This window comes from Corylus avellana, chromosome 2, assembly GCF_965113065.1.
Source record: "Corylus avellana chromosome 2, dhCorAvel1.hap1.2, whole genome shotgun sequence".
Taxonomy (NCBI): domain Eukaryota; kingdom Viridiplantae; phylum Streptophyta; class Magnoliopsida; order Fagales; family Betulaceae; genus Corylus; species Corylus avellana.
In genome coordinates, this window is record NC_142491.1 from 16733464 (window position 1) to 16788337 (window position 54874).

The 54874-nt window shown below is 36.8% G+C and overlaps 3 protein-coding genes and 1 pseudogene across 6 annotated transcripts; 2 read left to right on the top strand and 2 right to left on the bottom strand.

The window, feature by feature from the left end:
* The first annotated feature begins 3959 nt into the window (after positions 1 to 3959).
* Positions 3960 to 22098, top strand: LOC132168097 (Phosphatidylinositol 3- and 4-kinase family protein). The gene is made up of 26 exons (XM_059579174.2): positions 3960 to 5177; positions 5350 to 5691; positions 5793 to 5954; positions 6357 to 6527; positions 6689 to 6847; positions 6946 to 7073; positions 7263 to 7569; positions 9943 to 10111; positions 10294 to 10511; positions 10855 to 11013; positions 12524 to 12706; positions 12845 to 13375; positions 13473 to 13832; positions 13956 to 14170; positions 14871 to 15054; positions 15241 to 15377; positions 15537 to 15690; positions 15805 to 16071; positions 16625 to 16702; positions 17326 to 17376; positions 18379 to 18551; positions 18633 to 18828; positions 19259 to 19399; positions 20852 to 21060; positions 21298 to 21459; positions 21563 to 22098. The coding sequence occupies exons 1-26, from the start codon at positions 4176 to 4178 to the stop codon at positions 21819 to 21821; spliced, it is 6117 nt and encodes a 2038-aa protein (XP_059435157.2). The 5' UTR covers positions 3960 to 4175; the 3' UTR covers positions 21822 to 22098.
* A 1273-nt stretch (positions 22099 to 23371) lies between these two features.
* On the top strand, positions 23372 to 33067 carry LOC132164642 (RNA polymerase Rpb7 N-terminal domain-containing protein). Of its 4 annotated transcripts, none has more exons than XM_059575208.2 (8): positions 23372 to 24125; positions 24241 to 24389; positions 24488 to 24583; positions 25855 to 25942; positions 30796 to 30880; positions 31037 to 31100; positions 31197 to 31286; positions 31365 to 32205. In XM_059575208.2, the coding sequence occupies exons 2-8, from the start codon at positions 24279 to 24281 to the stop codon at positions 31425 to 31427; spliced, it is 597 nt and encodes a 198-aa protein (XP_059431191.1). In that variant the 5' UTR covers positions 23372 to 24125; positions 24241 to 24278; the 3' UTR covers positions 31428 to 32205. The 4 variants fall into 4 exon arrangements, with proteins under 4 accessions (XP_059431191.1, XP_059431171.1, XP_059431183.1 ...); XM_059575188.2 differs by lacking the exon at positions 31365 to 32205 and adding an exon at positions 32812 to 33067 and having other exon boundaries at positions 23376 to 24125; XM_059575200.2 differs by lacking the exon at positions 31365 to 32205 and adding an exon at positions 32812 to 33067 and having other exon boundaries at positions 23376 to 24125; positions 24260 to 24389.
* A 635-nt stretch (positions 33068 to 33702) lies between these two features.
* LOC132170726 (polyol transporter 5 pseudogene) lies at positions 33703 to 36255 on the bottom strand (annotated as a pseudogene).
* A 3944-nt stretch (positions 36256 to 40199) lies between these two features.
* Positions 40200 to 43316, bottom strand: PMT5 (polyol/monosaccharide transporter 5). The gene is made up of 3 exons (XM_059599475.2): positions 43060 to 43316; positions 42592 to 42938; positions 40200 to 41570 (listed from the first exon to the last, which is right to left on the bottom strand). Exons 1-3 carry the CDS (start codon positions 43208 to 43210, stop codon positions 40482 to 40484), a joined length of 1587 nt encoding a protein of 528 aa, XP_059455458.1. The 5' UTR covers positions 43211 to 43316; the 3' UTR covers positions 40200 to 40481.
* Positions 43317 to 54874: the final 11558 nt, after the last annotated feature.

Genomic DNA, 54874 nt, shown 5'->3' on the forward strand with positions numbered 1-54874 from the left:
CCTCCACGCCAACCCCGCAACCGGAGCCCCTTCCACTCACGCCCTCGCACACTCTCTACGCGCCGCCTTCGGTGCCGGAGTCCTCCACGCCAACCCCGCAACCGGAGCCCCTTCCACTCATGCCCTCGCACCCTCTCTACGCCCCGCCTTCGGTGCCGGAGTCCTCCACGCCAACCCCGCAACCGGAGCCTCTTCCACTCACGCCCGCGCACCCTCTCTACGTGCCGCCTTTGGTGCCGGAGTCCTCCACGCCAACCCCGCCAGTGCACCAGAGTGAGGCCGGCACGTCTCGACGCGTTCAGTGTCGCCCGGCACTGCAGGACGGAAAGAGCGAGACGGTGCCTGCTCCTTTCCCGTGGGCCACAACTCGTCGAGCCACCGTCCACAGCTTGAATTACTTGCTGTCTAATGAAATCGTCACCGTTGCCGGCGAAGTCCAATGCAAGAAATGCGAGCGCCAGTATGAGATGGAGTATCCGTTGAAAGAGAAGTTCGCTGAAGTGGGTTGTTTAATCGCGAACAAGAGGGGCTCCATGCGTGACAGGGCTCCGAAAGTATTGTCGAATCCTGCTTTTCCGAGGTGCAATTTTTGTGGAGAAGAGAATAGCGCGAAGCCGATTATTTCAGAGAAGAAGAAGACGATCAACTGGCTGTTTTTGCTTCTGGGGCAGTTGATTGGTTGCTGCACGCTTGAGCAGTTAAAGTATTTCTGCAAGCACGCCAAGAACCATCGGACGGGTGCCAAGGATAGACTTCTCTATCGCACATATCTTGCACTCTGTAAACAACTTGATCCCGACGGCCCTTATGATTGATGAGATTTTAGCATGCATGTTGGCTGCAATTTTTTTTTTTTTTTTGGGTTTTATTGAAATAGGTTAATTTCTTTTCTTTTTTCTTTTTTTTTTTTTAATCTCCATTAGGGTTATCTTACCAGTTTGGCTTGTAATCTTCTCCATATGAATGAAACATTCAAATTTAATTTTATTGTCAGGTCACCAGTTCTTACTCCCACTTAGATTTTGCAATTTGGAATTCTCAAACCAAGTATTTAGGAGCACAAGCAATGTCCTATAAATGCCATTTCATTCTTTATGTTTAGGAAAAATTAAAAAAAAATTACAAAAATATTAGATTCCCGGGAACCAATATACATTATTTTAATATAAACATTTATTCCTTCTTTTTTTTTTCTTTATTTTATCTTTAATTGAGAATTTTGTGAAAAAAATGAGAGTAGATAGAGAACTTATATTTTGTAAATAAATAATATTTTAATGGTATAGGAAAAAGGTAAGAGAATGTATTGTGAAATATATTTTTATAGGGAAGGAAAAAGTAGTTTTGTGCCCTAAATTTATGAAAAATCAAAGGGAAGATACAGATTTTTTAAAATCAATATAACTTAATTAATTTTAAAGTTTAAATTTATCTACAAAGATATGAACGTACATTTAGTAAAAACAAGATCAAAACATTGAAATTTCAGTTGTCAGTTGTAATCTTTTTGTTTAGAATTTGAAAGTTCAAATTTATTCGAACTCCAACTTTTTATTTGGATTTTGCGATTTGGAAATCCCAACTGTTTAGTAAAAACAGTTCAAATTTATCTACAAAGATATGGACTCCAACTTTGTCTATATTTTGTGATTTTCAGTTGTCTAATCTTTTTGTTTACAATTTGAAAGTTTAAATTTATCTGATATGGAATCCAACTTTCTGGATTTTGCGATTTGGAAATCTCAACCAAGTATCCGAATATGCTAAGTGTTTTCTTGGTGTACTCCCAACTGTGATAGATTATTATTATTATTGACTTTTAATTTAAAGTTCAAATTTATTATGGACTCCAACTTTCTCTAGATTTTGTGATTTGAAAATCTCAACCAAGTGTTTACTAAAGATCTTTAGTAAAAACAAGATCTTTAATAAAAACTTAATTACTAAACACGATTTTTAGTAAAAACAAGATCTTCTAAAATCAACATAACTTTTAAAGTAATGTTACAAGTCCCTCAAGAATGATGTGGGCCAATGGTGATTTTAATAGCCATATCATTCTTAGAGGGACTTAAGAGGGACACAATAGGAACTTCTAGAATTACTCTAACTTTTAAACTTATTCTAGGTGCAATTAAAAATGCAAATTATTCTAGGTGTAAATTTTTAAGATTTTGTGCATAATAAGATAAAGTATGAGATAATATTAATTTTGAACTCTATGCTAATAATAATACCTAATTTCCCTTTCTTTTCTTTTTTTTTTTATAAAAAATACCTAATAATAATACCAAATCCTAGGATAATACCAAGTAGCATCACCTATGGGGTATTCTTGGAGCTTCTCGTTACTTTTATTGGAGCTTCCCGTCTCTCATACATGAGGCCCAATATGGTTACTTTGCGCTGCATGCTTGCTGCAATGCATTGGGCCCTTTGCACGTGCTCCCATAAAGTAAAGCCCATGATAAATTGGTCTGAACTGTGGGGTATTCTTGCAACTAACATGGCAATCAATCATATGATTTAGGTGCTTTTTAAATGGCATTATGGCAGATGTGCGGTCCAGTCCACTTTTAGGAGGATACTGATTGAAAGTGTTAAATCATCCAGTCTGGCTCGTGCTAAGTTGCACGAGCTTTTATTTATTTATTTTTAATATGGGAAAAGGAAAAAGAGAACTTATCAATTATTATTCCAACTACTATAATGTAGAAGTGGAATTATGATTATAATAACATTCAGTGCCTTCTCTTTAGAGGCAACCACACTATCAAAATTTATGATTCTGCCCATACTATATGACAATGTATACATAAATTTCATTTTACTATAATGTAACATCACCTATATTATTAGACGTATAAGAAATCCTATTAACCAATTAAGGTGGAGCTAATGCCGTCCTTCTTGCGGTGCGCTTTGCATTTTATTTTGGAAGCATCTCCATCATTCTTGTCATCTATTATTTTTATGTAGCTTTTGATGGGTCGCAGTCCCCATCCTAGCGGACATAAACTAACAATTTTTCTAATTTCAAAATTTGATTGTATTAAAGACATTAATACGTGCAAACCATATTGCCAAAGAAACCACTTTGAATCGTATATTTTCACTTACTCTCCCATTCTTCCCATTCTTTTGTATTTAAGAATTTGTAGAAAAAAAAAAAAAAAAAAAAACCGGGTTCGGATAAATGGACTCAGATAAGAATCTTCTCACAACAATTCGGTTCGGACAGTTGGGATGGGAATCTCCGCCCAAGGGCTGAGCCAACTGGCGGAGTCCCCGAGTCACATCAGCTATGTTTGGGAAGAGCCAGGCCCGGCACTGTAGCTGGAACGGCACTGTTCCAGCTACAGTGCCAATTGATACGTGGCAGCAGAAATTGGTTTTTTTATCTTAATTTTTTATTTTTAAATCAAAATATAAAAAAAAAGGGGGGGGGGGGGAACGCTGGGGTGGTTCCAGCCACCCTTTGGCCAAAATGGGGTGGCCGAACCACCCCATTTTTGGCCAAGGGGGTGGCTGGCCGATCTGGGGGTGGTCGAACCACCCCCGTGGCCAAGGTGGTGGTCCGGCCACCCCCTTGGCCAAAAAAAAAAAAAAAGGGAATCGGTGCATTTGGGGGTGGCTCTTGGCCAAAAATGGGGTGGTCCGGCCACCCAATTTTGGCCAAGGGGTGGCTGGAACCACCCCAGCATTCCCCCCCTCCCCCATTTTTTTTTGTTTTTTTTTAATATTTTGATTTTTTTTTAAAAAAAAAAGATAAAAAATTAATTTCTGCTGCTACGTGTCAATTTACAGTGTCGCTTGGCCTGGCTCATCCCAAAGATAGCTATCACTCGTAGAGTAGAGTTGGTCTCACAAGACATCCCGTACGACGACGTATAAATAGAAGGACAAGACAGAGACAGATAGAAACAGTAAAAAGAGAAACGGATCCAAGAGGCGCGAGAGAGACAGAAGGTTCCCCCCTCATAAAAACCAAAAAGAGAATCTCTAACATCCAAATTTACAGGAAAGAAAAAAAAAAAAAAAAAAAGAGAAGAGAATGCAAATGCCGATGACTGGAACCCCAACAGCGACGTTAGCAAAATGAAGAAAGCCAATGTGTGAAAAACCCTAAGATCTACTCCTCTTGGTTTTAGAGTCTCGGGGTTCGAATCGCCGAAATGGAGGCTCTGACGGAGCTCTGCGACCTGGTGGCTCGGAACCCGACCCAATTCTCTGAGAAGCTCGCGTGGATGTGCAACCGCTGCCCCCAACCCGACTCGCTTTCGTCCGGATCGCTTCGGGTTTCGCGTTCTCAGCTCAATGCCGTTCTCGCCGTGGCTAGATTCCTCTCCAAATGCTCCGATTCCTCGGATACGCGACCCAAATCCGTCGTTCTCGAGTTCCTCCACTCCGTTCCCTCCTCGTTCACCGAGTCTTTCTGGCCGCAATCCTACAGCACAGAGTCGATCGCCTCGTTCTTCGCTGATTTCCTGAGCTACGTCGCTAAGGCCGCCGAATTGTCCTCCGATTTCGCCGCCGAAATAGCGGGGTTCTCCGGCGACGTCGTTTTATCGGCGATTGGTGCGAATTCGGCGATTTCTAGGGTTTTCTTGACGGCCTTGTCGCAGAATTTCTTGCCGATTATGCCCTCTGACGCCGACAGATTCGTCACGTGCCTCCTCGATCAGCTCTCGATCCCGGTCCTTGCCCCCGGCACGCCGAGAGAGCAAGTTCCGGCCGCGAATTCCGAGACCTCGTCGGCGCAGAGCTCGCCATTGAGCGTGAACCATTACCAGCCGAACGAGAGCGAGGCGAGTCCGGGAAATGAGGTGAGCCACGTGTCCGGTTCGACCTCGAGTTCGAGGGTTGGGGACGAGGTGACCAGTGCGACGTCGTCGAGGGGGTCGATGGTGATGAATGGGGGCAGCATTTTGTGGAAGAGTGGGAGTGGGGTTGATCAGTTGGGTGCGAATTTGGGGCTCAACGATGTTGGTGGAGCTATGTTTAGGCAACAGGTCACTTCGTTCGAGGAAGAGTCCGTGGAGAGCTTGGAGAAGCAAGAAATAGCGTTCAAATTGATTGCCCACATTTTGGACAAGGTTCAAATTGATTCCAGGCTTTTGGAGCAGGTGAGGTTGATCGCCAAGAAGCAGCTCCAATCTTTGTCCGTTTTTCTAAAGGTAAGGAGGTTTTAGATGTTACCATTTTTGCAAAATTTGAAATTTGCTATGTTTCTTATATGTAGGTCTGTAGGTAGCTAGTATGTAGTTCATGGGATATTTGGGGATTCAACTTGTTAAAGAGGAAGGGAGAATAAGATAGAGATGGTTGAATTGTTGGTTGTATGGGCAGATTAGGAAGCGGGACTGGAACGAACAAGGGGCGCTTTTGAAGGCCAGAATCAATATGAAATTGTTGGTTTATCTGGCTGCTGCCAAGTTGAATGTTAAGAGCATTGGGGCCCTTGACTCTGAGGGAAAATCCACCAAGAGGTTGGTGCACGAGGCAGTTGCATTGTTGATTGATGCTGCTGAAGCCTGTTTGCTCTCGGTTTGGCGCAAGCTGAGAGCTTGTGAAGAACTCTTTGGTTCCTTGCTTGCTGGGGTTGCACAAGTTGCTGTGGCTCGAGGAGGTCAGCTGCTGCGTGTATTGCTCATCCGCCTTAAACCCATTGCGCTGGCTGTTTGTGCACAGGTACATAGTTTGGATGTGTTTTGATTTTACATCAAAATTCACATGCAATGTGGTAATCTGTTTTTTGGGTATTGTATTTTTGTACAATGCAATTGTAACAGGCTGATACTTGGGGCAGTAGCCAGGGAGCTATGTTTGAGAGTGTCATGAAGACTAGTTGTCAAATTATTGAATCTTGCTGGACCAAGGAGCGGGCTCCCGTGGATACTTATATCATGGGATTGGCTACAAGTATACGTGAACGAAATGATTATGAGGAACAGGTTGGTCTTATCTCGAATGACAGTGGCATGCCAATCATATGCGTAGAAATATACATCTCTAATTATGCTTGTATTCATATTTTCGAATGCATATTAAATTTGTGGGAAATTAAGTTATCGCCTTTTGGGCTCCTTTTGACTTTTCCCCATGATTGTTTGGACCTTTACCTCTCATGTAATTACTGTTTGCGAAGCACAGATATCCCTATTATATTGGTTTGAGACTGTAATTATATTAGCGGTATCTATACCTTTGTATTTTCCAATTGGGGGAAAACCTATTTGAACAACAAGATTTATTGTGTCCTAACTAATCAATATCTTTGAGATCTTTGTGCTTATTTAATTTTTTTTATTAATACTTAATTTCATTGTATGCATTTTAATTTTTACCAATTACAGGCTGATAAAGAGAAACAGGCAGTTCCTGTTGTGCAACTTAATGTTATACGCTTGCTAGCTGATGTGAATGTGGCTGTCAAAAAAGTGGAAGTAGTGGACATGATATTACCTCTTTTCATTGAAAGCTTAGAAGAGGGTGATGCTTCAACTCCTAGTTTATTGCGACTCCGAGTATGGAATCTTTGTCTTAAGAGCATGCATCTGCTGATGTGCATTTTACATCTTTTTATCTATTTGTTTCGTTTAATATTGGTCAATATAACAGAATCAAATAGCTGTTGCTCCTTTAGTTGCATGGTTTCTCAACTTTTCTCGCACTAAATTTACTGCAGCTTCTTGATGCTGTATCTCGCATTGCAAGTCTAGGGTTTGAGAAGTCTTATCGTGAGACGGTAGTTCTGATGACAAGAAGTTACTTGCGTAAACTTTCAAGTATAGGATCTGCTGAAAGCAAAACAATAGCACCTGAAGCCACTACAGAACGTGTTGAGGTACTCATTGTCTAATAAAGTGCTCTGTGCTTGATAATGTTAGGTTGCTTGACTGTATATTTTCTCAAATGGACACTCACTGGTTCAATCACATTCAGACACTTCCTGCAGGATTTCTTCTGATTGCTAGTGGTCTTACAAGTGCAAAGTTGCGTTCAGACTATCGTCACCGATTGCTATCTTTGTGCTCAGATGTAGGCCTGGCTGCTGAGTCCAAAAGTGGAAGGTATAACTCTATAGTTACATTCATGCTGATTGCATGTTATGATGGCGTGTTACGTGATTTCTCTTTTTGATTTATGACATCTTGAGCAAGTCTTCTGGAGGCTTTTGTTTTATATTACTGATTTCAACTACCCGATTTTTGTTATTGCATTGCACATTAGAGACTTCATAGCTGATACTACTGTTTCAGGAGTGGAGCAGATTTTCTGGGGCCTCTGCTTCCTGCTATCGCTGAAATATGTTCTGATTTTGATCCTACTGTAGATGTGGAACCTTCAGTTTTGAAGTTATTTCGCAACCTATGGTTCTATGTTGCTCTTTTTGGCTTAGCACCTCCCATACAGAAGATTCAACTACCAACAAAGTCAGTATCCAGTACACTGAACAGCGTGGGAAGCATTGGTGCCATTGCTCTTCAAGCTGTGGGTGGACCATACATGTGGAATACACTGTGGTCTTCTGCTGTTCTGCGTATTGCTCAAGGGACTCCTCCACTAGTAAGTTGATTGTGAAGAGTTTTCTGTTTGAGGCTAGTTTGTTCTCCATGCTAGTAATTAGTATCTATCGCTTGCTTGCTTTTATATTGTGGGAGTTGTTTTTTTCTCACTGAATGTTTTGTTACATACACAAATTGCTTTGTTAGGTTGCTGTTTTGGTGTATCATGTGAAATTGTTTTGGATACTCAATCTTATTAGATTATCCTTCTTCATGTCTTCATGTCTCACTGATTGTTTTGTTGCTTATTGGAATCACCTTGTTAGGTTTCTGTCCTGGAGTAATTATGTCTTGTCTTGGATACTCAGTTTCATTTACTTGTACATATGAAAACTTGAAATTTTCTATGAGTGCATGTGAAGCTCTGCATTAATGTTGCCTTACATTGGTAGGCTGACTCTTGCTTGCATAAGGGGTGGGCATCAATGCTCCAGTAATGAGGTGATGCTCCCCCGATCACCTTCATGTTTTGCTTGCCTGTTGAGTGTAGCCGCTTCATTTAATGATTATCAAAGGTTAGGATTGAATAGTGCATGCCGATTCCTGCCTGTTAGGGCCAGCATTTAGTAATGGGCTTTTAAACCTTTATTGTTGATTCAATGTTAAGAGACAATTATATAAACTGATGGCTACGTTCTGACTCTAGTTTGTTTTAATTGTAATATTATTTGTGTATTGGTGTGGTGATTTATATAATTGTTGGTGGTGATTTTTAATTGAAATCACCACCAATGCACCAAGGCAAATCCATCAGAATTATGAGGAGCTTTATCTTGGTGGAGACTTCCTACCCTGCTAGTTATAAGAGGATGAATGTGATCTCAAGATAAGCTCCCACTTGCCCCATGCCAAGTTGGCTTAGATTCTAAAAGATGTTTCTATTAACAACCGGCTTAAGTTTTGTTTAGAGGGCTATCTAGATAGGCCTGCAATTGCCTACATGGATTGGATTTAGGCCATTGGTCTCTCCGATTTTAGGATGTTACTCCTCTTTAGTTATATGCCTCTTGCAAGTTTTGCCGCCACCGAAATCCAGCAGAAAAGGAAAAAGAATTAGGATACACGCTTTCATGGATCTTCTTAGAACATTGACTGCACGAAATGATTTGCCTGATTAGATGAGATCCAGGCATTCAGCCATTAAATACAACTACCATTTTGTCAAATTTGTCTTGATAATACACAAATCAAAGGCTAAACTCATTTAGATAGTATAATTATTTGTTTTTCTTGGTCAGCGCCCCCCAAGGAAAGATCATACAAAGGGATTTAACAGATTTCCCTGTAATAAAACAAAAATTTATAGCAAAGATAGAAATAATATTATACCAAATAATTTTTCTCTCTTTCTTGGGGCTTCACCTTTGTGCTTTTTAATGAAATTGTGATTACTTATAAAAAAATTCAAAGAAACAGGATACTAAAACATAACAATAAGCATGACATAAAATAAAAGACTAGGCTTATGCTATCTAGTGGGCTGGATGAAGTGGACTAATCAGCCCGTGTTGCTTTGGGCCTAGATACTCTGTGTTAGTTTCCCTGAGTAGATACTTTAGTAAAGTACTAAAGGCCTTGGTCTTGAGGTTTGCTCCCTTTAAGGTCTAAGGTTCAACACCTCATGGGTGCAAACAATTCCTTGGGGCTACGCCCCCTAGTGAAAAGCTAGCGACTTAACCAGTTCCGTGTAGGGAAACTTCCAAGGGTGCGGTGCACGGGACCGGGGTTTACTCCGCAGGGATGGATCCGAAGGGCCCTGCCTTGGAGAGGTTCTCCGACATAAAAAAAGCAAAAAAAATGTCCTTATTGTTTTGTTGTCTTGCTCGTGAACTAAAAGCAAGATGGATGAGGGTAGAATCACGTACCCGAGTAGATATATGAGTATGAGCCTTTGGTCGTGTAAGCAAACATATTGAAATGTGATTTTTTTCCCTTTTGTAATTAGTTATGCATGTTGTGAGTGTGCACTTAATCTTTTAATGATTTACCTTGGTTTGATTTTTTTTTCTTCTAGTATTTGGAAGCGCATGAGGCAATTCTATTCAGATACCCGAATCTCGCCTCATTGTTTATCACATGAATTGGTATTAGTAATTTCAGTGAATATTTGAGAGTTTTCTGAAGTTGAAAAATGAAACTATAATTTCTTTTGCATAGGGTATGCATATTGTCACTAGGTGATGCTTTGTGAAGGAAGGGCCAATTGTCTGTGTTGGCTGCTTTACTCGGCTTCAGTGTTTTAAAGATTCTGCTTACCTTGAATATACTAATTTCTTTTTGGACTGGTCATTTAAAGTTCGGGTGTATATGTATTATCTATTTTAAAAAATGCTTATATTTGTCATTTTATGTGAGGATTTTTGTTTCTTTCTAGGTTGTTAGCTCTGTGAAATGGCTCGAAGATGAGTTAGAACTCAATGCTCTTCACAACCCGGACAGTCGTCGAGGGAGTGGCAATGAGAAAGCTGCTGTAACCCAGAGAGCTGCTCTTTCTGCTGCTCTAGGAGGGCGAGTTGATGTTGCAGCAATGAGCACGATTTCAGGTTAGATAAATTACTTACTATTTTATTTTGAATGAAGTGAGATTCTCTCTTTCATCTACTGTTCGCAAATTGACACTTCAATGGTATTGATATTGAGGAAATAGACTTTTTTGGATTTCGTTTGGTGAATTCACTATATACCATTTGATGTCTGAAACATTGATTTTCTATTCATTTTACAGGTGTAAAAGCTACCTATCTTCTTGCAGTAGCTTTTCTGGAAATTATACGCTTCGGCAGCAATGGTGGCATCCTTAATGGTGGCACTGTTGTGACTACTTCTAGAAGTGCCTTCAGTTGTGTCTTTGAATACCTAAAAACTCCAAATCTCATGCCAGCTGTCTTCCAGTGTTTAACAGCAATTGTCCACAGGGCATTTGAAACGGCAGTATCGTGGCTGGTATGCCTGTGTTTTCTATAAAGCTTTTAAGCAAATTCCTTTACATCCAGAGCACAAAATGCATTTAGCAATGCGCCTTGAGCTTGCACTTCTTTTGCAGTGTATTATATTGCTGGGGACATTCTTTTACTGTTCTTCAACTTTACTTCTCAAGTAAAAATGGTCCAAATGCCTCTAACAATCGATGGTTTTTAGGACTAAAGTATTTGTTTTTTCCTGTTTTAGCAAACTAGTCCTGTCTTAGATGATGGTATAAATTTGTTGAAATGAAATGTGTTTTTTTTTTACTATTTTCTGCTGTGCGTGCTATGTGAACATCACTTGTCCTTTGATCTTGGTTCAGGTGGATCGAATATCTGATACAGGTGATGCAGCTGATGTCCGAGACTCAACTCTTTACGCCCATACCTGTTTTCTCATCAAAAGTATGTGCCGGAGGGAGGAACACATACGGGACATTGCTGTGAACCTGCTGACTCAGTTGAGAGATAGGTTTCCACAGGTAATGTCTTATTAGTAATGCTATTCTCACTTATACCTATGCTTTGTTTTTATTTTTAATTTTGAGTAGTACATTTGAAACTAATGGAACCACTGGGGCTTGATACAAGGCCAAGTCTATTTGGGATGGTGTTCAAAAGATTGAACGTTGGTTGGCTAGTTAGAATATGATGCATCTGTCTAAGGGTGGTAGGGTTACCCTTATAAAGAGCACTATTTCCAACTTACACACTTCTTGTCTCTTTCCCCCCTTCCTGCTGGTGTTGTAAATTGAATAGAGAAGCTCCATTGAGATTTCTTATGGGGTGAGATGGGTGAAGAATTCAAATTTCACTTGGTTAGTTGGTACAAGGTTTGCTCTTCTATTTTCAAGGGAGGTTTGGGGATTCGAAACTTGAAGATGTTCAGTTGTGCTCTTTTAAGGAAATGGTTGCGATGCTATGTGCGAAAGAGAGAGGCATGGTGGAGAGTTTTGGATTCTAAATTTGGTAGTGCTTGGGCAAGCGGTGTTCTATTGATCCCATTGGGCTGTATAGTGTGGGGCTCTAGAAGAATATTAAGAGGGGGTGGAGGTTGTTTTATAGTATACTAGATTTGAGCTAGGAGACGGTTCCAAGATCAGATTCTTGGATGATGTGTGGTGCGGAGAGTTGACTCTTGAGGAAGCATTCCCGGATTTATATAGCATTGCTTGTATGAAGGAAGCTTCTGTTGCAGTTCATTTGGATTTTTCTATTGGTTCCCCTTAGTGGAATGTAAGCTTTATTAGAGCGACTCACGATTGGGTTGTGGATTTCTTGGCTTCCTTCTTCACTTTGTTGTTGTATTCTTGTAGAGTGAGACAGGAAGAGGAATACAAACTTTGGTGGGCCCCTTTGCACAAAAGGATGTTTGATGTTAGCTCCTTTTACAGGGTTCTTGCATGTAAAGATGGCTTCCCTTTCCCTTGGATGAGTATTTGGCTAATCTAAGGTTCCTTTGAGAGGTTTTCTTTTTCTCTTGGTCGGCAACCCTAGGAAAGATTCTTACCATGGATAATCTTAGGAAGTGGCATGTGCAAGAGGAATGGGGAGCCCGTTGACCATCTTCTTTTCCATTGTGAGGTTGCCTACGCCTTATGGAATGATTTCTTTAGTCGCTTTGGGTTGTTCTGTGTTATGCCTAGTCCGGTTGATTTGTTTGCTTGTTGGTGGACGGGTGGGTGCTCTCAAAGTGTTGTTGTGTGGAAGATAGGGCCCTCTTGGCTTTTGTGGTGCCTTTGGAGGGAAAGAAATGATTGAAATTTCGAGGACTGTGAGAGGACGTTTGATGAGATCAAGTCCTTTTATTTTCTTTATACTTGGACAACTGCATTTTTAGCTCCCTTGGTGATCATTTTAATGATTTGCTTGTACGTTTTTCTCCTTCTATTTAGGCATTCTCCTGTATACTTTCTGTGTACTTGGGTTGCACTTTGCACCTTTAATGATATTTATATATATAAAAAAACTAATGGAACCACATGAATACAGGTTTTGTGGAATTCATCTTGTCTAGATTCACTGCTGTTCTCAATTCATAATGAGTCACCTTCGGCTGTTGTCAATGATCCTGCTTGGATGGTGGCAGTTCGTTCTTTGTACCAAAAGATTGTTCGAGAATGGATCGTCAAATCACTTTCATATGCTCCCTGCACTAGCCAGGGTCTTCTACAGGTTCGCAAATATACTAACATCCTTTTATCATTACTGTTATTACCACTACTTTTAGTTTCATTAATGTTATAATAGGCATCTTTGTCTGAATTTTTAGTTTTGTTACGTTTGTTCATGTATTTTGTTTTTACAATTCAGGAAAAGCTTTGCAAAGCAAACACATGGCAAAGAGCACAGCATACAACTGATGTGGTTTCTCTTTTATCTGAGACAAGAATTGGAACTGGTAAAAATGATATCTGGACAGGCATACAAACGGCAAATATTCCGGCAGTCATGGCTGCTGCAGCTGCAGCATCTGGAGCAAACTTAAAATTAACAGAAGCCTTTAACTTGGAGGTACTCAGTACTGGTATAGTCAGTGCAACAGTGAAATGCAACCATGCTGGAGAGATTGCTGGCATGAGAAGGTTGTACAATAGCATTGGTGGATTTCAATCAGGTGCTTCAACCGGCTTTGGGCTTGGGGCTGGCCTTCAAAGGTTGATATCTGGAGCATTTCCTCAACAGCCACAGGCCGAAGATGATGTTTTCAATGCGATGCTGCTAACTAAGTTTGTGCGTTTACTTCAACAATTTGTTAACATTGCAGAAAAAGGTGGGGAATTGGACAAGTCACAATTTCACGAAACTTGTTCTCAGGCCACTGCATTACTCCTGTCAAATCTGGTAAAATATATTTCCAATTTTCATGTGTATTCTTTACAGAATGGAAGAATCTTCTATGAGACCATGTTCTCTTTATCTCAATTCTTTTATTTGGCAGGGTTCTGAATCAAAATCAAATTTAGAGGGCTTCTCACAACTTCTACGTCTTCTTTGTTGGTGTCCGGCTTACATTTCTACACCTGATGCAATGGAAACTGGTGTTTTCATTTGGACGTGGTTGGTTTCTGCTGCACCTCAATTGGGATCTCTTATACTTGCTGAGCTTGTTGATGCATGGTTATGGACAATTGATACGAAGCGAGGCCTTTTTGCCTCTGAAGCAAGGTGTTCAGGGCCTTCTGCAAAATTAAGGCCTCACCTTGTTTCTGGGGAGCCAGAAATGCAGCCTGAAACTGATCCTGTTGAGCAGATAATTGCTCATAGGCTATGGCTTGGATTTTTTATTGATCGCTTTGAGGTCAGGAATAAAAGTTTATTCATCTTCTATTTGGGGATGTTGCTTCATTTAATAAAAGTTTATATTATTTTCCCTGTTTTTATTATATTTCTATGGTCCTTTATCTTTTTATTTTTTTTATAGGTAGTTCGACACAATAGCGTTGAGCAACTCTTGCTTCTTGGTCGGTTGTTACAAGGGACCACAAAACTCCCTTGGAACTTTTCACGCCATCCTGCAGCCACTGGTACTTTTTTCACTGTCATGCTTCTTGGGCTAAAGTTCTGCTCATGCCAGTCCCAGGGCAATCTGCAGAATTTTAAAACAGGGCTTCAGCTGCTGGAGGACCGGATTTATAGGTGATAGCAATTGACTCTTTACTTTTGTTTGGATTCTGCATTCTTAGTACTTCATTGACTTTTAACTACTAGCATCTCTGCTAGCATTTTCTCCACATATGCATAACAATTGCTCGTCTTTGTGCTGAGAAACTTTGAATTCATTGTTTTTATTGATTTTAACCTTCTCTTCTTCTGGATTTGTGCATAGCCTGAATTGCAAACTAAGAAACTTGGCATGGTCTTCATTTTTTATGCTTGTATAGGTGACTATAATAATTGCATTTTTTCCCAATTATTAATAAGATGATAAAGATAGCTAGCATCATCTTTTTTCTTTTTTCTTGCAAGAGTCAATGTAGGTTCTGGTTAACATAATATTGTATTTAGTCACTATTTTTAAAAGTACTCAGTTTGTAAGCTTTGTACTGCTGATGGTCTGTAGTTAGAGAATTGGCTACACGCACGAAAATGAAATTTCCTGTAATATTAATTTTGCAACTTAAATACCTTTCGTTTTTTTCCTTTTTGTCTTCCCATAGATGATATTGAACTTCTGATAGTGAGGCTTACAGCTGTTTATTGGTTAAGGATAGTTGAATTTAACATTCTGATTTGGCGTTCGGACACTTGTCTAAGTGTTGCACTACAGCACAGTTTCCTGTTAAGTGAACTTGCGTATGTTTTTGAAATTGAATGTTTTCTTTGGTGCATGTTACAGGGCCTCTTTGGGCTGGTTTGCTTATGAGCCTGAATGGTATGACATGAACAATATGAATTTCACCCAGAGTGAGGCTCAATCTGTCTCTTTATTTGTTCACTACCTTTCAAATGAGCGAGTAGATGCTCTTCAATCCGATTCAAAAGCACGGACACGTGAAAATGGAAGTTCATTAATTGATGTGGTAAGGTGATTATATTTGCAGCACATGGAATTTACAGACACAGATTGTTTTGAGACATTTCTCTTCATCCTTAAAAAGACACATCCGTCTTTTAGTTTTTAAGCAGTGTTCTTAATTTTTTTCCCTCCTGTCAATTGTGCAAGCTCTATGTGCAATGTATCCTTATAATTACTTCAATATCTGCAGAACAATCAGTATCACCCTGTCTGGGGCCAGATGGAGAACTATGCAGTGGGAAGAGAAAAGCGAAAGCAGCTACTCTTAATGCTATGCCAGCATGAGGCCGATAGGCTAGAAGTTTGGGCTCAACCCCTTAACTCAAAGTAGTGTTTTATCCTATTGGAGAATGTTCTCATCGTGTTCTGTTTTTTTTTTTTTTTTTTTCTTCTCATTTTTAGGTGTCTTTTTGAGCCATTATGTTACAGAGGCAATTCAATCTAGGGATCAAATATTTTAATTTTGTATTTCCATTCATTTTCCAGGGAAAGTACATCTTCCCGGCCTAAAATTAGCTCGGAGAAATGGATTGAATACGCTAGAACAGCTTTCTCTGTGGATCCTCAGATTGCTTTTTCCTTGGCCTCAAGGTTCCCAACAAACACATATTTGAAGGCTGAAATAGTTCAGCTGGTTCAGGTATGTTTATCTCATTATCATTAATCTTTGGTGATGGTAGACCATCTTCCCTTTGTCACTCAAGGGAATTTTATATTACGTGATATCTTAAATTCAGTGGCATTGTTCTTGCAGTCGCATATGGTGGACATCCGCTGCATACCTGAAGCATTACCTTATTTTGTCACCCCGAAGGCAGTTGATGAAAATTCTACACTTTTGCAACAATTGCCGCACTGGGCTGCATGTTCAATTACACAAGCTCTTGAGTTCCTCACTCCTGCTTATAAGGGTCATCCACGTGTTATGGCATATGTTCTTAGGGTTCTGGAGTCCTATCCTCCCAAAACAGTAACCTTCTTCATGCCGCAGCTTGTGCAGGCCCTGCGATATGATGAAGAGGTTAGATTTCTAATAAAGATGTTTATTGTTTTCTTTGTGAGTGTACGTGCGGCTGGGGTGTGTGTACATATGTTTTCATTTGTTGCATAAAGTTGAACCCAAGCATGGGCATTTTATGCTAGATTTTTTGTTCGTAGATGTTGGACAGGTTTATCCCAATCTAATTCGATTTAATTTGGGTTGGCGGAGTTCTGGGGCAATTCAAACCATCCTGAACCTTATCCAATTATAAGTGGTTTTTACATGCCATGGAATATTTGCCAGTTCAAAATAAAAATTATCCATTTTGAATAAATTATGTGGCATGAAACCAACAAAGATAGTGAGGAAAGCAAATATTTCTGGTTAAACTGCAGTTTTTTAATACCAATTCATTGATTATCATTTTTTCCCCTTTGACCCACCAAACTGAACTTGCGCAGCCCAGGAGAATCCAATTCAGCACAATCACAAGTTTGTTTCATCTGCAGGCCAAATAATGCCATTATGAATACAACATATCAATATCTGTGAATGTCTGAATTTTTCTGATTTTTACTTCATCATTTTGCAGAGGTTAGTAGAGGGATATTTGCTCAGAGCAGCTCAAAGAGATGATGTATTTGCTCATATTCTGATATGGCATCTACAGGTGTGGAAAAATTCCAACTGTGACTTCTACAGCTGTAGTTAACTGTTTTAGTATTCATTTTTTATTGGCATAAATTATAATAGGATGGTGTCCAGTCAATGTCAATAGGGTCTCGCCCCTTTTTAGATAAATAGTTAACCTTTCAATAAGTGAAGCATTTCTTTTATGATAGACAACGGAGTAAAATTAGGAAATTAACACTTCTTTTTATTAGAAAGTAAAGATTGTTATTTGGCTCATATATGTAACACTATTCACAATCACTGTATAAATCTAAGTGAAGATATAGATGTTTTTACTTCAATAAACAAAACAAAATTTAAAGTTTGTTTATCCTAATGCTTTATAGATTTATTTGAGCAGTTCCAATAATACTTATAAAAAAATATAGATTTATTTGAGCAGTTCACATCTATAAATAATATGACCATGTATGTAAAAAGGAGTGAGGTCCAATCAACTTTGATTGGCACTGTCCTATCACAGTCTATCCTTATTTTATTTGTTTATCTGTTTATTTTTCCTTTGTTGTATTTTGTGATGAAAACTGCAAAATATAATGTGCTTTAACAGTAAATCTATTTTAATTTCCATTCAATTAGCACTGAGTTTAAGAATGGCAGGGTGAGGAGATGCAAGTATCAGAATCAGGGAAAGATCCTGCCTCTGGGAAGGTATGTCTGCATGTGTGCTTCAGGTCAAATAGAACATGGTAGTTTATTTATGATGTAAACTACATGCTATTCTCATCAATGCGATGGAGCTAAAATGCTGTTTCATAATGTGTATATAGAGATATTACACTATTGGAAGTGTTGGATATTGAACTGTATGTTGGGTGCTATGTTGTGGTTGTATCGGGGAAGGTAATAGTATAAGAAGATAGCATGGTTTAGTTTTAGTGATTCAAGTTTGTGATGAATTTGTACATATTACCTTTGAGAGGGGCCTTCTTTGCTTGGTCAGTCGCTCGCTCTAGGAAAGATCCTTACCATGGATAACCTTAGGAAGCGGCATGTATGTGTTTGAGGAATGAGAGTCTGTTGATCATCTTCTTCTCCATTGTGAGGTTGCTTGTACTTTATGGAATGCTATCTTCAATTGTGTTGGGCTGTTTTAGGTTATGCCTAGACAAGTATTAGACTTGTTTGCTTGTTGGAGAAGGTTATTTGGTAGCTCTCAGAGTGCAATTGTGTGGAAGTTGTTGCCTTTATGCCTTTTGTAGTGTCCTTAGAGGGATAGAAATGATAGAAGCTAAGAGGATGGTGGTGGAGCTTAACTATTTGTTCTTCAATACTCTTTATCTTTGGACAGTTGTGTTTGTTTTTCTTCATGAACTTAGTTTTCATGATTTTCTTTTTCTTTTTTCTCTTTCTAATTAGGTGTTTCTCTTGTATACTTCATGTTTACCTAGGTAGCTTTTTTCGCTTTTTATAATATTTCGATTACTTGCATATAAAAAAAAATTTACCTTAGATATGCTTACAAGGTAAGATGTGTTTCCATGACTCTGCTTTGTTATCAGTGGTTTTTACAATTTTCCATCTTTAGCTTGACTCTGCTTTGTTATCAGTAGTTTGTACAATTTTCAATCTTTATGGTTAGTTTTTATGTTTTCTTCTGGTAGTCTGTTGCTAAATGCTGAAAACTTCTATCTATTTCCTCTGTCATTTCAGAATAGTTCGTTTCAAGCACTGTTACCAATCGTTAGACAGCGCGTTATTGATGGTTTTGCTCCCAAGGCACTTGACTTGTTTAATAGAGAATTTGATTTCTTTGACAAAGTTACATCGATTTCTGGCAAACTTTTTCCGTATTCCAAGGAAGAGCGCCGAGCTCGTATCCGAAGGTATGTTTCTTACATTTTAATTGTTAAGCCCATAAGTATTGCATCTAGCAGTTGATGTTGTGGCTCAACTTTCTACGACAGTGAGTTGGAGGAAATTGAAGTGCAAGGAGAAGACCTCTATTTACCAACTGCTACTAACAAGCTTGTTAGGGGCATTCGGGTGGATAGTGGAATACCCTTACAGTCGGCAGCAAAAGTCCCAATAATGATTACATTTAACGTGGTAGATCGGCATGGGGACCAAAATGATACAAAGCCCCAAGCTTGCATTTTCAAGGTAAGGTGTTCTGTTGAAAATTTCCATTGATATCCACCTATGAGTTAGACCCAAAAATTGAATTTTGAATGCACATGTAAAGTTTAACCAATTATTGCAAATTTAAACAATTAAGCCTCTCAAGTTTACTGGCCTTTTTCTTATCTATTCCTTTTTTTTTTTGGTTAGCACCATGTTTGTCATAAATGGTTTTGAATGCATTTATTGTTGCAAATTCCACTAAAGCCCAGGCTAATACATTTTTGACCTTAAAGGAATAAGTAGAAATTACATTATATCTGAGATTCTAACCAACTATGTGTTAAATCCCAATAAAGTTGGGGTTGGCTTTAATGGACCCATGAACTAATTGGCATCAGCCTATCTGATGACCAATCCTAATTTCTTTAAGATTTGTTATGCATGGCTTAACCGAGTTCTCTTATTCAAGGTCGGAGATGATTGTCGACAGGATGTTCTTGCTCTTCAAGTGATAGCACTTCTTCGAGACATATTTGAAGCAGTTGGACTTAATCTCTATCTGTTCCCTTACGGTGTTCTCCCAACTGGCGCGGAGAGAGGCATAATTGAGGTGAATTTTTATCTTACTATTTAATTTGAAGGATTCTACTTGAGTGCATGCATATTCACATGTAGTACACATGCGGTGCATGTAGTTTTCGTGCCAAAATGTTACATGGACAATTACCAAATTACAACTTGGGAGACTAGAATGTGGGAGTTCATGTACTTCTAAATAGTTTCCTTAATAATTGAAGATATTGCTTGTGTTGATTGACACATCAATGCAGCAAGTGACAGATTACTTCTTTCTTTATCCTAATTTTTGGGATTGTTAGACTTGAATATATACAATTGAAGAGAATAGGGGAGATTTGAAAATTATGGTTCTTTTTCCCTCATTGTTGGTTTTTTTTTCTTCTTAATTATCTTTTCTAGAATTTCCTCATTGAAATGGATGAAATTGAATGTCAGAATTGCTGTATCTCCATTTGAGTTCTAACAAGTTAGTTTTTAATTTCTTGCTCAAAATTAAAGCAAGAGGGTTAAAATTCCCTTTGACCTGGATTTTGTTATGACAAACCAACTAAATTAGAAAACCAAAAATAGAAGCCTTAAATTTCAATTAAAATTGACTATTAGTTGAAGGTACTTGTAAGCTTAGTCTCTTGGTTGTTTGTATCATAGGCCTGTGATGGGAATTTTTCTTACCAGGATGTAGGATTTTATTTTGGTCCGAAGAGCCCTACCTTGGAGAGGTTCCCCGACATAAAAAAAAAAAAAAAAAAAAATAGATGTAGGGTTTTATTTTATATGGTCCTACCACTCATTCTGCATGGCTTGGACCAAGTGGCCTTTTCAACGGGTGAAGAGTCAGTTTGTTTTGTGCTTTGATATTGAATCCGCTGAATTTCTGGGCTTTTCAAGATTAGAAATCATAGTTTATTTTTGGCTGCTGCTGTGTGGAAGATGGTGCCTTTATGCTTCTTATGATGTCTATAGAGTGAAAGGAATGATAGAAGTTTTGAGGGCCATGAGTGGACCTTGGACGAGCTTAAGTCATTGTTTTCTATACTTTGTATCTTTGGACAACTGATTTTGTTTCTCTTGGTGACTAGTTACCATGATTTCCTTGCTCTTTTTTCTCCTTGTTAGGTTTTTTTTTTTTTTTTTTTTCATGTATACTTCTTGTGTTCCTGGTGGCATCTTATGTTTTTAGTGATATCTCGATTAATTTTCAGAAAAAAAAAAAGAAAAAAAAAAAAAAGAAGAAGAAAGATACTGGTAAAGAAATAAATATATGAATAAAATTAAAACAAATGAAACTACGAATTAAAAAATCCAATATTTGGGAAAAGTTATAAGAAATTGTAAAATATTTGTTTCTTAAGTCTGACTATGGAAATTTGCATTTGATAAAAGATAAAATTCTTTTGCTAATTCTAGAAGATTTAACAATATTTTGCTTTACTCTTGATGGATTATTCTTCGAATCATCTCTAAATGCCATCTTATCTTGCAGGTTGTGCCTAATACACGAAGCAGAAGTCAGATGGGTGAAACGACAGATGGTGGTTTATATGAGATTTTTCAACAGGACTATGGGCCTGTTGGCTCTCAAAGTTTCGAAGCTGCACGTGAGAATTTTATCATTAGCAGTGCCGGTTATGCAGTTGCCAGCCTTTTACTTCAACCAAAGGATAGGCACAACGGGAATCTTCTTTTTGACAAGTATGATCTATCTTTTTCATGATTTTATGAGTGTAACTTGTTATTTGTGATAATTACAGGAATTATTTCGATTTAGCTCTGTTGCGACAAGACAAATCTAAATTGGTTATTTACTTGCTTAAATCTCATTAGCCGATTCCAAATAATATTCTTGAAGAAACATATTATGGTCTTTCCAAATACCAGAACAAAGTTTGTGTAGAAATACGCCCGATTCTAATGTACATGTCAATGCAGTGTGGGGAGGCTTGTTCATATCGATTTTGGTTTCATCTTGGAAACTTCACCGGGTGGAAATATGCGCTTTGAAAGTGCACACTTTAAATTGAGCCATGAGATGACACAACTACTAGACCCATCAGGGGCTATGAAAAGTGAAACTTGGATCCAATTTGTAAGGTAGTGAGGACATGTTTGTTCATGAATAAACTTTTTATTTAGATCAAACTTAATTGCTTTGTTGTATTTGTGAACCGAACTCTTTTTTATCGAATCTCCACAGGTTATGCGTGAAGGGGTACCTTGCTGCCCGCCGTTATACGGATGGGATTATCAACACAGTATTGTTAATGCGAGATAGTGGATTACCCTGCTTCAGCAGGGGTGACCCCATTGGAAACCTTCGCCGGAGATTTCATCCTGAGATGAGTGAGCGGGAGGCAGCCAATTTCATGATCCGTGTGTGCACAGATGCTTACAACAAGTGGACAACTGCTGGCTATGACTTGATACAATATCTGCAGCAGGGCATTGAGAAGTAAAAAAAAAAAAAAAAGGAAAAAGAAAAAGGGGGAATTTTGGAGCTAGACTTCATTTGTAAATGATTGGTTGTATTTCTATGGTATAATTGTCATATAGCTGCGATTTTTCCTGGGGGGATGCCCACTGTAGTAATGTTGAGGTGAGTACTGTAAAAACGGCTAACACAAAATTGAGTTCCCTGTAACCTAGTAGTGGGATCCCTCCTTAGGTTTGTAAAAATATAGTTTGTAGTTTATATTTATTAATGAAATTCACAGGCTGTTGCGTTTGCGTTTATTTGGCAACCAAACATGTCCGAAGCAGATACACAACAGGATAGCTTAAAAAGGTACTCTCTCTCTCTCTCTCTCTCTCTCTCTCTTAAGACTACAAGGAGTACACTGTTAACAAGAAGAGAGAAGGTGGATAGAATTGTTCCAACATGGGTGCTGCTTCTCCTCTGATAACATAATTTAGTTCAATTTTTGGTTTGTAAAGATATTGAACTGAGTGTTTTTATTTTGATTTTTTAACCGTTGTTCACATTTGGAATGATTGAGGTATTGGAGGAGTTGAATAGATAGCGATGTACATTATGCTTTCGACGCTTTAATCCAGGATTTGTTTGGTTGAGATTGGGTTATAGGATATTTCAATTGTGTGACAACTTTAATTTGGGCCGTTCATTTTAAATGAATCACCGATCTTCATCCCTAGAAGGCATGACATTTCAATTTCTTCTGAAAAATATATATATTTGTTTGCACCAGTTGAATTTCTGGCAAGTCATGGTTTAACTGAACTAGTATAAACTCTAGAAAAGAAGTCATAACTAAGTAAATATCACTATTGGGTAAAATACATTTTTTTTTTAAAAAAAAATTAATGCTAGATATTACAGTTGTCCAACAATATTGATGTAGCATTCTATTGAATTATTTATTTATTTAACAAGGATTAATTAGAAGAATCACGTGAACCTTGTTGGATGAATCTTCTATCTAACATTTCTCTTCCATTTTTGCCCGGGGGCGGTTGGGGTGTATTCAAGTAATTAATAGTTTACAAACATTAATATAATCAAGTAAGAGTATGTATTTAACACCACAATCGTGCTATATTGATATGAAAAGGGTTTAAAGGTTAAAATTTGCCAACTTCTTCAAAATTCTGGGTGAAAACATGTGTTGTTAACAAAATAAATAAATAAATAACACCGTATATACTTTGCACAACGATTTTCAAAAAGAGCAATGTCATATACTATATCATTCACTCTCAAGTAAGAAAGTTTCATCACTAACTAGTCTGACCGATCAGGCTTCTGTGCTGTAGTTTTTAGCACAGATCGATGCTGTTAAAAAATAGAGGGCTCAAATTTAATCAAGCCACTTTTAATTAAACGTAGTCGTTTTCTTTTTTGAAGCTAACGTTTCTTATGGGTTTTTTTTTTTTTTTTTTAACGCCGTTTGAGGAAGGGGATGCACTTCTTTTCCTTTCAAGCTAAAATGGATCTGAAAGAGAAAAAAAAAAAAGAAGAAGCAAAAATGGATCTGAAGAGAAAAAAAAAGAAGCTAAAATGGATTTGGTTTTCAACCCCTTCAAACCACCAACCGTCATGACCATCATCGAAAACCAGAAGAAGCCCTCTCGGATCACTGCAATAGCTGTGGAGCTTCACGAAATTTGGGTGATCAATGGAGGACAGGACCAAGATTTCGTTGCAAAAGGACTTGGCGGAGAAGGCTCAGCCGGCGGCGGCGTGGTGGACCTGGCGGTGTTGGTGGTTGATGGCGACGATTCGGCCGTCTAAGAGCAAACCCAGGTACGAATAAAATTCCAAGCTGTTTTGGGTTGCTTGATGAAGCCATGGAGGGAAGTAGCGGCTCTGGAAGTTTAGAAAGAATATGATTTGCTTTTTTTGGGTCAGAGGAATTGAAGCCAGATACTCCTTTCAAGCTTTGCACCTTACTTTCTTCAGCTTCGTCGACTCAAGTTGGAGCCACAGCCATGGAAGGAACACGAGTGCAGCTCCCTTCCACCTTAAACGGCGTTAAAGAAAAAAAAAAAAAAAAAACCATAAGAAACGTTAGCTTCGGAAAAGAAAACGACTACGTTTAATTAAAAGGGGCCTGATTAAATCTGAGCCCTCTATTTTAACAGCATCTGCACAGAAGCCGGATCCAGTCTGACCTGGATCAGCCCCCAATCCATTTAAAACGGTGACGTGGCTTTCTGGATTCTAATCTGCGCCGAATCCCTCAAACACAGTCCTTCCTCTCTGCGCCGCCCGTGATCACCGTTTTCCGGCCACGAAATCTCAAGTAAGCCTCTCACTATTCACATGTAACAAAGAAACAACGTGGGTTTTGCTTAAAGTTTTATTCTTTTTGTATATAACATGAGAGATGCTATATAGTACTTCTTCATTGGTTTCAGTTTGGATTATAAAAAAAAGGTTTTTGAAGGAGGCCCAGATGTTCTACCTTAGCCGATTGGAGCACACCTTTCGCGTGCCACCAAGTCTCCTTAGCCTTCCCTGCGAGGAAGTTGTCAAAGGAGAGCTTGAAAAACTTTTCCTAGACAAGGTTTGCTCTATGGTTTTCTCAATACACTCTTCTTTTTACTGTGATCAATCAACCATTGTTGACATCATCTGAAAGGCTCTATTATTGTTGTGTTGAAGGTTATTGCAAAATTGGGTCTTTGTGTCTCCGTCTATGATATCCGCTCCATTAAAGGTGGCTTTATCTTTCCCAGTGATGGCGCTCCGACCTATACGGTATGCTTGATGAATACTATACCTTCTTATACTTTGAAGCTCAAATCTTTATTCGATTCCCATGAATCTTAGGCTCGATTCTCGTAAATGGGACTCTTAGGGAGGGTTTTGGGAAATCACTGGTTTAGTTCTGGTCTAAACTGCACCTGAAAAAAAAAAAAAAAAATCGATTTTCAATTGGTTTTGAACTAGTTTGGGATAGTTTATACCTTGTCTAAACTCAGTTTGAAACTTACTTTTGTTTGCATTTATATATTTTAATTTGCAATTAGCATTGTGATTGTGGTTGTTTTTTTTTTTTTTTTTTTTTTTTTTTTCCAATATGTTCCCTAGGAAATCACTCTGCAAGGTCAATTAGCATTTTTGTACCGCCTTCTCATTTATTGTTTGGCATTCTCGTATATGACTTTGATTAGATTTTGACAAGAATTTTAACAAATATTGTAAAGCCAATTTCAATTGCTCTGATTCCATGGCCACACATATGCACGAAGAGGGGTGGGTAATGGGTAGGGCATGTGAGCTGTATGTGCAAGACCCATATATTTGGTTTGTAGTGTATTCAATATCGTTATGGAAATCAGTTTATCAGTTTTAAGGAGGTAATGTTGAAGGTAGTAGTGTATTCAATATATTCGACCTAGGTTTTTCTCTTTTAAATTTCCTTTGTACTTGGGTTGCTCATTTTGCGCTCTTTAATAAATTGCATTTACTTATAAAAAAAAATGTGGAAAGTAGTATCTCTAGTAGGTTGCTGATTGAGGCAAAAGATTCTTGATATGGTCCTTTATGGAATGAAACTTTAGATTTGACTATATCTTGTATTGTTTCTCATAGTCTTAGTAGGAACAATAGTGTTTTGGTAATATTTGTTTGTAGTTCTGATTTGTTTATATATATTTTTGGAATAAGTTTTGGTTTGGAATTGTAATTTTGGTTTCACTTTTGTTAGATAGGGTAAATATAGTTTTCTTGATTCGTGCAAAGCTTTTGCTAATTGGATGTTTAGATTTCACTTTATAGTTGAACGAGTCATTTGTGTTTCTGATAGAATTTGAATTAGCTTGTTTGTTTTCCTTAGCGCCTTTTTTTCCCCTCTCTCTAGTGTATCAGTGGCTATGGTGGTTTTTTTATTATGTACAAGTGGATTTGGTGTCCAATTATTTTATAAGCCACAATTTTTATCTATTTACTTAGAATCGGAATCCCTACATTTGAAGTTACTAATCAGAAAACAATTTTGTCCTTTTTTTTTCTTCATATTTTTGCAGGTGGTGTTCAGACTGATTATGTTTCGTCCATTTGAGGGAGAGATTATTGCTGCAAAACTTAAAGAATCTAATTCTACGGGTTTACGCTGTATGTCTTGCACATCTTTACTTATTTAACTCTAATGCGACTAGTGCTTCTGCATATAATTTTTTATTATTTTTGTAACCCTTCTTTTCCTGTTTACAAGTATTACTACTTTATTCATCACAGATGTGCCACTTGTATGCATGTGCTCCTCTTTTGGGCTTGTTTCTGAGCGTGGGGCTAAAATTGCATTTTGCGGTTTCATCGTGGCATGGTTACTATTTATTCTTGTTAAGTAGCTTGGTTACTAGTTAACATGATGATTTGAATCACCTTGTCTTGGATCATTGGTAAGGGATCGATAGGTTAATCTGGGAGTCATTTCTTTTTAAGTATGAATTTGAGGAGGATAGCTGGGGAGCAATCTCTATTTTCAATGAGTAACCTTGTATCTCATTTGATGCATTATACTCGGCTGAATGCTCCTTTCTGATTGTTTCATGGGTATCATGGTAGTTATAACTGGCAATGGGAATGGTGGCAGTTGTAACTAGTCGCAGTAGGACTAATCCTTGCCTTGGTTGATAGTTTACTTTATTCATATGGGGCTTCATCAATTTGCCTTCCTAGCAGGCTCAAGATTTTTTGGCCTATTAAGAATACTTGTCCACTTATTAAGGTGTGCACCCTAGTTCATAAGAGAATCCTATTTTTGAAGGAAAGTTTTTCCACCCCCTAGATCTCGATTATTAGATGATAAGTGGTAACAATGAGGAGGATATATACTCAATTGCATGAACATCTATGACTTTTAAGAGTAGTCCTGTTGGCGAAGATAAGATGATCCCGATCATTTGCATTATTATATTTTTCTCTAGCTATTTTGGTTCAGCTGCATAAGTCCTCTTCTTTCACTTTAATCTCATGGGAGCCTTCTTCATTTCTTATTTATGAGGGTGAAACTATAGGCCATTCTCTCTTTTTTTTTTTTTTTTTTTGATAAGTAATAACCAGTTTTATTGAAAGTATAAAGGCGCCTCAAAGTACACCGGGAGTATACAATAGGATCACCTAACTAGAAAGGGAAAAACGAATAAGAAAATCATCGTAACTAATCGACACCGGGAAGACATACGCCACAGTCCAAAGGTACAGAGTATGAAAGCAATAGGATAATAAGTCTTCCAAGGAACCCTCCAAATCCTCAAAACATCTATTATTTCTCTCATTCCATAGACACAAAAAAGAAGAAGTAGGCACCATCTTCCAAACCGCAGCACTCCCCCTCCTTCCCGAAGACCATCAACAGGCGAGCAAATCAGAAACTCGTCTCGGCATCACCCAAGACAACCCAAACCGACCAAAAAAGGCGCACCACAAAGCATAGGCTACCTCGCAATGAAGAAGGTGATCCACTGTCTCCTCATCCCTCTTGCACATCCAACACCTGTTTGTCACAATCACATGCCGCTTCCTTAGGTTGTCTAGGGTCAGAATTTTTCCCAAAGCCGCTGCTTGCCCTCAATGGAGCTTGTGTACGCCACACACTCTTCCAAGGGAATTGCCTCCCTTCAGAACAAGCCAAGGAAGCATAAAGAAGTTTGACCTTGAACTGGCCTCTTTTGGAGGAGATCCACCACAACCTATCTTCACATCCTCGTCTCACTCGGGCAGAATGCAGCACCTGGAAAAAAGAGGCAAATACATCCACCTCTCAATCATGAGCCCCTCTAGAAAAACTAACATTCCACTGATTAAAGCTACCCCTCACCTCCAAATGAGCCGCAACTGAAGCGTTCTTCGCACATACAATACTGAATAGACTAGGGAAAGCTGTCTTAAGAGCTGTATCTCCACACCACACATCATACCAGAATCGAACCCTAGTCCCTTCCCCCACCTCAATACGCGTAAAGTCTTGGAAAGTGTCCCATTCTTTCCTAATATTCTTCCATAACCCTACCCCAAAAGTACCTCCAAGCTCCATAGAGCACCACCCACCCCATAAGCTTCCAAACTTCGCATCCACCACAACCCTCCACCAAGCATCTCTTTCCGATCCATAACGCCACGACCATTTTCCTAGCAGTGCGTGATTGAGGACCACTAAGTTTCTAATACCCAACCCGCCTTCCTTAATTGGAGTGCACACCTTCGACCACTTCACCAGGTAGTATTTGAACTCTTCGCCTAGCCCACCCCATAAGAAATTACGCTATAACTTCTCAATACGCTTGGCAACGCTAACCGGAATAGGGAAAAGAGACAGATAATAAGTAGGCAAGTTAGCAAGAGTGCTCTTGATAAGCATGACCCTGCCACCCTTTGACAAATGCAACCTTTTCCAACCGGCCAACCGACGTTCTATCTTTTTGATAACTTCATCCCAAATATGCTTAGCCTTATAAGGAGCCCCCAACGGCATACCAAGGTACTTAATAGGCAGAGAGGCAACCCCACACCCTAGAATGCCTACTAACATGCCCACTTGCTCCGCATTTCCTACTGGAATTAACACCTACTTAGCCAAATTGACCTTCAGACTGGAAGCAGCTTCAAATAATAAAAATAGACTCCGCAAATAGCAAACTTGGGTGGGCATAGCATTGCAAAAAATCAAGGTATCATCAGCAAATAGAAGGTGAGAAACCACAGTGTTACCAACCTTGAAACCATCTAACAACCCCCCGTTAACCGCCGCCGAAATCATCCTGCTCAAGGCTTCCATCACAAAAACAAATAACAGAGGAGACAGGGGGTCCCCTTGTCTCAATCCCTTGGAACTGCTAAAAAAAACTATTAGGAGAACCATTGACTAGGATTGAGAATCGCATCGAAGAAATGCCATGTTTTATCCAAGAGCACCAAATCCCCCCAAAACCACACCTCCTCAGCATATAAAACAAGAAATCGCAATTCACATGGTCATAAGCTTTTTCTAGATCCATTTTGCAAATAACCCCTGGCTCCCTTGATCTCAACCAACTATCAAGGCATTCATTAGAAATCAAGATAGGATCTAGAATTTGCCTACCCTTAATAAAAGCACTTTGCGACTGAGATATAATCTTATCCAAAACTACCTTCAATCTATTTGCTAATACCTTGGCTATGATTTTATAGATGCCTCCCACAAGGCTAATCGGCCTGAAGTCTTTAAGATTGATAGCGCCGGGAACACAAAAAGGCTATTCTCTCCTGCTCTTTTCACAGAAGATGAAGACATCGATGAGTAATTTAATTGACATTCAGAAGTTCTTTATGTAAAAAGTAGTTGGTTGTTGATTCCCAGACTTAGATATTAGATCTCAACCATATGAGCCCAAATTAATTTAATTAGATACAGGTTGCTGAATTAAGGCAGGAGATCTTTAAGATGGCTCGAGAACTCTCTGATTTGTTAGTTAAGAAACCACTGCTTGTTTTGGTTGGCTGGTCTTAGCACTAAAAAGTTTTAGCAAATGGTGGAACTACTGATGCATGGGGCAAGAAGCTGGTTTTGTTTGATTGTTCTAATTTTATTCAATTTTAGGAGTCGGGAATATTTTTTTAATTTCCATATTTGTTTGTGGGTATGGAATGAAGTTTTAGTGCATTAGGTAGGTCTTATTTTGGCTTTTATTATGTTTTTGGGGTTTTATTAGTTATTTATTTATCAAAAAATTCGAGCCTAGTGGTGAAAGCCTATAAAGTCCAAATCTTTTTAGGGTTAGGCTTTTAAGTTTTATTTGGAGTCTCTTATTAGGGTGAGTTTTTTTTTTTTTTTTTTTTTTTTTTTTTGAGGGATGAATGAAGTTTCTATTAACAATACAAAGAATACAACACCCTCCAACAGGAATCTGCTAGAACTACTGATGCTAACAAGCATCTTGCTTACAAACAACCAGCCACCAGCCTAGTGATGCTTTGGATTTCTACATGTGAGGCTTGGAGAATATTTTCTTTTTCTTTTAACATCCAACAATTTTTATAAATTATCAGACCTGTTTTTGCTTTGGTTCCTTTCTTTCAAATCCATACTGTACAAACTCTAAATCGCTCAACCATCAAATGACTTCCAAATAACCAAGGACCAAATACCATTCCCAGGTTATTATTCACAGCCCAGCAACAGCCACCCAAATCCTAGGGTTTTCTCTTTGTTTCATTTTCAAATCGTACCCTTCCCTTACACTAACTAGAGAATCCCCCAAGCAATATGTCCTATGGAAGATATTCCCGGAGGAATATCATAAACAGCCTCTCTTACAGTTCCTGCTTCCTGTTCAAATTAATGGGACCAACCTTGTGAAAAGAACTAGATGTCAGGTTTGATTTGAAAGTTGCTTCCTGGTTTGGGACAAAAAATTGGTGTGAATCATGGTGAACACCCTCACATGCCTGAGCTTGGCTTGGTAAATTGTGCGCTACCTCCAGGTTGTTATAAGCCACTGATTTCCTTGATCAGTGATTAATTTCAAACCTGAAGCCAGTTGCATTTCTGGGTTGGTTGTCTTCCTCAATCTCATTCACAGCATTCATTTTGCTTTGCCTCACCTTAACTAACTCAACTTGCTCACTTCTATGTTTCCTTCATTTTGATCCTTATCTCCTTTACTATCACCAGACTGCGAACACTCAGCTTCCACCCAAATTATGTAATTGATCTCCTTATTATCTACACCTTTGCTAGATTGTGATAAAAGCGGGATACTCTATTTCTATTTTGTTTGGATTGGGGTTCTAATTTACATTCGTCTTTTACATCATCTGGTGCTACCAATGTAGACTTTTTTTCTCATTTGTGAAGCAACTAGCAGTTCTTGGCAAGGATATTCACTCTCTGAATTCTAGTTTGTCAAAATGATCTATCTTTTCTTTTTAGATAATTACATTTTACATAGTGCTGGCATACTGATTGACTCTGTAAATGACAGTATCACTTGGATTTTTCGATGACATTTATATACCGGTCGAACTTTTCCCAATTCCTTCCTCCTTCAAACCTGACCCAAATAAAAAGTAAGCTCCTTTCTTGGTTTCATATTTTTCTCTTTTTTTTCCCCGTTCAATGCATCACCAAATCCTGTACAAGTTTTTTTTTTCTGTTCATTTTATGGTGCATTTTTAAATCAATATGCTTAATGATGACCTTTCATGCATTTATGGGGACTGCAGGGACAAAGGCACATGGGAATGGGAGTTTGGTGGAGATCCATTTATTGTTGATGGGATTGATGAGGTTCATATAGTTATACTTTTTTTTTGATATGTTAAAGGAATGCTCAACCATCTGAAGTGCAAGCTTTTGCTAAACTTTTGGTTTTAAAAATGGCAGATCTTGTTCCGAGTTCGCAGTATAAGTTATCCATCAATTCCACTTGAGCAGCCAGAACAAGCTAAGCCATTTGCTCCGATGAGGATTACTGTAAGTTCATCCCCTCTTTTCATAATTTGACTGGGTGCCCACTTTGTTCTAACTTCCTTTATCTCATACTTTTCTCAGAATGCTGTAACAACCATGAGATATGTGTGTGTGTGTTTATGTCTGTCGGCCTATCAAAATTGATAAAGCATCATCCATTTTTATTCACTTTAGTAATTTTATTTTTTGATCCAATTTTCAAATAGATCTACAAACCTTAAAGGCAAAAATGTTGATTCGGGACAGACAATAATCACAGAAATACACTGTAAAATTAGGGCAAAGTGAGGAGAAAGAAAGCTAAGAGGCGAGATAAAGTAGAGAAAGAAGAAGCTAGAAGGAGCATCCGGCTTCTATGCGGTAGTGAAAACTACCGCATATCTGCTGTGCAAAGTTTGGATGGCCCAGTTGAAACTAAGGGTTTTTTTTTTTTTAACTAAAACTCACGCTGTCTACTTTTTCTCCGTGCAATAAAACAGACCTCTCTCTCTCTCTCCACCCAAAAACTCCCATGGCCACCACTTTGCCACCTGACCGCTCTGCCATAGCAGGTCCATGATTTTACTTTTTCTCATAATTTTATTCCATAAAAGTCTCCCTCCATTGGAGTACAAATCACACTTAGAGAGACTAATGATTAAACCGAGCGAAAGAAGAGAATCAACTTCTCATAATTTTATGCCATAAAAGTCTCCCTCCATCGGAGTACAAATCACACTTAGACATACTCATGATTAAACCCTAGGACAACGTCCATTTATTGACTTGGCTAGTATAATTTAGGGCAACGTCTCTTCATTGACTTACCTAACATAACTTAGGGCAACATCTATTTATTGAATTACAAAATCACCATTGAACCTTAAAAATTAAATACAAATATCCATTAATTAATTAATTAATTAACCCCAAGGGGTTGGCCTAGTCGTTGAGGCATGTGGTCTTAGGGAGTATCACCCCATAGATCTCAAGTTTGAGATTTGCTAGGTACAAACTCTCTCTTGGGGCCACATCCCCTGGTGTAAAAGCCTGCGATTTACCCTAGTCCATATAAATAAACTTTCGAGGGTGCGGTGCACGGGTTTGAGGGTTACTCTACAGGGGTGGGTCCAAATGGCCCTGCCTTGTCGACGTTCTCCGATATGAAAAAAAAAAATATCAATTAATTAATAGAATCTAAATAAAATTTTTGCCGGTTGCATCAAATGTTTTACATTCTGTATGAATTGACAGAGTCAAATAGAATTGATAGAGTTTCTTTGAGTATTATTGAATGGTAAATAATATCTTACGTACAAAGTAAAAAAGATACGCCCTTTATGTGCAAACAAAACACTAAATTTCATATTTTTAGCATTGTTATTTCGTAACAATAATAAAAAAAAAAAAAAATTGATCATTATATGTGAAAATGGATGATACCCGATCAATCTTGTGCATCAAAGCTGATGAGCAGTGTTCCATACTTTGGCAAATGGCAATCATCATCTTTCCAGGAATCTCTCTAATTATGTTCTCTATTTCTCAGGGATCAATTGCTGACGATGGCTTGGGTCCTGTTTCATGGTGGGTTGATGCAAACCCGATCGAAGAACCTTAGGCTGGTGGGCTGTCTTGTCTTAAAAAGCATTTTTTTTTTCTTTCTTTCCTTTTTTTTTTGCAAATAGATGAAATAATGTTCTTCAAGCTTGTAGAGTAATTTCTTGTAGTTATAAAGTAGAAAATAGAAACTATTCTATTCAAGTTATCATTTAATAATTTATTGAAACTTAGTTTTCTCTTTAGTTTTTATTTTTATTTTATTTTTTATTTTTAATGAGAAAGAGAGTGGAATTAAATATGGAGTGTTTGAAAAAAACTATAAGCCAAAAACAGAGCTCTTATTTTCTGTCAAGTAATAGTTTTAGTAAGTCTTGAATGAGCTCCTCAAAAACTTGATGCAAATAAATGAATTTTTGTTCTACATGTCTGAGATACATATTCGAATTTAATTCTCAACTGCACACTCCTTGACGTAGCCGTGAAAGTTACTAGTGGATTTTGGATAGATCACTATTGATGAAATTTCGACATTGCAAACTTCTTTCTCTTGGTGTTATTGGTTATAGAATCGATCATTGTTATGAGAGATTTACCCTGCTTTAATGCAAGTATTGAATCTCCCCAACACTTGGACTCCTTGCTCAAGCTAATCATGGTTCATAGATTATCAAAATAAAAAAGAGAACCAAAAACAATTACACTATTATTGGCCATTCCATTGAACCTTGACCTTTCCACATCATTGTTGTGGGAAAAAAAAAAACCCCTCAAACTTCGAAGCAAATATGTTTGTGTGGGATGGGAGCTTTTGATTTAGTTATGTACAATGAAGTTGATGAGAGCCTCTCTCTTTTTTTTTTTAATAAGACAATTTTTTTTATTGCTTAGGATCTGAACAGTGAATAAGAACCTTACCATCACCATCCACTTCCTCGTGTTTCTTGTAACCAGGAAAGTTCCACATTAAGTTACCGAACAACCCCTCCATATCCTCAAGGGCTCGACCTTGTGTTTCTGGTAGCACAAAGTAAGCAAACACCAACGTCACCAACGCAATTCCAGCGAAAAGAAAGAAGGCCCCGCCGATGGTGACGGCCTTGTAGAGTGAAATAAAAGTCATGGAAATGACCCCACTTGTGACCCTCTGCACCGCGACTCCGATACTCACGCCCTGGGCGCGTAGCTTCAACGGGAAGATCTCTGACGTGTACACCCACGTGACGGGACCCATCCCGATCGAGAAGAATGCCACGAACAATAACACCATGGCGATGGACAAAGCAACGGCCCACATAACCTTCTCATCCGTACGATCGATGATCGTTAGGGTGACTCCGAGGATTATGAGGGAGACGATCATGCCCCCCACGCTAGTTAGAAGCAAGGGTCGCCGTCCGATCCTATCCAGCAAAAGCGTGGCCGTCAAGATAAACAAAGTCTTGGTGAACCCAACGGCTATCGTGCAAAGTAGCTTTATATCAGAATTTGTGATCCCAGCCTTCTCAAAGATTCTGGGGCTGTACAAAACAACCGCGTCTATACCCGACGCTTCTTGGAAGAAATAGAGAAAGATAGACGCGATAAACACGTGGCGAACAGATGGTGTAGGATGTAGGAAGAGCTCTTTCCACACGCCCTCACCACGGTTTTTTTTAGGCGCTTGAATGACGTCATCAGTGGAGTTATGAGGAATACCAGCTGCTAGTTTGATGTCGGCAAGTCTTGTCTGGGCTTCCTCTTTGGACTCGGAGGTTTTGTCAAGGATTTTCTCTGCGTCTCCGAGTCGACCTTGCATGACCAGCCAGCGAGGCGACTCGGGCATGACCAAAACGACGACGCCAAGTATAATAGAGGGGACGGCTCCTACTCCCAACATGAACCGCCAACCCAAGTTTGTACGGAGCTTAGAGAAAGCGTAGTTCGAAACGTACCCTAGCAATATCCCAACATTGATGAACACCTGCATAACAACAAAAACCAGTAGTTTACTATTAAAGTAATGATTAAGTGAACATCTTCTTATTAGCTTAAGCTAGCTTTTGGATAATTGATAATTTAATATGGTATTAGAACCAAAGGTCTTAGGATCGAATCTTGATTCCGTCAATTTACCTCAATTTAAATTAAATATTTTACATATTGGACCTCACCTATTAAAAGGAAGTTTGAGTCTGGGAGTGTTAAACTAATGATTAAGTGAACCTCTTCCTATCGGGTTTTAGGATAACGGTTAAAAAACTTTTTTTGTCCTTTTCTTGATTGGTGAAAAGAGCTAGGGTAGTTTCATGTCTTAATACTCTTTGAAAATATGTTGTTTTAAGAAAATTTGGAAGAAAAAAAAAAGGTTTGGAAATATGAAGACCATATCTTCTCACCTAGATTTAATGTGAAAATATAGATAAGGATAAGGAAGAGATAGAGTATATATATATATATATCTTTGCAACAAACAATATACAACAGCTCATTATAAATACAACAATCCCCACAATGGCAACTCCTCTAGGTTACCATCATTTTGATTACTATTTTCAAATAAGAGAAGAGGACCTTATGTGTGGGCTTAAGCTCTTTTTCCTATAATAGGTAATGCTTAACACGTAAAATATTTAATTGAAATGTAAATCAATTAAAAAGTCGATAAAGAACCGCTGGCTTCTATGATAAAAATATACGTAAATTAAATTATTTAATCAATATTTTAACGTTTCCTCTAAACTCTTTTTAAGTGTCAGCTCAATTTTTCCTTTTTCCATTTTTTTTTTTTAGAGAGAAGTGAAAATCTCGACAAAGGAATTTGTGAGATGATTATAAACGAACCTCGGGGAATGAGCTAAGGAAGCCGCGAGAGGAGGCGGGAGAGACCTCGGCGGTGTAGACCGGAGCGATCATGAGGGCGTAGCCGACGCCGATGCCGGCAACGAAGCGGCCGACCATAAGGAAGGCGTAGTTGGTGGCAAAGCCCATGAGGATAGCTCCGGCAAAGAAGATGGCTTGGGATAACACGATGGTGTAGCGGCGGCCTATCCAGTCGGAGGTTCTTCCGGCGGCGCAGGAGCCTATGAGGCAGTACAGGTTGAGGACTCCGGCGAGGACTTCGACCTCTACGTCGCTGATTTTGAGGTCTTCCTTTATGTAGATTACTGCTCCACTCATTACTCCAATATCTGAAACATCATGTACGTACGTTGAGAAAATTAATAAGCTACAAAATTCACGAAAATGGCGGAAACTTATAATTCATCAAAAAAAAAAAAAAAGTTGAAGATTCCTAACCATAACCCAGTAAAACGGAAGTGGTAGAAGCCAAAATTGCACACGAAAGAGCATATACGTTGGTTTTGGTCTTCTTTGGAGGATCAAAATCCTCATTAGTTTTCTGGGGTTGGCCGGAAATGGCATTAGTTTCATTTTCCCGGTCAGACATCCCGGTTAGCTGGAGAGGATTTGTAGAAGAGAAAGGTGATTGTTGTGTGATTTTGATACAAAAATTCAAGCGGCAATTAACCGGCAGTACTGGTCGTCCTTCGTTGTCTTCAGGGAGTACTGCTTAAATAGACACCTTCTTGGCTGCTTACGTCATCGTTGACCATAATGTCCAAAAAGCCCATATTTCACGGCTTACTAATTATCATATCTGTTTTTTTTTTTTTTTTTTTTAATTAAATGCGGAAAAATGGTTAATTTTTGTTTATTTATGTATTTATTTATTTATTTTTATATTTTATCATATCTAAACAAAGTCACATTAAAGAAATGGTTAAATATATCTAAAGAATTATATTACAACCAAGAGTTTATTTTATTTTATTTTATTGAAATATGTATTACATTAGCAAATGTAAATATAATCTAACTGGACATCCTCGTTTAGTAAGTAAACTAGATTGACTAGTTTACATTTCTATTTTTCTTTTTCTACTTTATCGTCTTTAGCCAATAATTTCACCGCTATATATATATATGTGTGTGTGGAGATCATTTGGAAGTCATTTAGATTGCATAATGCAACAATAAACTCATAAATCTACTTCTACTTTTATTGAATAGTTACTAGCTGAAGTATAATCTCATACATTCACACCAATGGTGGTAGTTCAATAGTCTCAAGAAAATCCCTATGAGGTTGGGCATGCATTAGGGCCTGGGTTCGACTCCCGCAATGATAATCCCTTAACCTATTAGTGTTAGCCACCTTAAGTCCCATTGTTGCCCGGGTGGGGTGAGTGTTAAGTTATGACTTGGTCGATCTTGAGGAAGCGCTTGTGATTCTCACCGTCTAAGATCTTCCTGAGCGGCGCTCTGCGAATTGGTGCTACTATGGTTATGCCCAAATAAGATAGTTACAATTGGCCTATTGCGCGGGTTGATGCTTTGTAGGGCATCACTTATTCTGCATGATTCAATATATAGTCATTCTCTCAACAAAATATCAGAGCCAAGAGTTTTGAACTCCAACCTTTACTCTGTCAATTCATCACCCACTTAATTAAAATATCCCACATATTACATCTTACCTATTAAAAGTTTCTCTCAATACTAATTATGTTCTCTATTTCTCAAGAATCAATTGATGATGATGGTTTGGGCCCTCTTTCATGGTGGGCTGGTGCCAAACAGGCCGACAAACCTTAAGCTTGTGGGCTGTCTTGTCTTGTAAAGCATGCAAAACTGGCTGAGGATGGGGCTCTAAGGAACTAAGGATGGTGGTTGTAGCATGCTAATTTCTGCTGATTTTTCCTTCTTTTTCTTTTTCCCCCAACTAACTGATATAATGTTCTTCAAGCTTGTAGAGTAATTACATTTAGTCAAATAGAAAATACTAACTATTATTTTCTGTAGCTAATCAATAATTAGATCAAAAATTGTTGTTACCTTATAACTCTGATACCATGTTAAATCACCACTTATCTCAAAAGCTTAAACCAACATGAAGAAATAAATTTAATCATTTAATCAATACTTTAATATTTCCATAAGTGTTTTGTGTACAGGAAAACCGCAGAAGTCTCTACATTAAACTTCGTGTATATGGTAGGCTTATTCATCGTATTCTTCATTGAAAGAGGCCTTTATTTAAGCTAAAGTTTTGGAGTTTACCTTTGTGTATCTTCTTGTCTAAATATATAATGCTCGTCTCTTTGGCCTAGCGATATTTTAGGTTAAAGTACATATTTAAACAAAATTGCTTGAGAGTGCGTTTGAAAAAAAGGGCTTTCACTCTTTCAAATAGCAAGTAAGAAAGTGGATTTTTAAAAACAATCAAACCATGACTTTTATCAAATGTTTACTTCATTTCTTAAAAATCATGTTTTCATTGACCGCGTTTTAAGATCGTTGTTTTTTCAAACTGCATATTTTGAAACCGCTAAACCAAACCGTTCAAATGACTGATGCCAACTGAACTTCTTTCACAGAGTAAATAGTTTGTAAATGATCCTTTTAGGAATCAGAAGATTCCCAGACAAAATCCTGTTATGCATGCTCTCCCTGTCGTGCATATCACATGCTTGGTTGCTTGATTGCTTCCCATTCTCGATCGGCTTGTCCATTTCTTTAACAGAGAACCTCACTACCAACAGTTTGGTCCAACAAGGTTATTAATTTGGACTATAATTTATTTGTAATAATATCCCAAAAAATCGTCAACAATAAGGCAGGATTAATGGATTGTAATGCAAACAATTTTGCATCCAAGAATCTCCTCATCAAAATAGGACACCCATAGAGCCATTGAGAACCCCACACCAACATTAATGCGCATGCAATTATGCACTTCCATTGATCATGACATGAAAAATTGGATCGGGATTGGCTGTAATTGGTTCACTAAATCTTAGCTTGTCCGAGCCTCTAATGAGAGAAGGCTCCATCTGAGCAAAATCTCAAACAGTCTAAGATATAGGGTGCACTTATTCAGACAGTTGATCGACCTTGAATTTACCTGCTTCCCATTCACACCATTTTTTGGTGAAACGTGAAAGAGTGTAGTTGCCCACAATAATATCGGATGTCGCCGGCCAATATGTATAGAATTCTTCAAATTTTACAATAGATATGAAGATTAGAGAATTGGGTTTGTTTGACAATGCTTTTTTTTTTTTTTTTTTTGGTTGTTGTGGGAGACCCATGTATAATTGAGTTGTTACTGGTCATTCAAATCACACATCTTCTTATTTGTTGGCTGAAAGTCAAACACAAACCTAGTCCACCAAACTTGTGTGAGTGAGTGTAAGAAAAGAGTTGCATGAAAAGATTGTAAAAAAAAAAGGTGAAAAAAAATGGTCCACAATCTTGAATGTTGATATTACAAGTGGACCAAATCTAAATGGATCGATCGCCTGTAAAACAAGTCATCCCATTATTGGTTGAAGTAAAAAAGAAACAAAAGAAAAAGAAATGTAAAGGGCCCTTTTATCCGCCATAATTGAATCCACCCAAGAACGGACCACTTCTTCTTGGGGGGACACATCACTGTCAATTTTTTTCCTTCACCAAAAAAAAAAAAGGAAAGGTACATCCAAACAAACAATAGCCATAAAGGAGCCCATCAAAATGCCAAACATCATACTCAAATATTGTAGCTTAGGAACATGGTTGCCCACATTTTGTTTTTATTTCCATGTAATTTCTCGTTTTAGTATTTTTCGTTTATATTATAAAAAAAAATTAGCTTAGAAATGCTTTTTAGCCATTACAAATGTTTCCTTAACAATAATTGAAGCACCCTCTACTTTTCCAAGAGGACAAATTTTCTTGGTCGTGTAAGAATATAATTTTTTTTAATTAGCATGTCGTTCTCACAAGTTCAATAAACACATACTAGCTAGTTTTATATATTGGGTTGGAAATAATTCTTCCAAACCGGAAATTTCTATTCTTCCAAGAGTGGCTTTCTGCCATTCTTCTTTAATACTCAAACGAATGTTGTTAGAAGCACTATAATTTTATTATAAGTTTTCTGATAAACTAATGTAATATTTACTACATCAATTATTAAATAATTAAATTAATTTATCCAATTATATCACTTAATTTTTTTTTAATGCCAAATGAAACATAAAGAATTGCTAGATTAATTTATAATAAAAGCTGATCAAGTCCTACCCAAATTATACCATGTCCTAAATCCCAATAACTCTAGGTGTTAGGGGGCATATATTATTCCCCAACCTTTTGTCGCTTGGTTGCCATTATTGGTTATTAGGTTAGCATCGGTCATTGTTGTGAGATATTTATCTTCCTTTAATCCACATATTGAATCTCCCCTGGCATCTTCATTCCACTTGAAATGAATAGTAAAATAAAGATAATCATTGTGCTGGGCAACCATGGTCCTTGCTTATAATATATCAAACTAAAGAGAGAACCAAAAACAATAACAGTACTATAGTACATTACACCCTTTTCATTCATAACTACTGTTATTGGCCATTGCAGTGAAGCTTGCCAGCCCTCTCACCTTTTTACATCATTGTTTAAAAAAAAAAACAAAAACTACTCTAAAGTTTCGAAGCAAATATATTTGACTTGTAGCTCTAGACTTAGATATATCCCCATACAATAAAGTTGCCGAGAGATAGACTTCAGACAAGCGCTCACATAATAGGAGAATTTATTGCACGGGATCTAAATCTAATACCTTTTGCCTAAATCCTAAGTTTGCCCGTTTGTCCCTAACTGAATCTGACCCTTACCATCTTCCCTATTCTTGTTGATGTTCTTCGTGCTATTATCAAACTTCCACTTGAAATTACCAAACAACCCCTCCATATCCTCGAGGGTTCGACCTTGTGTTTCCGGCAACATAAAGTAAAAGAACACAAACGACACCGTGGCAATCCCAGCATAAAGAAAGAAGGCCCCACCGATGGTGATGCCCTTGTATAGTGAGATAAAAGTCATGGAAATCACCCCACTCGTGACCCTATTCACCGCCACTCCGATACTGGCGCCCTGGGCACGTAGCTTCAACGGGAAGATCTCCGAGCTATAGACCCACGTGATCGGACCCATCCCGATTGAGAAGAATGCCACGTATGATAACACCATGCCCATGCACAAAACGACGGCCCACATCATCTTATGATCTGTATGATCGATGATAGTTAGGCCGACTCCGAGGGTTGCGAGGGAGAAGATCATTCCCGCCACGCTGCTTAGAAGCAATGGTCGCCGTCCAGTCTTGTCAAGCAAAAACGTGGCAACCAAGATGAAGACGGTTTTAGTGAATCCAACAGCTACTGTGGCGAGTAGCTTTTGATCGGGCGATGTGATCCCAGCTTTCTCAAAGATTCTGGGGCTGTACAAAACGACCGAGTCTATACCCGACGATTGTTGGAAGAAATGGATACCAACGGCCGCAAGTAACACATGGCGAACGGCCGGTGTAGGATGGACAAAGAGATCTTTCCATACGTCCTCACCATGGCTTCGTTTGGGCACCGGAACGACGTCGTCGGTGCAGCTCTCAGGAATTCCAGCTGCCTGTTTGATGTCAGCGAGTCTTGTTTGGGCCTCCTCTTTGGAGTCGGAAGTTTTGTCAAGGATTTTCTTTGCGTCTCCGAGTCGACCCTGCATGACCAGCCAGCGAGGTGACTCGGGCATGACTAAAACGACGGTGCCTAGTACAACCGAGGGGATGGCACCCAATCCCAACATGAACCGCCAACCCAAGTGTAATGGGAGCTTAGAGAAACCATAGTTGGAAACGTACCCTATCAATATTCCAGCATTGATGAAGACCTGTACGTACAGTAACAACACAAGTTACTTTTTGTTATTTCTTTTTAGAATAGTAATTAAATTATATTCACTATTTTCTATTTTCTATTTTCTAGCTTCATTTTCTTTATAATTTATATTATATATATATAGCAACCGAAGACGACAAGCAAGACCCACTCCTAGTTACTTTTCTGTTCAAGTAGAAACTTTTTTCCTTGATTGGTGAAGTGAGGGTAGTTTCCAATATTAAAGGATATCACTAAAACAGATTTGGAAACAAAAAGAAAGTTCACAAATAATATAAAAAATAGATTTCTAATGATTTTAATCTCCTAAACTCTGAAAGTAGTAGAGATAGAGTAAAACAAAAAAAATATCATGTCGTAAAATTCTTTTAAAATATGTTTTGTTTTAAAAAATGATTTTCTTGAAATATTATTTGAAAAATACTGTTTGGAAACGTGTTTTTCGTGAATGAATTATATATCAAACACTATTATTTTTAGAGCATTTTCAGCAGCTTCTTCCTCATTTTTTCTACATTTAAGGATTCAAACTACTTTTTACTTTTAAAATATATTCTAATAACTTCCCTTAATCATTTATTATATTATTAAAATATTTATTTATATATATATATATATATATATATATATGAGATGAGAGATAATTGTGGGAGGAGAGAAGAGAGAGAATATTTTTTTATATTTTAATAATTATAAAGATTGCAATAGTAAAATTCAAAACATTGAATTTCATATAACAATCTTAATGTTTAGAATTTATTTATAGAACCTGCTGTAAGATGTTTTTTTAAAATTTTTGAAACATATTTTTTGAACTTAGTAACAGACTCGGGTATTTGGAATCTGCCAGGAATAGTCTTAGTATTTTGGATTTTATGAACTCTTTGGAAAACACTGTTTGGAAACGTGTTTTAAACCAAGAATCAAAGGTACTTTTTTTCGTGAATGGATCAAGCACTATTGTTTTTTTCTCCGAAAACAAAATAGTGTCGGTGAGATCATGGTCTACGAACCTCGGGGAATGAGCTAAGGAAGCCACGAGTGGAGGCTGGAGAGACCTCGGCGGTGTAGACCGGAGCGATCATGAGGGCGTACCCGACGCCGACGCCGGCGACGAAGCGGCCGGCCATAAGGAATGAGTAGTTGGTGGCGAAGCCCATGAGGATAGCTCCGGCGAAGAAGATGACTTGGGATACCACGATGGTGTAGCGGCGGCCTATCCAGTCGGAGGTTCTTCCGGCAGCGCAGGAGCCTATGAGGCAGTAAAGGTTGAGGATTCCGGCGAGGATCTCAACCTGTACGTCGCTGATTTTCAGGTCATCCTTGATGTAGATTACTGCTCCACTCATTACTCCAATATCTGAAACAACAAAAGTGGAAAACGTATACGTTGAGAAAATAAGCAAGAAAAAAGGTCACTGAATAGTTGACGGAAAATGGAAAAAATAGGTTGAAGACTGTTAGAATATAAGATAACTCACCATAGCCCAGCAAGACGGAAGTGGTGGAGGCCAAAATTGCACAAGCAAGAGCATATACGTTTCTTTTGGGCTTCTTTGGAGGGTCAAAATCGGCAAGAGTTTTCTGGGGTTGGCCGGAAATGGCATTAGTTTCAGCTTTCCGGTCAGCCATCTCTGTCAGCTGGAGAGATGGCAGAGAAAGGTGATGGTTGTGTGATTTGGATAGAAATTCAAGAGGCGAAGAAGAAGAAGAAGAAGTAGCACTGGTTATCCTGTGATGGGTTTCTGAGCCTTCTTAAATAGACACGTGCTTACATCATCGTGGACCATAAAGTCCAAAAGGGATTGCATGGCTGGCTAATTAATTATCATCTCTGTTAAATTTTAATTAATTTCAACCTAATTAAGATCAACGGTAGGATAGAAATTATATATAAATAATATTTTCCCCATCTACTTAGCTCTACAATAATTGTTTGTGTTCTGAATGTAAATGTGAGTGTTGTTTTATACATACGAGTGGAACAACTCCTAATTTTACAGGATCTGAGCCCCTCCAATTTTTTTTATTTTTTTTAAGTTCTGTTCCCCACTTTCCTAAAATTATAGTTTCGCCTTTGGCCCACATTAATAAAGTATAAAGAAAATGACAAAAATTTCTAGAAATTTCTTTTAATCCAGTTTAATAAGTGCTCAGTGTCATCTCTCACATCTTTTTTTTTTTTTTTTTTAATATTTTAATAGTAATTTATTACCAGGAACCCAAACATTAACTTTTTAGAAATTCAAAAAATATTGAATGACATTTATTAGAGTAGGTTGAAAAAGAAATTTTTGTCGTAAAGAAAAATAATAGTTAATATATCCAAACTCATCGGCTTAACATTTTGCGATATAATGATGTCCAAATATGTGTAAACTCTCTAGGCAATTTTCTTTGTAACAATTTGTTTGGTTTTCATGATTTAATAAAAGAAGATATTTAGAGTACTTCAGTTTTTATTACAATCACTTTACAAATGGTAGCTAGATATACTTCAAAATAGCTCTAGTTTATTTTAAAAATATAAATTTAATTATGTAAATAAATCAATATTCTAATAAGCATATACCCAAAAAAAAGAAAAAGAAAAGAAGCTTGATTTCATGTTTTTATATAATATATATTATATATATATATATATATATATATATATACATTATTATGGCTTGGCTCCACGTTCGTGTGCATATGGTGGTGTCGGCCAGGGTTTGTTTATTAATTGTTGCCAGCCAGCAGCCAAAATTTTTTTTGACATAATCGACGCAAGTTGACATTGAGCCTTGAGGGGACTGAGGAGGGTATGTCCTACCAACTGCATATTCTAATTAATTACAGATTAACCATTTGGTGCTACAAATTTAGGAGCTAGATTATCCATTATTGAAAATTTAAAAATGTTAGGAAAAAATAAAATAAAAATTAGTACATGTATTGGCGTAGGCTAAAAGGCCATGGCTCCCTTCCCTTTTGAACAGTGATTAACCGTCTCCTTAACCTCTCGGCTATTGATACGTACAAGTGGTCAGGATTGGCTAAACAATCACCTCTTAGTAATAAAGAAGTAGCATTTTGCTTGGGTAATTTTTTTTTTTTTAAGGGGTTACGTAACTAGCTTGTACATGCAACTAGCATTTTTCTAATTCTATTGTAAATGCGGCTCAATTTGTTGAATGATAGAAAAATAAATAAATAAATTAAGAGAATATATATATATATATTAAAAAAAAAAGAGAGAGAGAAAATATATTCTATGAACTTTTTAAACTTTTGTTTAATATTCTCTTGAAATATGCACGTTAATTGACACATTGGATTCTTAAGATTCTCTAATTAACAATGGTTAAGTTTGATATCTTCATTATGCATATACTACATGGTTGTGATAAGACTGTATGTTCGAAAAATTGAAATAAAATTAAGGAAAAATTAATAATTTGGTCTGTGGGCAAACACTTATACCAAACAAATTTGTGGGATATAAAAATTATCTTGCAAATTTAAGGAATAAGTTAACTGTCCAAAATGATCTCTATCATCCATACTGTAGATGATAAACGGTTAATTAATAAGGCTATTAATAGAAGACACGTGCCGTCAAATAAAAAGAAAGAAAGAGGAGGACACCTCTACGTGATGGCAATTAGCGGCCATCACTCCTGACGTTTGAGAGAGTTGGTTAATGCTTCTCATATTAACAAAGGGTAACAATCCCCTATTTGCGAGGAGTGATCTTGGATAATGGGCGGTCGCGCGCTTAGAGTTGAGGGGCTCCACCCAAATGTGATGGGTGGTGGCTACCACCCCTTTTTTGTTTTTTTTGTTTTTGTAATTTTGTTGCATTTTAATTTAATTGATGCTAATGCATTTTTTCATTAATGACACAATCTTTTAAATTAACAAGACACCGACCGATATATTCTGACATGACAACGAAATTAACTCACTTATTAATTATGCCACGTGTCGTGGAGTGAGTTGCGAACGTGGAAGTCTAACAGTCACACATTGGATCATTTTGGACACTTAATTAGCTTATCCCATATATAAATGCAAACCCTCATTTGTTTTCTCGTCTTAAAACAAAATTATTAACAAATAATTTGTGTAAAAGTCACTGTTATACAAAAATAATTTTCATTTTGACTCACATCATAACACATTTTTAAACAGAACATAAAAAAAAAAATTAAAAAAAAAAAAAAATCTAAAATGCATCGACAGTCAGACTGATCAGAGCCGTCCAAAGAGCATGTCGACCATGTAACATTGTTCCAAAAGCTATACCATATGTACTTATCGGTTGTCAACTACGTAACACATAACATACCCAAAAGGACTACGTAAACCACGCATGTATACCAGCAAAATTTCTATTGAAAAGTATTCACTTTCTTCTTTTTATTATTTTTTAAGTCAATCAAATCAGTGAGGAAGAAAGAAACAAAAGGGGATCATGGACTGGAGAACGGCAAAGGGTGTTCACATTTCCAGGGTCAACAAAGATGTACGTGCTGATCTATCAGATACAGAAAATGGATGGACCCACTTGGTCTCTTTACACTCTTTGCGATTTGCATCCCCTCGTGGACTCCAATTATTCACTACATTTTATTTATTTATTTATTATTATTATTATTTTTTTTATGGTGAGCAATTATTCAATTATTACCTACTTGTTCTACTAATATTCAATAATCTTATTCTTGTTTGCATTTAGAAATTTGTCATTTATTTATTTTATATTAAAGCACTGAATTTTGAAGTGGATGGAGATAAGGGGCAAGAAAAGCGCGACCCGTAAGCCCATAAGTACTGCAATGAAGCCACTGTTGCATACTTGACACGATTGTATGAGGTCACAATTCGCCCAACATGATCATCCGAGGTGAACATGAATTGGGGATGAGTGAAATTTTCGCCATTGGCTAAGATGTCCAGTCAACTTCCTCCCGCTTTTAAGGTGGTTCAAGCAATTACTATTTAATAAAAAAGAGAAGAAGAAAAAGGGCCTGACGAATTGTCTTAATTAGTTAACGTAAGTTTCACTGCTCGATAGTATGAAGCATTGGCCACATCGAGGGACATGCCCTAAAGCAAAGCACAAGAACGAGTAGAAGAATGTGTGCCCCATCAATAATTTTGGTATTGAAAACAACATTGGTAGGGTAACCTAAAATGCTAGGCCAAATTTCTTTATGGCTCAAAAACAAAAAAACCGTACCCCAAGTCAAATGATAAGGCACACTACAAGATCGAGATTGAGCTTTAAAATTAAAGCTAATTGTATTCCTACGGCTGAATTATGAACATAGGTCGGTCAAATCAACGGCAGCCATTTGGTCTAGTATACCTAATAAACGAATCTTGGACTAAATACATTCATAAGGATGAACGTTAATCCACAGAAATAATTGATTACCATCTATACTTGCCTAGTCATGCAAATACAAATTATAATTTTACTTTTTAAATATTTTTTATTTGGTGCCAAAGAATACTCAATGACACAAATTGTCACGTCAAATTTCATGATTTTAACAAGTGTACGTCTCTGCTCACTTGGTTTTACTGATAAAATGTTTGACCAAAATATATTTATCTACAGCCTATATATATACATTAGCTAGCTCCATGAGATAATATTATGGACCCATTTTTAATTATAAGGTATGGATGACTCATTGAGCTCCACAGCTTCCTAGGAGACTCTGTGTATATATATATATATATATGTATTAGCTGTATGAGATAATATTATGGAACCCATTTTTAATTAATTATAAGGTAAGGATGATTCATTGAGCTCCACAGCTTCCCAGTAGACTGTGGATAAGTACAAATTGAAACGTATTATATCATGCAAGAAAATTGTTCTATTTGGTAAGAAATAATAGACTGATTTGTTTGACTCATTTTGAGTCCAGAATCAAACAATCTGACGAAAGAGAGACGCTGGGAGGTGGGTAGTTGCTAGAGACCCTTGACTTCAATTGTTCAAATATTCAAAGTAGGCTATGAGAAAAGTGCCATCAAAGCTTTGCTGTAATGACAGGTTAACTTATATATTTTTCAATGATTTTATTTTATTTTATTATATGCTTCTTCTTTTTTTTCCTAAATATCTTCAGGCAGATTCTGTCACCATTTTTTTTTTATTTTTCTTTCCTACATTATAATCTTTTGGCAGGCGGATTCCCTAGACTCCAATAAACTCAATTATATATATTTTCTTTTTGAAGCAAACGTGTGTCTTCATTTACACTTGTTGTTGGCTGAAAGTGATGAACAGTCTGCAATTTATTTAATATTTATATTATTCATAAAGTTATTATAACTTTTACTTTTCCTACCCTTTTAATTAAGTTGCCGTTTCGGAACGTTTATTAGGTCAATCGCATAAATTTAATTATGATTATAGTAAACACACAGGTTTATAAAGGATTCTTAACGAGTTAACTTGCGGTCCAGCTCATGAATTGAGTTAACTTGTACTTATGTATCATGGTATATATAATTGAAATTATAACTATCTTTAAGGAACTTAATTACTAATTTAATTGTTTTGAGGGCTGGAAATTTTCTTAATTACTATAGTAGTCAAAATGTCGAGCGCACCTGTGTGCCCGGGTAGGTAAGTCCCGTAACCTTTATCTCTTAAAATTTGGACAACGTAATTCTAAAGGATCTTTGTTTAACCAAAAATTTTGGGAGATAAAACAAAAGTAATCAAAATAATGGAAGATTGAGAAATGAACATAATTGGTCACAGTATCAAACAAGCACACTTAATTTGCAGGTCAACATCTTGGGGTCACTTTTTTTGTTTCTTGGTTTGTGTTGTTTTTAACACGTCATAGTTCATTTTGAAGCTACATAAATGGTGGTCATTGAAAGAGAAAAGCTGCAAATTGTGTGTCCCTTTCAAGTTCACATCAATTTCGTCCCCATAGGGCAACATTGTGTTGGCTATATATATATATATATATATAATATATATATATTGTAAGGAGTATCTGGGGTAGAGATCAACCAAATTATTTGGCCTAACCTAAACAGGTATTTGCAGTTAAAGTACATTGTAGTTAATAGAGAAAACATTAATTGTGGATGAAAAATATCTATATATGCTTAATTACCAACCAACATAACAGGCTTCAAAGCCAAGATATGTGTTAGCGTTTTGTAATATCTCGTATGTATATATACGAATAATGTTATGTACTGATCTCTTATCTTATTTCTATTTTATTGAACTGATGTAGCAGTTTTCATCAGATTTTTTTTTAAAAAAATGAACAAATTCAAGAGCTGATGGATAGTGCTACATCCGTCCAGTGAAATGAGAAATAAGTATTTAAAATTATTGTATGTATCGACTTGGACGAAAAATTTTCATCTGGAGGCCAAAGTGTAAATGTGGGGGGCCAAGCCTGATTTTGATAGCGCGGCCAAGCATATGCTTGTGTGTATTATATCTCTATTTTAGTTACTAACTTATCTTTGTATGTATCTTTATAGAAATTATTCAAATATGAGAATTAAAATGAATTATAAAATTTAATAAAAATCAAGAAAGTTGTAAGAAACTTTGAGAAAATTCATCTTTTTATGTTTGATGTTGAGAGCAGGCGGCTTCACCACTAATATTCCCACCAACCTACCCTAAAGTATGTACACTTGCTTGTCATAATTCCCTATACTTTTGAATTGTATTATGAAACCCTTTTATTCCAAGTTGTTTAACAGTAGTGCACACCAACACCCACTAGCTAACCCATGCGTAATGCATGCTCACAAGACATTTGAACACTTTATGAAACTTTTGATTATTCAAAGCATACTTTTATAATTCTTAAATTATTGATTCAAACCAATATAAATATACTAAATTACCAGTCACCATAAAAATTATGATCAAATTTAATTAATTAATTAATATTTTAACAGTCTTCTTTATGTGTAAATTGAGACTCCCATTCAATAAGCAAAGTGGAACATGTAAAATATTTCACTGAAATATGAGGTAAAGTACGGAAATATGATTCTAACCCAGAATCACTACTCTGATATCATGTTGAATTTACCTATTATTCCAAAATTATTTTGAACTTGAATCGATAGAAAATTGTAAATTCGTTTATTTAATTAACGTGCATTATAACAAAACAAACCATTATAATAAAACAATTAAACCATTAAATTCAATCATTTCATTAGCATTTTAACACTTTCCAAACTCTTTCTCAATATATAGTTGAGCTCCAATATGTTAAATATGAGCTCCATTATGCATGGGATCGTCCTGGTGATAGTCTTCCTCCCTTTAAACTTATCCATAGTTTTGCAGATATTTACATGGTCTAAAATATATTTTTAACATTCTGAGTCAAGAGTTATCATTACTCTTTGCTTGTGCTTGACAAATAAAATAATCCAGTCAAAAATTATTTCTAGAGATACTTCAACAATATTCCTAAACTTCCTAATATTTAATAGGAAGTAATGAGCACTATCTTCAAGAAAGTAGTTTGCCTACAACTTTGAATTTTGTCCAAATGGCCAAAGACATAATCAAGGGGTCATCGAGGGCTATTCCCGGCATCAAAATTAGGTTTGACTCCTTATTCATGATATGCCATTTCTCTCGTAAAAGAATTTGATGTCGTCCCTATGAATGATCGTAACTACTTTATTTTTATTTAATTTTTCAGAATCAAGTGATTTTCACATTGTAGTAGATTCATAGACATGTTCTATTGCCAAAATTTCCATAGTTATGCTTTGTTATATACGTTACACTATTTTTTTCTAATCAAGGATAATCTTTCTTCTTAGATAAAAGTAAGTTCTTTTCCTCGTCATGATTCCCATTCTTAATCAATTATTAAGAAACCCTTTTTTTCTCCAAAAATGTTGACTTTGGGGTCCAAACACTTTGATACGAAGCTTCATGTGATCGATCTCAAAGAAATTGACAAGACATGTTATATAAGTTATAATTCATATGACTTCATTACTTTCAGTTGGATATTCATCCAAGTATTCGAATACCTTGTCCACATAAATAATTAAAGAATTAAAAAAAAAAAAAAAACACAAGATATCTCAATTTCTGACAGTTTTTGGCAGTTATCACCATTGGGCTGACACAGAGCCACAACTTCATAGAGGGGTAATTTAGTCTAACAAGTTGACAAAAAAGTAGCCTAGCTTGTTTTTCAAAACAAGGGCCCACGTGGTTTGTGAGAGTGAGAGAAACGGCACTCCAAGGAGCATCTTCGTCAACCTCACAACCTCACGTGCCTTTGAATTTTTGCCCGTTGCCATTGTATCTCTATTGTTTGTGAGCGAGCTTCTTTGCAGTTTTTAGAAATGGAAATAAAAATAAACTACCAAACGCAATATAGCATTTGCCCACATGGAAAAAGGAAAGAAGGAAAAGAAATTAACCAAGATAAAGACAGGTGCAATGAGTTTATCGTTTTGCATGAGGGAGGGTTTGATTTTGATGGGATTTATTTGTTCTTTGGAAACCTATAGATCGAGGGTTTGATAAGTTCACTTGTTCGGATAGGCGGTCGAGCCGTCCAACTTACGGCACTTGCAGTTGATTAGCAGGGCCGGCTCAATATATTTGAGGGCTTTAGGCGAAATTTTGAAGTTGGACATTTTTTTTTTTTAATATTTAAATATTAATTAAATAATATTTATTTTAATAATATTATTATATTTTTATAATATTATTATTATTTTCATTCTCATTGTTGTTTCATGACTTTTAAGTTTAACTTTTAATTAGTTACCAAAAAAAATTAATGTGGCATATTTGTTTTTTTGGGGTTAATTGGCCTTATTTTACAATGAGCTTATTATGTTGGGGCCTTATTTTAGAGGCCTTAAATTTTTATAGGAAAAAATTTTAGGCCTTATTTTTTTTAAAAAAAAATTAGGCCTTATGTTAAAATAAAATTAAAAATTTTTTTAGGCCTTATTAAATTTTTTTTTTTGCCTTATTAAAAAAATTTTTGGGTCTTACTAACTGGGGGCCCTAGGCAACCGCCTCAATGGCCTAGCCATTGAGCCGGCCCTGTTGATTAGGTAAGTTAACACATCGAAGTCTCTTTTAAGAATCTACTTTCATGGATTAGCTATATTGCATATGGATATGGACGATTCATCCCACCCGGGTTGTTACAATTCTAATTGTCTTACATAACTGAATACAAATTTTAACCAATTAGTATATAAACTTTTGGACACTTTCTTCTTGGAAGCCAGGTTTCAAGGGCGAATTCTATCTAGTGTTTGTATTATTTGGTATAAGAGTCACCACCACATTAAGTATGGAACTGTCCGTAACTCGTCGATTATGAGATCGAATGGGTTGTGGCATTGTGATGGAGTCACGGAGGGAATGACTTATAGGTTGGATTATATATATGTATAGTGTTAAGTCAATGAATAATGATAGATGAGTAGAGTCATCATAAGAAAAATAACTATTATTGTATCAATATTAATAGAGTGAGTTGCCGTAAATGTCAATTGCAGAATTTAGTGGTATATTACAATCTTAAATGTCCTATATAACTTAAGTATAATCTTAACTATATGGATATAAACTCTTAAAGAATCCGCTTTTTGCAAGTCAGTTTGATTTTACTTATCGGTGCCAATGAATATTTTTTGATTGGCTTTAAACTCCAATAGTTTGATAAGGAAAGTTTGGGGTCAGATGTCGAAAAATAGTTAGGAATTAAAGTTCAAAAACAGTTTTAGATTCCGAAAATATGATTGGATTTGTTTAATATATATTAACTATAAAACTATTGAGTCTTAGATTATTTAATTTTGTCACGGGTTGTTCGACATTTGAAAAAAAAAAAAAAAAATGTTACCGTTGAATTATTAGGTTAAGTGGCCTTAATTTATTCATTGGAATCAATAATGATGACAAAATAATCCACGTAGTGATGATAACATGAATATAAATCAAATTGGGGTTTGGACTTCGGAGCTGGCTGCTGCGTGTAGCCGAAAGGAAACAGTTGTCGTTGATGGCATACGACAACTTGTTTTATTTTATTAATTTTTTTTTTTTATGTCTTTTGTTTTGTACGGGAAGGTTCGGAGTTTTCCAAATCACCATCGGTAGACTATATATAACAGCGTAAATTCATTGTTAAGTGAGATCAGATTAACGAAGATCTAGAGTAAAACAATATTACACTATTGTCCCAAAATATTAAATTATAAATTTTTTCATTTAATTAATATATATATATATATATATTTTTTCACTCGAAAATAGAGATGAACCATTAATTGCATGGTTAAGATTTTGTTTTGTTTTGAACGTATAAGGATGAAAGTTCGATTCCCAAAATAAGAATTCTTAATCTTATTATTAGTATTAAACGTTTTGAGTTTCATTGATTCCTTGATAGGGTTGGGTCAGATTATAATTCAGTCAGACTTGAGAGAATGTCTGCGATTCATATAGTTTAGACTCCTCTTATGTAACTTCTATCAAGCAGGAGCTATTATAGTCACACTCAGCTAAAATAGCTATAATTAGTTTCCTCCAACTATTTTTTTTTTTTTAACGCAACCGAGACAGAAACTGGTAGATTAATAATTGGTATGTTTTGAATATGAAAATGGGTCTCTGTCCCAGCTAAATGCCATATTCCAAAAATGAGCTTGGACTCTCTCAATGTACATATCCGGGGGACCATTGAATTTGAGTACACCAAAGATCCATGTGCTCGATCAGAGAGACTTTGACTCGAAAATTATTGTAATCAGACCCTTGGACTTTTCTGGGATATATGTTAAAAGCTGTTGCCACTTTTGTCAATCAATCTTATCACTATGTACAATACTACCCAAGTGTACATGAACTTGGACATTTCTTAAGCTTCAAAAGTTTCATATAAAAGTCACTTAATCCAATTTTCAAAATTGCCTTTTTTAGGTTCAAGTTTTCTACAAGCGAAAAATAGTGTTGGGTGTGCCTGCAGTTTTCATTAGACGCTATAATGATCAAGACGCTACCATGATCACACCTAAATAAAATAGTCACAATTAATTATCTCATTTTACCTTTTTGCTTGAAAAACAAAAAAGTAAAAAATAGTACTGATAGGAGTATTATAATTTTTACTACAAGTTTATATTAAGTTCATGTGACACTTACTATGTTAGTTACTCAATAATTAAATTTACTTGTTTAATTATTTTTTTTTTCAGCTTTAAGATAATCTCACATTAGTTTATAAGGAAATTTTGAATGATTAGTAAAAACTAATCGGATGACATCCTCAATTTGAATGTGTAGAGATGTATAACGACATATAATATGAAAAAGAGAAAAGAGTGGAAGCAAGAGAAATTAATAAACCGGTTACGGCTACATCTTGAATATATTTAAGTATCACAAACTGTATAACAATAGTTTATATTTATAAAGAAATTACAAGAGATAAACAACAAACCTTAAACTAAATAAATTATAATATTAAAAATATTATAAAAGAAATGCCATGCGAAGTGTGCATATAAGTTATCCCAAAGATCTTCACAAGACTTACGGAGGATTTTGTCACTCAATCATGTGTGAAAAAGCAATTATGGGTTGCACGACTCTAATGTGTGGCTATTTCAAAGCTGCAACAAAGGACACACCGGCCACCCTTTTCCATCTTTCCTTGTATTGCTTGTTAATATCATACATGTTATATTGTTGTGATACATCATTAGCACCCTCATTGTCATGTCATTATCGTCATCATCATGTCATCATCATTGTAAGAAAAAATGTGTCATAATTTGTCGGGATTAAATGATTAAATTAATTTTTTGTCAACCTAATTTTTGAAATAAATTGTATTAGACGAAAGATCATAAGTTTGAACTTAATGCTTCTAAGTTTGTTATATTATTTTAGAACTTCTTCATTATAAAAACAGTAAGATAGAATTTGCACAAAGTGGTATGAACTCAACTTTTTCAATGCAGTCAATTGGATAAGCATCAAATGTTTTTTTGTACTCTAATTAAAGTTATCCCAACATTAATGAAAAAATATGTGCACATAGAAGATACTGCATGCTAACAAGATAAGTGTTACTTGTATATTAAATGAGATTTGCTTCAATCCACATATCTTATATTAAATCACTTACTCATATCTTCCTACTTTTTCTCCTTCAAACATTATCATCTTGAGAAATGTTACGTCAATATCTTATCACTATTTTATTATGCTAACTTGGCAATGTCAATTTACTT

What these genes read in the sequence shown, in the direction of transcription:
- LOC132168097 (XM_059579174.2), top strand. Translation starts at nt 4,176, where the DNA reads ATGGAGGCTCTGACGGAGCTCTGCGACCTGGTGGCTCGGAACCCGACC. An exon ending in TTTTTATTGATCGCTTTGAG is followed by an intron (nt 13,833 to 13,955) that starts GTCAGGAATAAA and finishes TTTTTTTTATAG; the next exon opens with GTAGTTCGACACAATAGCGT. An exon ending in CTGGAGGACCGGATTTATAG is followed by an intron (nt 14,171 to 14,870) that starts GTGATAGCAATT and finishes TGCATGTTACAG; the next exon opens with GGCCTCTTTGGGCTGGTTTG.
- LOC132164642 (XM_059575188.2), top strand. Translation starts at nt 24,279, where the DNA reads ATGTTCTACCTTAGCCGATTGGAGCACACCTTTCGCGTGCCACCAAGT. An exon ending in AAAAACTTTTCCTAGACAAG is followed by an intron (nt 24,390 to 24,487) that starts GTTTGCTCTATG and finishes GTTGTGTTGAAG; the next exon opens with GTTATTGCAAAATTGGGTCT. An exon ending in ATGGCGCTCCGACCTATACG is followed by an intron (nt 24,584 to 25,854) that starts GTATGCTTGATG and finishes ATATTTTTGCAG; the next exon opens with GTGGTGTTCAGACTGATTAT.
- PMT5 (XM_059599475.2), bottom strand. Translation starts at nt 43,210, where the DNA reads ATGGCTGACCGGAAAGCTGAAACTAATGCCATTTCCGGCCAACCCCAG. An exon ending in TTCCGTCTTGCTGGGCTATG is followed by an intron (nt 42,939 to 43,059) that starts GTGAGTTATCTT and finishes TTGTTGTTTCAG; the next exon opens with ATATTGGAGTAATGAGTGGA. An exon ending in TCCTTAGCTCATTCCCCGAG is followed by an intron (nt 41,571 to 42,591) that starts GTTCGTAGACCA and finishes CTGTACGTACAG; the next exon opens with GTCTTCATCAATGCTGGAAT.